Source organism: Acipenser ruthenus, chromosome 7 (assembly GCF_902713425.1).
Source record: "Acipenser ruthenus chromosome 7, fAciRut3.2 maternal haplotype, whole genome shotgun sequence".
NCBI classification, from domain to species: domain Eukaryota; kingdom Metazoa; phylum Chordata; class Actinopteri; order Acipenseriformes; family Acipenseridae; genus Acipenser; species Acipenser ruthenus.
Window position 1 is genome coordinate 26,027,908 of NC_081195.1, and position 61,494 is coordinate 26,089,401.

At 41.8% G+C, this 61,494-nt stretch overlaps 2 protein-coding genes across 2 annotated transcripts; both read left to right on the forward strand.

The window, feature by feature from the left end:
* Nucleotides 1-2,887: 2,887 nt before the first annotated feature.
* Nucleotides 2,888-14,911, forward strand: LOC117414495 (protein FosB-like). Its single transcript, XM_034024268.3, has 5 exons — nucleotides 2,888-3,096; nucleotides 3,709-3,842; nucleotides 6,471-6,755; nucleotides 7,457-7,564; nucleotides 7,999-14,911. The coding sequence occupies exons 2-5, from the start codon at nucleotides 3,738-3,740 to the stop codon at nucleotides 8,494-8,496; spliced, it is 996 nt and encodes a 331-aa protein (XP_033880159.3). The 5' UTR covers nucleotides 2,888-3,096; nucleotides 3,709-3,737; the 3' UTR covers nucleotides 8,497-14,911.
* Nucleotides 14,912-16,424: 1,513 nt separating this feature from the next.
* LOC117414914 (B-cell lymphoma/leukemia 11B-like) lies at nucleotides 16,425-34,136 on the forward strand. Its single transcript, XM_034024766.3, has 3 exons — nucleotides 16,425-16,755; nucleotides 23,438-23,779; nucleotides 30,996-34,136. The coding sequence occupies exons 1-3, from the start codon at nucleotides 16,704-16,706 to the stop codon at nucleotides 32,747-32,749; spliced, it is 2,148 nt and encodes a 715-aa protein (XP_033880657.3). The 5' UTR covers nucleotides 16,425-16,703; the 3' UTR covers nucleotides 32,750-34,136.
* The last annotated feature ends 27,358 nt before the right edge of the window (nucleotides 34,137-61,494 follow it).

Consider the following 61,494-nt stretch of genomic DNA (forward strand, 5'->3'; position numbering starts at 1 on the left):
GTACAGCACAGGGGAGCATAGTTCAGCACAGGGGAGCAGTGTACAGCGCAGGGGAGCAGGGTACAGCACAGGGGAGCAGAGTACAAGACAGGGGAGCATGGTACAGGGCAGAGTAGGGTACAGCACAGGGGAGGAGTGTACAGTGCAATTAACTTTATATTTATACTTTAAAAAAAGGGCACTTTATCCGATGGGTCGTTCAGACATCTTAGCAATGCCGAGTACAGCAGAATGACGCTGAAACCGCGACCCAGGGTTGCAGCATGCGGTGCGAGAAAGGCCGATGATGGGGGGGTGGGGGGGGGGGGGAGAGAGATGCAGACAATGGGCACACGCAGCTATTTCCCACACTGGCTAGGCCGGCACATTACTCACCGGGGTGGAATGAACACAGCGCTGTGTGTTCTTTTTTAACGCTGACATCACAATGCTGAGTAACGGACTGAATCTATTGCACATTCCGTATCCCGACTCGCTGGCGGGGAGTCAAAGGCGCGCTGCAGATATCGCCGTCCCCGACACGGGGCAGGATGAATCACCGCTCGGAGGAGATTCGTGTAATGTTATACGCAATACAACATGCATGAATATACAGGAGATATATCTAAACGATATTTTTAACATATTTTTCCCGGTGCTTCTACGTGCATTGATTGATTGATGAGGTGTTAAAATAATAGGCCTATCCTGCATAGGAACAAGCATGGGTTTGTCTCTCTGCTATCATTCTAGAATCAGCACTCATTTCTTCATAATTCTAGAATCAGTTTACCCAGAGATAATTCAAGAATCTGCCCACAAGAATTCTAGAATCTGTGTTCCCCACAGATAATTCTACAGCTCTGACCAAAATTTTGCATCAGGCAGGATGAAGCAATTCCAGTACAGACAGTATTATAGTTCTGGCGATCTGAGGTGCAAAGCAATCTGAAAGACTACACAGAAGTCAATACTATGAACTGGGGATCTGCTAGCCAGCAATTGACTATTGAGAATTAGTATTGAAAGATACTGATACGGATCTGAGAGCAAATTCAATACAGGTATAGTGTAGTGATAACTCAGCACTGGGGAACTGTGTGGGCCAATTAATAACAGCGTAACTATTGCTAGATTTACATCACGCTGAAAGAGTGAACGCCCTTTTAAAGAGTGCTCTTTAAAACGAAAGAATGAATGAAAAAAAAGAGCGCGTGCACGGCTCAGTTTCCTTTTCAACGGCCGGCTTCCCTCTTTCTTCTCAGATCCATGCAGGATTCCCCCGGCCGGCTCGCGCCGAGTGAGTGCGCCACACCCCCCGAGGAATGTAAACAGAGCCCCTTCCCGTGACGTCACCCCTCCGCCAGTTGAACGGGACGGAATTCCCACGGTTGTGCGGTTCCAAGACAAGCCGGGAGAGCGATTGAGATAACAGACTTTATGCAAAACCGCTCCTTGTTAACATGTGTCCGCCACGAACTTCAAACAACACGTATAATAATTATTATAATAAAACACTAACCATGAGTAAATTAAGGTCGTTTTAAAATGCCCTTTTCATGTTTACAATGCAATTGTATTTATTTAATAAGAATTGAGATATACATACCATTTTCAAGAAAATAAATAGCTTTAAATGCAATGTTTATATATAGAGAAACACTCAAAGAAACGTAATAAATGTAATGTACACGTTTCGAAGACATTGAGAAAGACTTCTAGTCGAAATGTATGGATATCACTGACGTTTCTTTTAGTATTTCTAAATGTTTCTGTTGAATGTTTAGTTGTTAATGTTTCTATATACAGTAGTTGCAGTATGTTTGCTGTCACTTGCTTGGGGAAGCCCATTCAAGTTGCAGGGTAGCGCCCGTGTTCACCCGCCCCGCCTTGTCTTCACAGAGACGCCCCAGAAGAACTTTTGCCCGAGGCCCTGTCTGAGGTTACCGCGTTGCGTAACGATGACATGAAAACGGCTTCTCATTCTCTCACGGGGCCCAGCAAAAACAAAACAAAACAGAAAACACAGCGGACACCGCTGACAGAACCGTGTTTTATTATTCACTATAATAACACGGATTCTACCTCAACTACGACGACTATTAATGATACTAACAAGATGCTGATAGTGCACCGCTAATCTAACAGGAGGGTGCATACAAATGATAAAAAGCAAATATATTTGTTTACCATCGTGGGTAAGGGAACTATGAACCTAATATCAATTTATGGACCCCCCCCTCCCCCCCTCTAACTAATTATGTGACCCCCCATAACAACAACTGTCTCCCCCTGTGTTACTTAAAATTATGTGCAGGTATTAATTCCTAATATCCAGTAAAATGACTTTGTATTCAAATTTCTCGTTAAACTGTGTTACTGAAAGTCATATGTGGGGGGTTTGTATCGGTTCTGAAACTGTGTTTACTGTTTGTTTTTTTAACGTCACTTCTCGTCAAAACAGAATTGAATATGAAATACTCAACACTGACAATAAACCGAGGAGCACCTAAAATTACCTGAAAAAAAAATAGTGTTGTTTATTGTGTTCTGAGAAATGACACGTTGTTTTTAAAGAAAGAAATGCACTTTTTCTTCAAAACAAAACAAAACGAAAAAAATATTATAATATTTTTTTCCGTCCTGGTCTGTGATAAATAACGATTTCGTTTATAAGAAGCCGTTCTGAATAGGCGCTCTAGTAAAAGTTTCTATTAATAACAGCCGAGCTTGAAAGCACTGTGCTATGTTGGAGAGGGATTCCCTCAACGTCATTGCTAGGATACCAAACAAAACACAGACAAGACAAACCATATATGGGCAGGTACGTCATCGGAAAGGGCGGGACGAGGAATCCCGTATTACACTCGACTGCAGTTCGATTCATTCATAAAGACGAGAAGCCGGGTTGCCGTGAGGATCTTACTACAGCCCCGCGCATACAACGGATTGATCAGTTTCACCGAAAAAAACCTCTTGGATCTTATTTTAACACAAAAAGGAGGGTTCAACAGCAAGATATTGACAAAGGAAGAAGAAAAACACCACCGGATTTCAAATGTTTCTGTCTGGGAAATTACACTTTTAAAAGGAATTAGCCAAGAAACCAGCACAAAGGTACTTTCATGTATTTATTTTATTTGTTAAACTCTGTGTACTTGAGTGAATTCCTGGAGCTTAGTGTGTTATTGCATAGAAAGCGCTTTGAGGAGATTTATAAGGAAAGGCGCTATATAAGAAACATAGCTATATGCCTATAGCGTATACAGTGTAATATGCCATCTGTATTTGCACTGCATTTTCAATGCATGACACTGACAGCTAACGCTTAACTTAAATGCTGCAGTTTGCACACCTTCGGGTTTGTATAGGGGCGTGCACAAGGCTATATGCATATTTTATGCATACATAACGCAGGATTGTTTTATGAGCAGTATATAGTAAAAAAAAAAAAAAGTGTTAATTGTAACAGTTAAAAAAACACATTTGTGCTCAATGCACTTGGGTGTTTTCCTCGAACACTATTTTGAAAAGAGTTTTGCAAACGATGGAATGGACGTATACATGTCGTATTAATAATGCTAAGGATATTACATGAATTCTGTATCTACACAGACATGATTATGCCACTTGTACAGTGCACCTATACATCCAATATGAGATCGGCATGTACTGTGTACTAACTGTCTATTCTCTGATCTCTCCCTCGCTGTGTCGCCTCGCCTTCAGCATCCCAGGACTCTGAGGTAGACAGGGACATGTACCAGGGATTTCCCGGTGGCTTTGACTCCGGCTCCCGTGACAGCTCTTCCCCCTCTGCTGAGTCCCAGTACCTCAGCCCTCCGACCACCACTGCTTCGCAAGTAAGTGTCCTTCACACCCCTCGTGTACAGCGCAACACAGGCAGACCATGCAGATTTGAAATGTATGTCTGTACACTGTTTTTGTAGATGTGTATTTGTGTTAAAAACTTTATAGGCAAGGAAGACGCTGGAGAAACGTATTATTATTATTATTATTATTATTATTATTATTATTATTATTATTATTATTAGTAGTAGTAGTAGTAGTAGTAGTAGTAGTAGTAGTAGTAGTAGTAAAATACATGTGCTCCAGGATTTTGATGTGCATTTCAGTAAAACCTCCCCCCCTTTTTGTTTTATTTAACCTTACCAATAACTTGATCTGATCTCAAACACTGTCTGTAGCTCCTACCTATGAGACAGCATTTTTGTCCGGCAAAAGAGAATACTTCGACTACAAAGTAGCGTGTTATCTGAATGTGTTGGTATGTATTATCAGATCTTATCGACATCATTCATAGCGGTACAGGCATCCTTTCCGGACACAGTATTTGCGCAAGGGGGATTTCGAAGATATAAAATGTAACACCTCTGTCCTGTGTCGCTAACTAAAACATTTTAATCTGATTAGCCGCACAGCTTTCCCCTCTCCGTCTCGTACGGGCTACGTAACAGAGAGCAGGCGTTGGAACTCTCCGTCTGACGTTTGGGACGCACACGCAAAGACCCGCCCCCCTTCTCGTTTTGCCTCTCTCTTCTCCGCGCCGTGACGTCAACGCGTTCTATTTTGGAATGTTACGTCGGTTGCTAGGGGGAACCTAGGAGACAAGGCGGAAAGCGAGCGCTGATTGGCTGAATCTGACTTCAAAGCCGTGCCGCCCCCTCCACACGTGGGCTTCTGACAGTGCGAGCAGGGCCAGTGGTGAATATTAATACCATTGAAACGAGACCGCGTTGTTATATAATAAGAAGGATATATTTTCAGCAGTCTATTTTTTTATTTCTGCAGTTATTTTTGTTATATGAGCTATTTAGAGAAAGGGTAGGTGTTTGTGCTTTACATATAAACAGGTCTAAAGCAGCAGACCCCAAACGTGTGATTGCAATTCAACGATCAGTCAATCAATCAGTCTTTATTTTATATAGCATCTTTCATAGTGGAGCACCATCACAAAGCGCTTTACAAAATGCAGTAACAACAAGAAAATCCATAAGACTTTAAATACAGAGAAATGCATCATACATGATATACAGCAAAACAAAACAAAACAAACATAATACAATTATAGCTGCTTACATACACACGCTGAATCCATTTTACAAGACCTACTGACCATATGTAAATGGCCAGATATACGTTATACCATTATTCTGTTATACCGCAAATGCGTCTTACTAGGTATTATTATTATGTATTATTATTTTGTTACACTAAGTGGCCCATACAGACCATAGTTTTTGGAAGAACCTCTACGGTGTATGTATGTACACGCCTAGTATATTCTTATATCGCCGTTATTTCTTCAAAACGTGGAATGGCTCAAACCAAACACCATTCTAAGAAAATATACGGCGCCCCCTAGTGGATAACATGAGATCTTGCCCGACATCATCTTGTGGTTGCTCGAATATCTTTGCCAGTACATGCTGTCGTTTCACGGTAGATGGCGCTACAGCATTGTTATTAAAGCCAGGGGTCTGACAGAAAACGCAGTCGTTCTGTATTTAATAATATGTCACATTGTATCTCCTCCGTGTGGTTTTAAATGATTATATTTGTTGAGTTCACATATTTCATTGATAGATGAAATGGTAGCCATATCAGTGCAGAGATGATAGACAAACAGAAGGAGATGCGATCCCTTTTATTGCACTAAACAATAATTCATCACAAGCGTTCAAGACCTCAGAGGTCTCTTCTTCAGGCGAAAGTAGGGAAGAGAGATTGATGTTTACACTCAAAGGTGGCATCCGAACTTTAACAAAAAAGAAGCCATGTTGATTCACTGCAATTCTAATGTAAGGAAACAAACATTATAAATTGTAATGGAGTAGACAACCATTTTCTATATTACAATTTATAATACCTGTGTTTAAAAATTGCAAGCTTTTTTTCTTACATTAGAATTGTAGTGATTCAAAATGGCTTATTTTTGTTCTGACTTTTGTTTAGTTGGTCCAATAATCTTTTCATAGAATATAGTATATGAACACATTTTTACATAGTGCCAGAAATGCCCACTAGTGAATAATTTATTCAACATATATTTCATATAAAAATATATTTAAAAACATTGAAAAGTCCCCATTTTTGTTTAAATATAATATTGTCATTTAACCAACACATGTAATACATTTTTAAACGTAGTCAATCATAGCTGGGAAAAATGTGGACAATTGTTTATCATTGTGATAATAAACATTCTCTTGGTCTTCTGTATAAACGCCTCCCTTGCTTTTAAATTCAGTCTGTATAGTATTAGTGAAAGCCTGGTAAAGCATAGGTAAGCATGGTAAAGGATATTAAAAATGCATGGCAAACCTATAGTCATGTAACAGTATGAACTGTAAAATTACACAGCAAATCTACCATGTTAACTTTTATAAGGGTGCTTTTTCTAAAGCATGGTTCAGTCTGTCTCTGGTAATAACGTGTTTTATCTGGCGCCCCCCTGTGTCTGTCCCCAGGAGTGCACTGCAGCAGTGTCGGAGATGCCTGGCTCATTTTTGCCCACCGTGACGGCCATCACCACTAGCCAGGACCTTCAGTGGATGGTCCAGCCCACACTCATCTCCTCTGTGGCCCCGCAGCAGCCCCAGGCCCCCGTGGCTGTGTCTCACCAGGGCCCCCTTGTGGATCCGTACGATCAGCCCAGCACCAGCTACAGTGCGGGTTACACCCCACCCAGCGCCGAGGCTCCAGGGCCTAGCAGGCCCACACGAGCGCGCACACGACGGCCCCGCGAAGAAACTGTGAGTCAACCCCCCCCCCCCCCCAACTCGAACCCTACCTGCCAGCCTGTGTCTGTCTCTCTTGGTGTGTGTGTTCTAGAGCTTCTAACTTCCAAATGCTTAATCAGCCCTTAGAAAAGTTTCACATAGTGGAAGCACAGCAAAGTGTAATAAAGCACAGCGAAAGCAAGGTAAAGCACAGGGAATCATTGTAAAGCACATAGAGGGATGATAAAGCATAGGGAAGCATTGAAAAGCACAGAGAGGTGTGGTAAAGCATAGGGAAGCATTGTAAAGCACAGAGAGGTCTGGTAAAGCATAGGGAAGCATTGTAAAGCACAGAGAGGTCTGGTAAAGCATACAGAAGCATTGTAAAGCACAGAGAGGTATGGTAAAGCACAGGGAAGCATTGTAAAGCACAGAGAGGTCTGGTAAAGCATAGGGAAGCATTGTAAAGCACAGAGAGGTCTGGTAAAGCAGAGAAAAGAAGGAAGGTTTCAGTGAGACCACTGGAGTGCATAGGCAGTGACAGGACACTAGGGATAAGAGATCAGTATGAGGTGTCATCAGAGGGCTATAGTTTTTGATGGGCAATAACACATACTATAGTATATTATAGGACAGTATAAGCTGTTTTACTATTTTATATGTTAAATAAGATTCGGTGTTTTGTAATAGAAAGTGTTTTCCTGACGCTAATTCAATCTCTGTCTCTCTCTCAGCTCACCCCAGAAGAGGAGGAGAAGCGACGTGTCCGCAGAGAACGGAACAAACTCGCTGCAGCCAAGTGCCGCAACCGCCGGCGTGACCTCACTGACCGCCTGCAATCGGTGAGTGCTGATTGGCCCAAATGAGACTTCCAAGTGACAATGCCCCGTCCCATGACAAGAGTGGTCAGATTGTGTTGCCTGTGCAGAATGTGTCAACTCCAAAAGGATCAATTCAAATTCTTAGGGGACAGACGTGTCGGCGAGTGTCTTCACTGTGCAGTGGACAGGACTGAATAGAAGTGTATAGAAGTGAGGGTGGGGCGGAGTTGAATGATCGCACTGTCACATGATTAGAATGGAATGAGAAAGGCATGTAGGATTTGAGAAATACTAAAAGAACAAAAAAGGTATGAGAAACGTTTCAGCTGGAAGATTTTTGCAATGTTGAAAAAGGCTTCTAGTGGAAATGTTTGTCATTGAGTTGCAGTTTTCTGTTAGCACTGCTGGTGTTTCTGAGCTCTGTATTAACTTGTGGCTCCCTGGCTGACTCGCAGGAGACAGACCAGCTGGAGGAGGAGAAGGCGGAGCTGGAGGCTGAGATCTCGGAGCTGCACAAAGAGAAGGAACGACTGGAGTTCATGCTGGTGGCTCACCAGCCTACCTGCAAAATCCCCTTTGAGGAGCAGCAGCAGCAGCAGCAGCAGCAGCAGCAGCAGCAGGGGCTGGAACAGCACCAGGCGGCTGGGCCTTCCGTGTCCATCCTGGGGCTGTCCGTCAAAGAGGACCCCTTCTACCTGCCTCCTGCCTACCTGCCTCCCCCCCATGAGCAGCTCCACCACCCCTCCCAGCAGGGGCTGATATCAGCGGAGGTAGCGTTTTCTAGTTCTTTCTATGCGCACAGCGAGCCCGGGCCCAACCCCTGTTACACATCTTCCTTTGTGTTCAGCTACCCTGAGGGGGGGGGCACTTGTGGGGCGAACGTTAACCAGCGGACCAGCAGCAGCGAGCAGTCCTCAGACTCCCTGAGCTCCCCTTCCCTGCTGGCCCTGTGAGCGAGCTGCCCAGCGAACCACACGCACACGCTCACACACCCCATCTTTACAGCACCGTAGAGTTAACCCTGCTCCCTTTGTACCGCAGACAAACTAGACAGCATACACAGATTTCACGCCTGCTACTGAATTCTCTCCAATGGTGTGGCTTTGCCGTCTTTTCTCTTTATCGTTTAAAGCAAACTCCCGGGACGTCCTCAATGACTCCGACAGTTGGATCTTCAGAAGAGGAAGAAGAGGACTCAGCCCAAACAACCCCCACCACCACTGCCTCCTGGTTTTTTGACTGATTGGATTTGAGTATAACCGCCTGCCCCTCCCTCCCCGCCTTCTTCTTTCTCAACCTCCCAGCTCCTGTCTTAGCAATCTGGGGGGAAAGCCACTTAGAAAGCCCAGGGGAAGAGCTGTGAAAAGGAGGGTCCGGAGATGACGGTATGGCAGTGTATTATATGGCTAGGCTCAGCAAGCCCACGCACGTCTACTGCTGTTAGTCGTTTTCAAAGTGGGTCTGTCAGGGAGTGAGCGTGCATCCTGCAACCTTTAAATATGATTTGTATTATTTACAGATAAGAGCAATGTTGTGTGTTGAACTCAATGGAGTGAAATATAAACGTATGTGTTTGGAACAAATGCACATTTACTGTGTGGAATGCCCATCAGCACAATGTCTGTCTCAACCTATTCACCATGGCTTGTATGCTCTGAGTCTTTTAAATAAAGCGTCTTGCCTCTCACCTGTACAGCAACATGCTCACCATTTTACATTATTTTCTCTTGGACTTGATAACTTGATAGCTTACAAGCTAAACATCTCATAACCATAATCACAGTTATGCAACACTGCCGAGCTCAGCAGGAGAACTCTTTCTCGTTATTTGTTTAAAATGAAAAACAGTGCTGATGTGTATGATTGGTAGGTGGAGAACTTTCTCTATTGAGGCTCCTTCCCTGAAACTTTCTCCCCAACTAACTCCTGCCCATCATGGAGGACTCTAGGCGGTTGCTAGGTTACACCCAATCATAACAGTGTTCTATAAATTCAGTGAATTTACTCCTATAGCATACTTGTGGTGACCATAGGAGCACACCCCTATTCTGTGCTTGCATGTGGAGGGGTATTTGTGCTGTCACTTATTAGATAAATCTCATACCCAATAGCCTGGAACCAGCTCTGCTATACTTATCCTTCCTTCACACAACAGATTCACTGTTTTTCCCAATCAAACACATTGCATACAAACAACATTTCAGCTTGCTATCTTTAAATACTGCATGGTTTAGTAAGTAATCCAAACGTTTTTCAAGCGCGTGACCACCACCTAATACACACATTACAATAATAATAATAATAATAATAATAATAATAATAATAATAATAATAATAATAATAATAATAATAATAATAATGGTGATTGTGTTGAATAGGGTATTTGTGCTGATTGTGTCTTTGTTCTAACACTATACCATGGCTCAAGCGCCAGTATTTATTTTACTCGTATTGAAGGAGAAACACACCTGCTAATAACACAAAACTAGGACCAAACAACTCATACAATTCAAGGGGTCAATACCATTGCTCTATACTGCGGCAGATCTAAATAGTATCTTCATTTAAAACACTGGAAAATCTCCATCAGTGTGTCTAATTTATATACAGTGTGATTCATAATTCAGGCAACATTGTCACGTCAAACTGGAGGGTACGTGGAGGAGGATGTGCAAAGGACAGTGTCTGTGACAGAGACACATTGTGACAGAGACACTGTGACAGAGACACTGTGACAGAGACACTGTGACAGACACGCTGTGACAAAGACACTGTGACAGAGACACTGTGACAGACACGCTGTGACAAAGACACTGTGACAGAGACACGCTGTGACAGAGACACGCTGTGACAGAGACACATTGTGACAGAGACACTGTGACAGACACGCTGTGACAGAGACACGCTGTGACAGAGACACACTGTGACAGAGACACGCTGTGACAGGGACACTGTGACAGAGACACGCTGTGACAGAGACACTGTGACAGAGACACGCTGTGACAGAGACACGCTGTGACAGAGACACGCTGTGACAGAGACACACTGACAGAGACACGCTGTGACAGGGACACTGTGACAGAGACACGCTGTGACAGAGACACTGTGACAGAGACACGCTGTGACGGACACACTGTGACAGACACGCTGTGACGCACCGTTTGGCCACCAAAGGGTTGTTCAATAATGTCAACATTTAGAATGAAAAAACAATGCAAAACAACAGCGCATGAATTATGAATCCTGTATTTTTGCCTTGGCATGATTGCTCCTAGTTCTAAATGAAGATTGAGGTCATTAGATCCACTGCTAGATCTCTTTACAGCGCCCACGTTGTTTGTTTCTCTTTTTGTAACATTGCTCTTGTCTCATTTAAACAAATCCAGCTGGGTTCAGTATTATTTAATTTGGCATCCAGATAATTGCAATGTGAGAACATCGATTATCAGCTTTGACCATTGTACCTGCCCCCTCTCTGCAGTAAAGCCCCCCAACACTGTGAAAGGGTCCTTGGGGTGGAGGGCAACATGCTTGTGCGCTGTGTCCTGGGGGTGAGGGTGATGTGCAGAGTCTCTGCAGCTTGGGCACTGTTTATATTTTGAAGACTCTTAAGGAGGTCTTTATTGTACAGAATGTAAGAAAATGTTTTCTGTGAATTCAAAAGACAGCCCTCTCTCTCTCTCTCTCTCTCTCTCTCTCTCTCTCTCTCTCTCTCTCTCTCTCTCTATCCTAAACTGACAAAATAACCATCATGTAATTTCAGTTATTTTTGCATGAGGATGATTGAGACAGGGAGGGGGTCTATTTTTATTATCTCAGTCATATTACTGCCATCCTAAAAGGACTGTGGAATCTATTTTTATTAGCATTGGTAACCTTATCACTGCCATTCGAAGTAAGGGTGGAATGATCATTGTGCGTCAATGACTCATGATACCTTCTTTACATGATATATCGTGATAGTGGGCTGTATCGGTTGAATAGTGATACACACCAGCTCATTGGAGGTCACTAAATGGTCCTTGAATGAATGTTCAGAGTGTTTTATAGTTGGTATGAACACTCTACTGGTCTTGTTTAATTGTTGCCTTTTAGCAAAATCGTCCATCATTAAGTTATGCATCACACAAGTAGCCCCTGAGGGACTTCTTGTAGATTTTTCAGATACCATGTCCCTCCCTGTGCTGTGGGTCTCATGGTCTAATGTCCTGTCATTGGAGTGAACCTGACCTACATCCCAGGAAGCAACACCAAAAAAAAAAGCATTTACCTGCCACAAGAAATGTGGGCAGTGATAATACCAGAAACAGGAATGGATTTTAAAACCTGGCTAGCACTTATTGAAAGGGGCTGCTCTGTTGCTGACTTCTTCAGATTGTATTCAGTGATGCTAATAAGGGGACAGCACCTGTTAGATTAATGCAGAGGCCTGAATTGAATGAAAGTTTATGGCAGTACCAGAGCTTTATAATGGACACGTCACTTTGATTGAATCCAGGCCAGATCAAGTTCAATTGCGGAATTTAGATCTGCTACTGTTCAGATAACTGAAATAACCCCCAAGAAATAAAATGCTATTATTATTATTATTATTATTATTATTATTATTATTATTATTATTGCGCATATTGGGGAAAATCTTGCACTATAAACTTTTTTATATCAAATAAATATGTATGTCAAGTATAAATTTTAGAATACAGTAACTTATTTTGTTTTTATTCTAAATGTTTTTTGGTTTTTTTTTTAAGGTTAGCAATTTTTAAAGCAAAAAAAAACATAACGAAAAAAAATAAAAACAGCCTTTCACTGCCTTTTGCCACTATGGTATACATGATATATATTATAAAATGTCTGTATATATTTATTTGCCGTTAGCATTAGTTACTTCTACTGCGAACAATGAGGACTTTGTGAAGGAATGTGTTTTTAATTCCAGTGTGTTTCTGTGTTTTAACTGGGATTGGGAATTCATGGATGTTACATAGCGCTCAGAAAAGAATCCGAAAAGATTTAGGAAAACAATCCATGTGAAAATACATATATAGAGTTCCCTGGGGTCCACAATGTGGACAAACAATTATGGCAAACATTTAGGCTAAAAGTCTTTTTCAATGTCCAGAAACCAGGACCAAAAGACACAATAGGAAATGAAGATTAAGGACAGTAGAGAGGGGATGGAAGGGGCTATCCGGTCGTGTAGCTGAGGTACAATCACTGGGATCCTTTGAGACCCAGCATGACAAAGTTCTGAGATCCATCAGCTGCTAGGAACCAGGCGAGCGCTGATGGGCAGAATCTCGTTCGTACATTTTCTTATGTTCTTTCTGTTTGTCATGGAATTAGATGACCTTGAAAAAGACTTCTCATCGAAATGTTGGACAAAGAAGCCTGTGTTAAATATCTAAAATGACTGTAAAATATGTACTGTGTTTAAAACAAGTTGAATAGCCTTTGCATAGATATTTTGTTTAATACATTAGGCCTGGTGGTGCTTTGAGCATGGTCAGTTTCCACTGTAGCTGCTTCTATCGCTGTGCTGTTCAGCGTTTGCTTCAATGATGCATTCTGGGCAGGATGTTGTAAACAGCTGATGGGAGCTTCCTCTTTGCAGCTGCCTGGCTCTTGTTGCTCTCTCACCTGTTAGTGCACCAAGAGCTATCTCTTGTACAGGTGCTGGGTAACTGTAGTGGTACACAGCTCCCCCTATGGGCCACAGTGGAAGTTGCAACTGTCTGATCCCAGCCTTGCCACCAGCCTGTATATAAACAAGGTTTATACTTTGAGACAAGCATACGCTCAAAATATATAATATGTGTAAATAATATATCATGCATATAGAGCACGGCCATTGTAACCCATTCCAGTGTAATATTATGGTATGCACTGGCGGTGTGCTTGAGTTTATTTTTCATATGGATTGTAATGTTACAGAGACATGTGCTGTGAACGGACCCAGAATCAATGCAGCGCTCCTGCCTCTCATCAGCGCCAACGTGAGTCTCTTGTCTTTTACATAAAGGTTTGTATTTTTTTGTATTTTCCTGGACTACAGTTAATAACGTCACACTCTGTTCTAATGATTGCTGTTTGTATTGAGTTATGTAGTGATTACAGATGCCACACATCTGTGTTTGTAACTTATACATTCCTGTAAACACCTTTCAACTCACCAGGCCATATTTTCAAAGCGTTTCCTCCATTCTTTAATTAACTCCTATTTATGAAAAGGACAAACAATCCTGTTGAGAGCGCTCAAGAGAGCTTGGATTATATGATTTCGTTATTTGGTTCTAGTTTTGTAAAATGAACAGGACTTAATTAGATTGCAGTAAACCCTGTGTAAAGAAGTTAGTAAACCCTGTGTAAAGAACTTTGCTGGATACGTCACTAAAAAACAGTTTTCAATATTTTAAGATTTTTGCTCATAGTGAAATAGGAGGCACTGTATAGGATAAAGCATATGTTATAATACATGAATGATTCATATCAGATATGGATAATGTGATATGAATTACATGATATATTATACATTTATTGCTGATGTAATATGACTTAGCAGATTGTAAATGTATAACCAATACTTCAACATATATTTCCATAAACTACCTGATCCTACAACGGTATTGTAAAGTCTTAGTTACTGAAGAGTAAATCACATCAAATGCATTTCAATAGATTTGCTTTACAGTGCTTTTTTATTCTAGAAATTCTAGAACTGAACCTCACCATCCAGCTAGAGCAGAGATTCTAGAACCAAACCTCACAAACCAGCTAGTGCAGAGATTCTAGAACCAAACCTCACCATCCAGCTACAGCAGAGATTCTAGAACCAAACCTCACCATCCAGCTAGAGCAGAGATTCTAGAACCAAACCTCACAAACCAGCTAGAGCAGAGATTCTAGAACCAAACCTCACAAACCAGCTAGTGCAGAGATTCTAGAACCAAACCTCACAAACCAGCTAGTGCAGAGATTCTAGAACCAAACCTCACCATCCAGCTAGAGCAGAGATTCTAGAACCAAACCCCATCATCCAGCTAGAGCAGAGATTCTAGAACCAAACCTCACAAAACAGCTAGTGCAGAGATTCTAGAACCAGACATCATAAAAAGAAAGAACATAGGGAATGCCCTGAACTATAGATCTAACATATTTCTCTTTCTCTCTCTCTCTCTCTCTCTCTCTCTCTCTCTCTCTCTCTCTCTCTATCTCTCTCTCTCTCTTTCTCTCTCTCTCTAAGTCTGGAGCATCTACTGTGCCCCAGAGTGCGCGTCTCTCGCTTTGTGATATACTGTGAAACCATTGAGAAGCCAGGCCTGGCCTCTGGGGGGGATATAAAATGAATGGGGAAATAACAAAATATGAACTATGAATTCAATAAAGATGTTCCTTGTTGTCACAGGCTTGTGTTTTTGTGTGGTTTGTAAAAGATAAATAAATAAATAAATAAATAAATAAATAAATTTTAGCGATTACTGTAAACTGCAGTTAATATTAGGATTTTAACTAATATTACAATGTAACCCCAGTACTAGGGGTTCAGTCAGAATGTAATAAAAATATCATCTTAATGAAAAGATACAATGCTATTCTCTCTCTCTCTCTCTCTCTCTCTCTCTCTCTCTCTCTCTCTCTCTCTCTCTCGTAACAGTTTAAAAGCACAGTAAGTGATTAGGTACTGACCAACAGACCCTTAAAATAAGCGTGTGTTTTATAGAATGGAAAGCCGTTATGCACAGTGTATCAGTGTAAAATAAGCACACAAACATCTTAAGCAACAGAAATTATAATAATTAAAAAAAATGCGTGGAAGCAAATGTGGACGCCACTATCTTGGAAATCATTCCTTTAAGGATAAGTGAGTCATAAACACCGCATCCTCTTGTGTGCCAAGTTAGCTCCTGCTTCATGCTTTTTAGCCACACGAGGGCGCCGCTACACAATTTTTCATCCATATAATAATAATAATAATAATAATAATAATAATAATAATAATAATAATAATAATAATAATAATAATAATAAATGTCCCAAGTTTCCCCCTAGCCTTTGGTGGAGGCCTATAGGTGTGTGTGTGTGTGTGTGTGTGTGTGTGTGTGTGTGTTACTTATTTCGATATATTAGAATCGCATTGTTTCAGGTGATGCTGGGTGCGTTAAGTATTGGAGAGGTGCAGACCGATCATTTTCCCGCTGGCTCAGATCACCGATGAAACCTGCTCAGAGGGCGCGGTATTGTGCACGCCGTGAAGCGGGTTCTTTCACAGAGCTGCTCTGAGCGGCTCGCTTACTCGACGCGTCCGTGTAAATGGAGCCGTCAGAATGGTTCTTTATAGACAGGACAATTTACATCACAATGACACGTGCTTTGCACAAACTGAGACAACGGTTGCTAAAGTTTATTGTTCCACATGCCCCTACATTTAATATGGTTCTGTAGCTAACTATAAAAAAAACCGTGTCTTTATAAATGCATGGTATATATTATATATGCATATAGAGAACTATGAAAAAAAGCATAGGCCTGCATTTATGTATACTATTTATTAAATATATGTTAGAACTTTTCGATAACATATTATCACACATATATACAGGAAGTGAAATCGTTTTAGCAGTAAAAAAAAAAAAAAACAGAGACTCTGCATTTCAAGTGTTCTTGGAATAGCAAACGCGTTATTCTAAGAATGAACCCGTTGGTTTTCATCAGTATCTGACAACCGGTTATCGAAAGTAAAAACAGGATTAGAAACCGCAGGATCCGCCTCCCTATGAAAAGCAACTCAGGCACGTTGCTATATTCAAATCACACCTTTGCGGTTTAAGGTTGAACTTAGGTAGCTAGCGTCACATGTGCCACCCACCTTTAAGCGGATTCTCACGACAGCGCTTCGAAAATATCATTCTCTGGAGGGCGGGGTTGCGTGGCCGCGGCTCCTCCCTCTCAAAGTGGCCGCGGCCTCGTTGGGAGAGGCGCTCGGATTTCAACCTCACCGTCTTGAACTTGAGTAATAATCTCGGCTGTGCTGTAGAGCCGCGGCGGCAGAGAGCAAACACCACGCAGGTGTCTCAAAACACAGAGAAACACGCGGGGATCGCTGCCTCTGCTCCCGGATTATATATATATATATATAGATATATTTTAAATCTTGATAAGGATGTCGAGGCGAAAATTGGGTAGCAGACCCCAGCACGTCAGTGCATTTCCGTGTAAGTATTTACAGATAATTCTGTTGTTGACCAGTGTACCTTACTGGTATATGAAGCGACCGCATTGGATACCGACTCTGTGTGTAGTGGGACTCGTTTTTGTGAAGTGTAAAACAGTGAGATTTTGAGTCAGATTTCTGGTTTTGTTGTACTTTTATAATACGAAGTATCTGTACTTCCTTGTTGCTGGAGTGACACTATAAACTCAGTGAACGCAGTCTGCCAGACACATCTGGGCTGCTCTGCCGGTCTTTCAAACACCAGGTAAGTCTATCCGCGCCGCGTCGCACCGTGCAGGTAGGTATAGCTGCAGGTATACCCTCTAAAATATACGCAAGTTTTATGTCGAGGCATCATTGCTGCTGGTTTTATAGTGTGGTTTGCTGGGTGAAAAACAAGGTTATATTTAAACGCAAAATAAATACAGCGCGCTGCGTGAAATACAAACAAAACGTATTTACACCCTACTTAATCATTCAAGGTAACAGAGTAAAAACAAGCATTTAGTTAACTTTAAGTTTAACCACTATAAATAAACCACAAAAAAATGCAAAATTCTGCAATATGTTACATCTTGTTGGTGAAATCCGGGCCCTTTCTGCCTTGCTTATTTCCTTCAGATCAGACAGATTGGATACACAATGCCTGGCTACAGCTTTTTTCGGATCAGTCCAAAGCATTTGAGAGTTGACTTAGCCGTTTGCTTTGCGTCGTCGTGTTAGAAGATACACTTCTACAAGCAGATTGTATTTAGGAGAATGTTTTGATACATGACTGCATTCATTCGATCTTCAATCGCATCAGTACATCAATACAGCTCTTTCGGGCACTATTATACCCGATGCTTCTAAATTTTTCTTGGCTGTTATTCTTGGATTTTTTTTAGCTGCTCGGACGATTCTCCTACCTGGTGTACACGTCATTTCTTTTGGCCCTCCGCTTCTTTCAAGCGTTTCAGAGAATTTGTTCGGCAATACTTCTTGATTATGGCTGTGATTGTGGATTTTGGTACCTCATATTTCTTCGATACTGTTCTGTAGCCATGTCCTTTGTTGTAGTTTAGTTTGCTATGAGTGCTTTTCTCAAACTCGAATCCAACTCCTGTGTCTTGACCATCATCTGCCGTGTTACCGTTCAATCAATTTGTAATTAGTTCTATAAAATGCTTACAGATTTTCAATGTAAAGGTGTCTATACTTTTGTCATGAACACATTTTAAATTGCTTAAATGCTTTTTTCATGTTAAACTACGAGAAAGTTGTGTATTTTGGTCATATTAATCAGTGGGTAATGTTCACTACATGCTTGTATGTATTTAACATGCTTTCTTGAATTACTAATTGGGGTGCGAATACTTTTGTCTGCGACTCTATCCCGCAGTTCTATTTGTGTTTATTTCATATCCAAGTATAGCCGTATTAACAAAGCAATTGCTGCGGCTCTAATTGTTCACCAGTTTGTTGTAAAATGAAAACCCAACAGCTAATGTTAGAGGACATGCCAAAATTAAGGTGCACCAAGGAGCACTCAGACAGTTGGGTTACAGTGTGAAACTGTTGGCTTCATATCTTAGCACGGAAATCCTTTGTGACCCTGTGAATGTGGTGTGTTTGTGTGTGTGTGCGTGTGTGTGTGTGTGATGCATTCATATATATATATATATATATATATATATATATATATATATATATATATATATATATATATAAGGTGCATCGTTTATTTTAGCACTGAGATTTGATTTTTAATAAAGCTGATGCATTCTTTTTATAACGACATGAGACCTATTTTACCTTCTTTTAAAATAATTATTAAAATATTTTCCTTCTATTAAATTCACGCATTTTACCAAATATAATCACTTGCATTCGGCAATTAACAGCGAAGCAGGAAGGTGGTTTTTCTGTATCTTATGCGACTAAATGTACTTTTAAAAAATCGGGGGGGAAAAATACACCGAAAACGACGTGTCGCTTTGTAATTAGCATTTCATGTATTTTTTTTGTTTTGTTTTGTTTTTGGCGGGAAGGTGATTAGAAAGCGCTTGTCATACAGAAAACTGTACAACATGTATGCTTATTTAGAAGTTGTTTCCGGGCTGTTTCTGTTCATTTAAATTGGAGTGGGTATTTATTATTATTATTATTATTATTGTTAATTTATTAATTTATTTATTTTAATATTCACGTATTATTTAGCGCTATAGCGGATAGCGTTGTGGTTAAAACGGTGCTGGAAAGGGTTACAATGTAAAGAGAATTGTTGTCTGGTTTCATATATATATATATATATATATATATATATATATATATATATATATATATATATATATTCGATCTGGCTCAAAACGTGTTCAAAATGAAATCCACACCTCTATATACATCCCAGTAGCTCAGCAGCTGTTTCGCTGCAATGTAATCCTTCCTACTCTTGAGGTCATTATTTCGAAATATGTTGGCAAAAAAAAAAAGAGTATTCGCGATTACCCGAATTTCAAATCAATAGGTGTGTCTGTACACAAATACATGCAATTACAAAAGTGACCAAAACTAATCCCAAAACAACAACGATCTTCTTCTTCTTCTTCTTCTTCTTCTTCTTCTTCTTCTTCTTCTTCTTCTTCTTCTTCTTCTTCTTCTTCTTCTTCTTCTTCTTATTATTATTATTATTATTATTATTATTATTATTATAAGTTAATTTTCATTTCTCTGGGGAGATCAAGGCCTACAGCTCATATCTGACAAACGCTTTGCTGTATTTAAATATTGCAGATACGCTAACCCGTTTTAAGCCCTCTTATTATATATAATATCGGGTTTGTTTTGTTTTTTTAAACAGAGACTATTACCAGCCGCGCACACCTGTATGTTTTTCAACTGAAGTGAATGAGAGGCGATCCACCTGCATGTTTATTAGGTTATCCTTATGGAATATCGGACGCTACACACAAATATTTAAAACACATGACTGGTGAATTATTACATTTTGCATATTCATAGGACCGTTCTACACGGCTGCTTGTCTTAACAACAGCCCAGAAACGTGTCGAGCATGCAAAAAATAAATGAATACACACATGCATACATATATACATAAATAAATAAATAAATAAATACGCGTCTTATATTTAATCATTTTAACTTTAAAAGATCACGCTTCAAGAACCGTGACTTAAAGCTGTGTGAAAAGAACGCGCTAAATGCCACATTTTCATGTCGGCATTTTACAAATAAACGAGTCTCCTATTTCAGTAGTCCATGTTAACTAGGAGAATACGATGCAAAGAACATTTTATTCTAAATAGAGACTTTATTTCTGTTTTATTTAACACAATTTTAAAAAGCGTTATCTGTAGGCCTCTGCGGGCTCCGTCGCTCCACCGCGCTGTGGTACAATGCGATGCTGCCTTCTTATCTCACCTGTATTTATTTCTGAATGCTCAGAGCCGTGGCAGAGCGGGGCTGGCAGAATATAAACAGATAGGATTGACAGTTGGAGCACCTTGTTTACTGTCAATAAACACCGATAAGATCAATTTCTTCTCACTTTTTAGTCTGCGAAAACTTTCTAAGAAGGGCCGGTGGAGGTTCCTATAACACTGGTATTTGTTTCCTAGTTTGGAACTTTGTGATTTTAAGTCGTGGCTTTTTAAAGTTCATATTTCAAGATAGATCTAGATATCTAATAAAGCAAAATAAACGTATTGTCTTGGATTAAGGAAACACTTGGATTATTGGAACACTATTGTTCAAAGAGTTTCCTGCAGTATTTAAGGCCTTGTGCCATGGAAATGCCATGTTAATTGTACAGACCTGAGAAACACAGTCAGAGGGCTCAAGATAATATCGGAACCACAATAAATGGTGGAAGACCAGCAAACACTTAAAAAATGTGCACTATATGACAAAGGGCCAGCTTCATTGTATTTAAAATGTATATTCTGATATATATGCACTATATAGAGCTTTACTAATAAGATCACCGGGGTGATGAATCGATCATTGAATAAAAGCCGGCTATGAATAATGGATTCTTCAGTTCATTGCTGCATCTTCTGTTTTTTTTTCCAATTAATAAATGACAAAAAAGACCAAATATAAACAGGAATGCCATCATGTTTCCTTTTTCACGAGCACGGTTAAACAAAAGATATTTCGAAAGAAATTAAAAGTCGTGCACTTCTGTTTGCTAGGGTGCCAGTGTGCAGTTTTGAATCAGCATGTGTTTAAACATCAATTTTGTATTATTTTAAAAGATGATATCTGGCACTACACCAAAATAAATATCTTTACAAACCATGCTTTCAGATAGTGTTGCATTTCCTTGGTCATTTTTAGTTTTTTTCCCCCTGTCTATTAGGGTCATTCCATACCAGCTCAAGCAGAGCCGTTGCCCAGCCTAAAACTGGTAGAAATACCAATAATTCAAATTTCAGAGGGGGTTATGACCAGGGGGGGACTTGAAACCAAAAGTGTTTCACACAATTTGTAAAAGTGGTCCCTAGGGTTCTTATAGCAATACTTTAGGACCCGCATCCCCTGCAGGGTAAAGGTTTGGGCTGAAGTTTGAATATAACTCGTCACTTACCTCTCGTCTGCCAGAAGTGAGTATGGTGCTCCTGGTATTTTTCTCTCGAAAGCCCCATTCAATACGAGTCGAATGAGGTGCTACACATGATGGTAGCTCAAAGGGGAAAAAAACAAAAACAAAAAAAAAGCGTTTTTTAACTCAGCGGGCCCAAAAACCCCCAGGTGAATTTTTCTAGTTAAATCTGAGACGGCCGGGCAACGAAATGCCCCTTTTCAGGTTGAGTTGGCACGGAATGACCCACCTTTACTGATAAGATCACCAGGGTGATGAATCGATCATTGAATAAAAGCCATGGCTATGAATAATGGATTCAATTCATGGCTGCATCTCCTGTTTTTTTTTCACAATTAAAAAATGACAGAAAAGACCAAATATAAACAGGAATGCCATCATGTTTCCTTTTTCACGAACACGGTTAAACAAAAGATATTTCGAGCTGTGTAGTTTTGAATCAGCACGTGTTTAAACATCAATTTTGTATTATTTTAAAACATGATATCTGGCACTACACCAAAATAAATATCTTTACAAACTATGCTTTCAGATAGTGTTGCATTTCCTTGGTTATTTTATTTTTTCTCCCTGTGTATTTATCACCAAAAGCATGAAATGAATTACCAAAACATCCTGTTGCTATGTTTTTAGTGTCTGCGTCTACATATGCAAACAAGGGCTTCTAAATAAATAGTATTTGAGTTTGAAATATGAAGCCTGGAATTATAGAACGCCAAATAGTTCTATGTGGTGAATTTGAATATAGAATTCATATTCAATAAGATAATAATTAATTGATTTTAAATTCTACACTTTTATATGGACTGGTATTAATAATTGTAACCAATAGACAGATAAATAGAAAAATAATGCTATAGATATTGATCAAGCAGAGTGATAGAGACTCTTACACACAGGTAGAGATGATGGCATTCTGAACACCCTCCTTCTTTATTCAGAGACACTTGAGAAATGCAGTGACAGACGTTTGAAGATTTAAACATGTTACTCGGATCTGCCACACTGTTCAATTGAACACATCTTCCTAGCCTGTTAGCCTACACTTCTTACTAACTGGTTGGGGTTTTGCTGCTTCCTAAGATCTGTGCATCCGTGCTTAAAATCAGCAGCAAATTGCCTGGGTTAACAAGAGGAAATGGCCCAGATACTGCTGGGGGCGCTGCGTAAATGAGTCTGTGAAGAGAAACTGCACTGAGCTGTCAAGAACTTCATTCCTGGTGCTGCGTGAAACTGAGCTGCAAACAGCCTTTGTCTTGGTGGCATGCAGGAAGGGATTAAACACTGAAGAACAAATTGATACAGCTAACCCTGCTCACTGTGACTGGACTATACAGCTAACCCTGCTCACTGTGACTGGACTATACAGCTAACCCTGCTCACTGTGACTGGACTATACAGCTAACCCTGCTCACTGTGACTGGACTATACAGCTAACCCTGCTCACTGTGACTGGACTATACAGCTAACCCTGCTCACTGTGCCTGCTGGGCTATACAGCTAACCCTGCTCACTGTGCCTGCTGGGCTATACAGCTAACCCTGCTCACTGTGACTGCCGGGCTATACAAATATATTCAAATCATGTGATAGTGGACATTATCCAACCCCACCTACTCAACTATAGGTTAAAGAAAAGTTCTTAGTTTCCAGGTCTTGCTCTCAGGAAATGTGTTACTCTTGCACTTCCTACATAATTTCACCTCGGCTGTGTCTGTTGGTTCAAAGCATGATTGAAAGTGATGTCAGCCAATAGGGGAAGCAGGTGGTTGGGTAATGACAGCCATTGAAGGGGCGGGGAACCCTATCTGAAGCACACTGTCTTTCTCTATGAAACTTTTTGTCATTGATTTCTTTTCGTATTTCTAAATTTAGCACTATTGAGTGTTTCATATTTATGGATGGTTTAACCTAACGTCAAACCAGATATCCCGTTTTAAAATGAGTGAAAGATCCCAGCAGGTAAGCCTTGTGGAATTAAAGTGAGATTGATGTAAGAGGGCCCATAGAGGTTTAGAGTGAGTTTACGAATGGACCATGGAGATATTGGGACCCTGTTTTAAACTCTGTATGTCTTTCAGGTGAGACTGAGCTGACAGAAGTGACCCTGCCCTCTCTTGAGAAGATGGGCGTCCTGCCGGGGGAGGACCCCAGCGACCGTGACCTCCTGACCTGCGGACAGTGTCGTCACAGCTTCCCCCTGGCGCACATCCTGGTGTTTATCGAGCACAAGAAAGGGCGGTGCCAGGGCGGGGCCTGCCTCAAAGAGGCCGAGCTTTTGGGACACAGCCCTCCCTCCCCGCCCAATAGGACATTGAGTCGGTCTGGCATGGAGCCAGCGGTCCGTGTGGCTTCAAGAATGTGCGAGTGGAGCAGGCCCGGGGAAAATGGAATACCGGTGAAGCAGGAGAACTCTGTGGAAGGTGAGCTATCAACGAATCGGGCATTTGCTATTTCTCTGTTACTCACTTCCTTCCTGTGTTACAGTTAAAAGACCCCTACAGCTCTTCTAAATGTTTACCACAGTAAAATTGGCTATGCAATACATTACCCAAAGTGTGCCATGCTTTTTAATATACTTTACCATACAATGCTTACCTATGCTTTACCATACATCTCTACAGCGCTTACCTATGTTTTACCACGGAGTAAAAGTAAGTTTAGAACAGAAGGTAGGATGCACTTCTATACACAGTTAGAGATGCATGGTAGTCTAGCAGGTGAATTATCTAAAACATAAAAAAACATTTTTATTCTATTGGATCCCACTACTGGTGGGGAGCGGTGTGCTAGGAAGAGATAAGCCCTGTGGGGTTGAACCCCAAACTATTCTTACTGATGCTTACACTGTTATTGCACTTTGCTGTGCTTTTATAAGAAAGGCAAGTCTACTGTGCCACCTGAAAGAGACAGACACAAGCACCCCTCGAGAGTTAATCTATAAGTCTGAGAGCAGAAGAGGAAGTGAGAAGAGGAACAAGCTGCCTCGCTGGCGGCTTCTCAAGCGGTACAATCTCAACTCACTAAGAGGAAACCAGCACACCTAAAGGGGAAACACTTCAGAGAAAATCACTGAGCCGTGAGGCAGGTTACAGAGCTTCCTTCCTCATTCCAACTGCCTGCTCTCAGACCTCACCCTGCACAGCACATGCCTCTCCATTACAGGACTGAGGGTCATTACTGTGTACAGTGTGCGTGCCTGAAGCCGGTCCGGACTGGAGTGGGCGTCCTGTCTCTGAGGGGGTGAGGGAGGGAGCAGTTCAGTCTCCATGCCTCTGTCCATGCATGTTATGCCTGCTGGCCAATGATCAGGCTTATTTCACTTGTGAGCTGGACGTTGTGTTGGACTCTCCAGAGGTGACAGGCGGGTAGATGGATCCCACCTTGCGCAGTCCTCCTTGCACCTGTGTTTGTGTTTTTGCTGTGGAAACTGTAACTTGATCCCCCTCCAGGGAAGCCCTAACGAGCTTCTACCTGTCCCTAATTAAATTTACTGACAAGTGGAGATTTCTAATCAGGAATCTCCGTGGATGCCAGAGACTGCACTTCGCTCTTAACCCTTTCAGTGCCCATGATCAACCTCATTATAGGGATGAATTGAGATTCATTGAATGGAGAGGCGAGGGCTGGACTAACCTCGCGGTTCAGAGACGAACGACTTGCCATTCAACTGAAGAGCAAGCTCTGTAGTGCAGAGGATCAGTGTTATTAACCCATCAGCCGCTAGGATGAGATTCGTTACAGTGTCTCCAAATACCAATTGACAAGAGATCTCACCGTCCCTGATAATATTAATAAAACATGTTTTGGGGGGCTCCCGAATGGCGCATCCAGTAAAGGCGCTCCGCGTGGAGTGCAGGATGTGCCCTATATCCTGGAGATCGAAGGTTCGAATCCAGGCTATGTCACTGCCGACCGTGACTGGGGGTTCCTAGGGGGCGGCACACAATTGGCCGAGCGCCGCCCGGGTAGGGAGGGATTAGCTCGGCAGGGGAATCCACTGTTCCCCATTATACACAGCTGTAACAATTACTGTATTCACACAATTATAGTTTTGAGATTCAGCTTTTACCAGGGAGCTCCCCGAAATCCCTTTTTTAGAAAGATACAGGGTATTAATGCTTGTGACAGGGTAGCTGTCTGCCATGTGGCATCCAGTAAAGGCGCTCGCTGCTGAGTGACAGGCAGGAGATCAAGACAGAGGTTGAAGTTGATACACCCCCCGCAGGCGAACAGGATTTGAAAATGTTAAACAATATAATATATGCAATACAGTTTGTAAAATTCAAATTTGAAGCTTGAAAACGAACACAGGTTTATAAATGCATGCCTTTGCAATATGCTGGTTTTAGTGCAGCGCGGCTTCTGAATAATTTAGTATATCCATTCACCAGAGAGCACATGCAGCACAGTGTACGAAAACTTTGGTGGGATCTACAATCTCTGAACTAATCTTCTCTGTTCAGTAATAAACTAACATTGCTGAAGAGCTTGATCATGGAGGATAAACGGGTAGGGCGGATATGTGACAGGCAGATACGCAACGGATTACTGTAAAGGGAATACATGCATGACATGACAACGCGTATTTAATAACATGCTGTATTTAATAAAATATGTTTATTGTATATTTGATTTAAATGCAATTATTTTAGGACCACCCAATACATTAGAAGTTGCTTCATGGCACCCATTCACCAGCTGTAGGTCAGTCTCGCTAGTGTATCACTGACCTACAGCAGAGGAAGCAGCAGTTTAAGCATGTAATCCAATGTGCCAGCAGGGATAATGTTGCCAGCGAATAAGGTTTGAGGAAGTGGCTTGGTTGGCTCTACTCTGGTGAATATATTGTGTGCTGAGACATTGAGAAGACTCCCTGGGGGGGGGCTGAGCGGGGGCCTGGCTGTCGGAAGTGAGGGGTGGGGGGGTAGGGGGGTCTGGTGTGAAACCTGAAGGATAATTATACCCGAGGAGGAACTAAATGGCCAGGTCTCTGGGTGATTGTCTAGTTAGAGAACAACACCTGCTGCAACAGAGAGCTGCTGTTATTGAAGCGGAGAAGAAACCCAAGAGCAAAGGCTGTGAGCCCCATCGCTGCACAGTGCTTGAATGAGCAGGAGCACTGCAATGCATATCACTGGTGTGCTCTCTTCCCATGGCATGGGAGTGCACCCATACCACAGCACAAGCACAGGGCAGCATGATAGAGCATAGGGAAGCGTGATAGAGCACAGAGAGTTACGGATATTAAAAAACTATAGTATACGCATGGTATAGCCATGGGGAAAAGCCATGCGAAATTACCATGCCAATTTTTATAAGGGGCACCCAAGGGCATAGCGAAGCACGCACAGAAATGTGTGTTTTTGGATGAAGTGTACAGCACAGTGAAGGTACTCGGTAATAACTGTATTCCAGATTCAGATAAGGGGCCCTCAGTCACAAAGCTGTGTGAGGTATTTCAGAAAAGTCTGGGTTTACACTGTCACTGTTACACTGCAAATCCAACTGCCGCCTAAATCCGATCAAACTTCCCTTTAGACCAGTGCAGTTTGTATTTGGGCTAGGTTTACTGCAGTACCCACAGCCGATGTATTGTGCATTGAAACCTGTGCCATGCAATATTCTTCCCTGCCTCCCTTTTGAATAGCACTAATATTGTTCGACCTTACCTCTGGTTACACAAGGCCCAGATCAGTGCTAATCGGGGTCTGTGAAACCAGTCGCTGCAGTTTCAAGCTCTGTGGGCCTGAAGCGGGCGCAGCCTGTGGCACACGGGCAGGGGAAGTGCCCGGTTGGAGCTTCTGTTTTCTGTTGAACAGAAACTAAAAGGAAGGTGTTCAGCTCTTCGTAAGAAGGAACAAGGTCTAAAGCAGCTGCAGACTAACCGAGGCCAGCAGCCAGCCAATAGGGGAAACAGCTGATTGGTTGTTGACAGGAAAGAAGCCAGTGAACGGGTGGGGTCAGTTTCACCACAATTGCAACACAGACCGAAAGCATGGCGTGCAAACCAAACCTTCTTTAACCATACCCTTACCACTCTCAGTGTAAAGAAGACTTCAAATTCGAGGTGATCTGCCTTTTCTCTCCATCACGCTGGCATTCCACTGATGAAGGTACTTGTGATCTGCTTGCCCTGAGAGTCTGTGCTGTGAGGTTCTGGGTGAGCAGGCTGGTGTGGGACAGTGGAAGGGTTAATGGTTATTTTTGATTAATTAGAGAGAGTGCCGGAGGATTCTTGCAGGTCTTGTCTCCTCATTAATATTCGTCTCCGGGTAATTATCGCTCTCTCACAGGAGTGCTGGGCTCGTGTCCCTCGTTAACACTGACTGCATTTCCATTTTTAATTAGCTTTGATTATCTCCAGCTCCTTGAGTCAGGCAGTGCGGTTCCTGTGGCCTTTCTCTGCCTCTATCCCCTCTCTCTAAACCCTCTCCACATCCTTCTCACAATCCTCTCCCCACCCCTATCCCCTCTCTCTAAACTCTCTGTATTTCTCCCCTCTTATTTTCCTATATCTCCTAACCCTCTCTAACCCCTCTATCACTTTTCTTCCCCTCTCCCCTCGCTTTTAAAATCCCTATCTCCCCCCTCTCAAGCAGATTTGAGTGCAAGGGAGCTTGCGTCCATACTGCTAAAACCCAGGGGTAATGTAAACAAACTGGACTGTGAACATTTCATAAAGTCCAGAGTGGCTGTGGAGAAGTGCAGTTAAGCAGGTTGCCCTGGGATGCTGTCCTAGTGTGAAGCTGCACAAAGCTGTGAGACGCTGCTTCCGTACAGTCAGTAACAGTTCACAGCTCTTCCGTGTGGAAGCAGCACCCTGGATGTGAGGCGTGTTCCCAGCGCCCGCGGCACAGGCAGCGTGACTAACAGGCTCTCTGAAACCCAGCACAGGATCCAGACTCACGAACGAGGCATTCACAATCAGCCCCTCTCCCCTGGAACACAACAGGGTTAATTCCGTTTCTTGTCATTTTGACTTCTACTCCAACAGATTCACTTCCTTCCTGTGCAGCAGATACTAGGATTCCGGTATTCTCAGCATGCGGAGATCATAATACCTGCTGCACAGGAACAGGAAGTGGATTGTTGTAGTTTAATGTCTGGATCAAAGTAGCAAAATGTCTGTCCTCTCCTCTCCTCTCTTCGGCAGTGTCTCTCCTCCGCGGTTTCTCTCTCCTCTCCTCCGCAGTCTCTTGTCCCTGTAAGGAGTCAGTTCCCAGTGGAGCTCCAGCACTCATTAACACCAGCCAATCTGCATTTTTAATCAGCGTTTATTGCCCCTGTTTAATATTCAGCTGCTAGATCAGTGAAGTATTGAGGATGCTCCATGGCACGGCCAGCCCCTCAGGGGTATTGAAATAGGTTTCAGATCTGATAGGCAGCTCAGCTCACTGCCAGCAGGCAGATATACACGTCTGCCCGTTCTTATTGCAGGACAGCTTTAAATAAACAACTTTGTTTGCCTTTGTCTTCGATCTTTGATTTAATACAGCAGGCGGTTAAGCGATTTTCTATTATCTGGTTGATTCAATTGTCAGATTCTTTTGAAGAAATAATGAAACAGGAAAAAAAAAGATGAAAACAATGCACTTCATATCCAGATGTATTAACAGGCATGCTTTGTATTGGTGAGTGGATTCTGATCAATGCTTAAAATATTACTTCTGCTTAACTGTTAACTTAATCACAGGCCCCTTGTATTGCTTCCTGGTGCTGTAGGTCACACGGTGTGCAGAGGGTGTATGGAATAGTTTTGGGAGGCACCAAAAAACAGTGCTGGAGAATTGGACAATTTCTTTTTCAGTTTGTCATCTGGTGTCGTTTATTCTTGTAAAGCAGGCAACGTTAGACCTCGATCACAGGGGATTTCTTTGCATTTCTGATTGCTGATTAGCTAGAATTACAAGAAGATGGCTTCCATTGTGGGTTTATGAAGCACATTGTGTAATAAAGCACAGTGAAACACAGGTAAGCATCTTGGAGAACAGACAGGTGTGGCAAAGCATATTAAACCGACCTGCACACTGTGGTAAATGCATGACAGCATAACAATAGGAAAAGCATGGAGGAAAACAGAAACTTGAGTGGTAAAGTTTTATAAGATGATTCAATAAAACAGTGGCAATTTTGATCACAATATGAGATTCTTTTAATTAAGCACCGATTCTACTAAGCAGTTTTCACTGTAGTCAACAAATTCTGGTGCAAATACTTTGGTAGGAATACAGCATTTGAGTGGGCTCGAGAAGGTGACTCAGTGGGCTAGTTGCCTGAATGCGACAGCTAGCCCAAAGCACACGATTATTCATTGTACAACACTTAGTAAGAAACATTCGTCCATCTCTTTACTTAGAAACCTTCTGTCACTTTCCCCCAGCTTCAAAGACGGTGACGAATCTGCTCTGACACTGAAAATGCGTGGCTGTTGTTTTTTCTTTTGATTTATCTTCCTATTTAGTCTTTTTTTAATTAATGCAAAAGTGCTTCATATGTCAAGGGAGCTGACTAAGACCTGATTTGCATAAAGCCTTCATTTCCTCGTTAAACTAATTAGCAATTTGCAGCTTTAATTGGTTTGTAGCACTCAGGCTTCAGAAAATAGGGAACATTTAAAAATACACTGTTTTTTTTTCACTTTTCAGTGAAATCTTTTCCAGATTGTACCGCTGTGGGTTTCTGTGGGCTGGGCTAGGCTGGTTTTGGAAAGCGCAAGTCACTTCCTAAAAATTACCATCTCAATCAGAGGGAATTATTTAGGGTTTATGGTTTCTGATTTCCAGAATGACTCTCTGATATGATTTAACACTGTGCTGCAGAATTGAAATGAGCCTTACCTCTGTTCTAGAGAGGAAAGGGTGCTGGTTTAAAATGTGACATGCTTCATATTTTCCACATTGTCGTTCTATTTCATTTCTCCCTGGTTAATATCCTGTTGTCTGTGTTCTCATTCATTCTCCATGGCTGATTATTATTTTCCAGTTTGCAAAGTCACCACTAGGGGTGTGCTGCTGTCTTTTCTGTATAGGGATTTGTATTTGCTTACTCACAAGGCGGAGATATTTGTGTTTTCTAAAGTCTTGATCAAAGTGTTTTATTTATTTTTCGCACATAATAAATTATGATTAAAAGTGGATTAGCAATCCCGGTAACATTCATTTTACATTCATTCAATAGCTATGCAAATGTCAAAAAGAATCCTTTTGACACCTGACATTTAATAATAAAAACAATGCATGTATTAAAACTGTAGATTCGTTGTTCATTGTTTTTATTACTGTCTGTCATCTATGATGATTGCAGTTGTTCTTATTGCAATTAATCCAGAATTGCTTTTTAATTAGTCTATGTTAGGGCGCTTTAATCTGAGATTCCCAATATAGAGACACCAGCCTGCATTACATACAGCAGACAAACTGAACTGAAGAGCAGCTCCTGAACTCACAATCAAAGCACCTTTTCAGTCATTCTGCATTCAGGGGGGCAGCAAAAAACTGTCCTTTTACAATAATATTACTGATCCTAGAATATGTGTGAAGTGCATTTGGTGAATAGCTGTGCAGTTCAGTATCTGTGTTTGTCACTAATAAACCCATTGAAACACTTCATTGAACCCCTTTCTTGTTTTATTTGCAGATGAAGGAGAGCCATCATGCTATATCTGCCAGTCGTGCAAGGAGCTGTTCCCCAGCGCGTGGTTCCTGCTGCAGCACGCACAGAGCACGCACGGCCTCAGCATCTACCTGGAGGCCGACCCCCTGAAAGGCTCTCCTCCTAGGGACAGGGAGTCGCGGTCCCTGAGAGAGAAGGTACATCAGCGGCGCCTAGCCAGCCTCCAAAAAACAGACTACTCCTCTCCCTCCTTGACTCCCCCTCCTCGACGGAGCCTGCCCCACCAAATCAACTACCTGTACCCTGAGATCTATCCCGAAATGCAGCCCTTCCCCCAGCCTGGAAACGGCTTGTCGGATCAATTCGACACCCCCGGGCAGGACCAGGCCCTCAACTTCTCAGCCCGGCTTCGAGAGCTGGCCGGGAACATCGTGTCTGCAGAGCCCCCTTCCCCAGTGCGGGGCGGCTCTCCCTTCCTCCAGACCGCCCAGCCCCCCCGCGAGGGCACCCCGCCAGCCGGGGGGAGAGCCAAGTCCTGCGAGTTCTGCGGCAAGACCTTCAAGTCTTTGAGCAACCTGGTGGTGCACCGCCGGAGCCACACTGGGGAGAAACCGTACCGCTGCCCCTTCTGTGACCACGCCTGCACCCAGTCAAGCAAGCTGAAGCGCCACATGAAGACCCACCGACTCGAGATCGAGCCCCAGGCCTGGGAGAGCTGCCTGGGGGCCGCCTCAGTGCTCAAGGCGAGGGCCAAAGAGTACGAGGGATACCAGGGAGCTGACGAAACCAAACCTGACACAGCAAAGAAATCGCATGAAAGCGAGGGCCAGGAGTTTGTTCTGCAGGCGGAGGTTTCCGAGAAACTGCCGAAGAAAAAGAAACATTGGCCAGAGAGCACCCTGTATGCGTGCGTCCCTGCACGGATGAGGAAGCTCAAGGACCTGTATCCAAGCCTGGAGGAGCAGGAGGCTGAGGACCTCGCTGCGAGACAGCTCCCCTCAGACACGGATCTCACACAGGAGCTGGCCAACAAGAGCCTGCTGTCCTCCCTGGCACTGTCCCAGGCCTCTCCGGGCAAGCAGGGCCTGCTGAGCTTCCTCAACCGGAGGATCAAACTGGAGCAGGGGGAGGAAACCAGCGGGATCCCACCGCTGCCACCAGTGTACCCGAATAGTTTGTATTCCCAGTGGCTGTCCGGGTACAACGGGTCCATAAACAGCATATCGGACCCCAAAGATCCCACTCCCAGCCCCACTCCGGATTCTAGGCGGGCCTCCCCGTTCGGGAATGCTTCCGAACGCTCCCTGGAGAACTCTCCGGAAAACAACGGCGACTCGCGCGTCCTGACGGAAGACAGCTCGGAGGAGGCCCTGTCTTCGGAGAGCGGGATCGCCAGCGGGAACTGCACCCCGAAGCAGACGGGCGGAGGCGGCGGGGGGAAGCGTGCGGATACCTGCGAGTTCTGCGGGAAGCGCTTCAAAAACAGCAGCAACCTGACGGTGCACAGGAGGAGCCACACCGGGGAGCGGCCCTACCAGTGCACTCTGTGCTCCTACGCCTGCGCCCAGAGCAGCAAGCTGACACGCCACATGAAGACCCACGCGCCCCACGGGGGCAAGGCAGCCTTCACGTGCCAGGTGTGCCACGTGCCCTTCTCTGTCTACTCCACGCTGGAGAAGCACATGAAGAAACGCCATGCCAACGAGGAAGCCACGACGGATAGCAGTGGCACTGCCCCCTGCGAGATTCAACAGGAGCAGCAACACAGCCAGTGCTAGGAAACCCAGCTCTGCACGCTAGCACACAAGAGGGATGAGTTCGTTACAGGCCAAGCTGTGACAAAGAGAGAAGGGTTCTGATTAGAGGGTTACATGATGCCTGATTTCTGCTCCCCCGAATGTCGTTTCATTAGTTAGCAACCTGATGTCTTTGTTTTGTAGCCAGATGAAGACATGGTCAGTGTTTTTTTTAATTTAGTGTATTTAATGGAAGTTGAGAGATTATAAAGTACTGGTTACTGAGAAATTGCTTCTGGGAGTTTTAAAAGAGAAAGACTTCCAGTGGAAACGTTTCTCATTGAATTGACTAAGTTTTATTTAGCATTTCTAAATTCAAGCACGATTGAGTGTTTTAATGCTTACTGATGCATTTCAAAAGAACTCAAACTCCCAGAAGCCTCTGGCTCTCCTTCTAACCCAATCGCTGCTTTTTCTTTGACCCTCGTATTCTCAAGGTCTCTGTTTCTTTATGCAACCTCTTGAAATGAAAGTCGAGAAGTTATCGGTAAATGTGAACTTGAGATCAAATACACGTTTACCATAAGGTGTGTTTCTTTCAGAGGTAAGACCTACGAAATACAGTAATTAATATTAGCTGAGATTTAATGAGATTATTGTCTCCTTTAAATTGAACGTGCTCCCACCAGATTTCTGTGTGTAACTTCAGCACATTTGATAAAATTCTTAATTTAACCTGATTTTAACAGTAAAACCCCAAAATATTTATTACCCAGATGGTTTTTGCAGCCTGTATATGCCCAGGGATCCATTAGAGATGTCGCTATAGTATAGTTACACGTGGTGTTCAATGCAGATTTGAATGTATAGGCACTGTACCATTCCATCCTAAAATCTGAAAAAAAAATGGGGGTGGAGCTAGAGATAAGCCCCTTACAGTTATTTTACTTGAATCAATAGATGTTCTTATGCATATGTATTTTCCTAGTCTAGTTTAGTAATAACGATACTTTTAAAATATATAAACATGTTTGTTACTAATATTTTTGCTGCTTTTCAGTCTATGCATTTGTAAATGTCCTTCGTAATGTTTAAAAAAGAAAGTTGACCTAAAACGATGTCTGTAAATATAATTTGTAGAAGGTTCATTACTTATAATAATAATAATAATAATACGTGGAGTGTTGTTTTTTTTTTTTTTTTGGAGATGTGGGTATATTTTATAACGTGCTTATTTATAAAATAAGAAAAAAATTAGATTTAAAAAATCTTTTTTTTTACTTGAAAAATGTGGGTGTTTTTTTTATGTACAGTATATTGTTTGAGGGATTTTTTAAAATTTTTATTTGACATGTTGTGTAAATTGAATATACTGTTGTTGTTAGGGTACTTAATAAAGATGTTTTTTTAATTTATTTCACTTTAAAAAGCATGCTGACTGTGCATAATTTGACCAGAGCACTTAGTTTATTTCAAACTTTCAGTACCATTCAAGCAAGTTATTGCTTTTTATCTGACAGTACGGATTAATTAATTTCTCTTTTTGTTTTTATGAATAATTACATATAATTGACTTTACCAAATACACAAATTGATGTGTGCTTTACATCCTACTCCACTGTGGCTCATTAAGGACAGTGGGGAAAAATAAATACAAATGTGTTATGTTACACTGAGACACTTCAAACCTTTATCAGTAATTCCAACAAAAGTTTCACTAATTAGGGAGCTACATCTAAACCTCTGTATTTTGAAATAATCGTGAAACCACTTTAGGAGTAAAACTGATGTGGGAGTCTGGGTTGAGAACGTACAAAACAATTAATAAAAGGCCTAGAACGCTGATTACTCAAATTATTGGTTTTACTGCTGTTGGAATACTGGTGCAAGTCGTATACTACTGCTTTACATTTCAAATCAAAGTTAAACCACACAAATACATACTCATCAAATGCAGGAATATCAGCGCAGTAAAAGTTACACAGTACCTATGCAAATGCAGAATGGTTTTAGAGAAGAAATCCATCCATTCACCTTCAAAACTATCATGTGACAATAGCTTCAACGATGCCCACACAGAGACCTCAGCGGTCCGCCAGCTGTATGGGGTTTCTTTGCTTTTGCAATCAGGAGAGAGGGTAAAGAAGGAGTCCATAAGCTTGTTCTTAAATAAAATGTTACATTTCTAATAAAAACGTGGTTTGTTGCATTTTTAATATAACATCTCTTGTTCACGGGTGGGTTGTGAAATGGAGTTGGATCTCACAGCACGAATACACCTGAGGAGCCGCCACTGTGGGTAACTGATCTCCAGTAATATGACAAGTTGTATTACACATCTAGCAAAAAAAATACATATACATATTATTATTTATTTCTTAGCAGATGCCCTTATCCAGGGCAACTTACAATTGTTACAAGATATCACATTATTTTTACATACAATTACCCATTTATACAGTTGGGTTTTTACTGGAGCAATCTAGGTAAAGTACCTTGCTCAAGGGTACAGCAGCAGTGTCACCCACCAGGGATTGAACCCACGACCTTCTGGTCAAGAGTCCAGAGCCCTAACCACTACTCCACACTGCTGCCCCATATACATATACATACTCCTTACAACTCCCCAGTAATGTTGTTGAAGCTGACACCCTGGGATCCTTCAAGAAGCTGCTTGATGAGATTCTGGGATCAATAAGTTACTAACAACCAAACGAGCAAGTTGGGCCGAATGGCCTCCTCTCGTTTGTAAACTTTCTTATGTTCTTGTATATATTAATACTGTAAAATCTGAGCATGTGATAAAGTGTTTATACATCATTTTATGTAATGTACAACTTAAGCTAAATTGTAGCCCAACTGCAGAAAACCTTATATTTCAATAGCCATGATTTTTCTTTTTCTTTTTTTTTTTTTTTAAGTATACAGTACAAAACAACTGAATCCTCAAAATGATAGTTGAAAGGGATTTTTGCCATGCTAATCGTGCCAGGCAGTAGTGATACTAGATCTGAATAATTTAACCAGTTCAAATTGACTTGGCTAGAGCATGATCTATGCAGAATCTTATTGTGCTACATATCACAGCTTTTAAAAATGTGCCTTACAAATGTATAGCGATTGTATGGAAACAAATATTTTTTTGTTTGTTTTTTGGGGGGACTGTAGTAACAAATTTAACTGAAATTTTGTCAAATACATCTGCAATATGTTCTCATTGACGTTGAATTGCTCTTTTCAAAAACCAAACTTTTGAGAATTAAGACTCGAGCAAACGCTGATTTTTTAAAATGAAATATTAGCCGCATTGACATGCAAATTGTAATCTGAAATTCAGCACCTGCTGCACTGCTTTCAATTTCAGTCCAAGCATCCTGAACTTAATAAACCAGCTTAATACATTTTGAAGTTTACTTCCTTTTTGAGAGAGAGAGAGAGAAAGAGAGAGAGAGAGAGAATTCAAAATCAACAAACTCTATACCCAAGGAGAATCATGATGGAACAGGATACTACTAATTTCACTAGAAATGCTTAATGAAGATGAAAAGTAATCGATAAACTGATTACACAGTATTTTAATAATTAAGAAAATGAAGTACATACTATTAATGCATGAAGAGTCAGCCTTCACAGATAATCACAGATGTATTTGTGTTCTGCCTTATAAGGAGAATACAGAGACTTGACATAAGTAAATAGACACCCAGGTTTGAAAGAACACCTGCTTATTCTGGAACCAAACATACAAAATATGAGTGGTGTTAATACTGTGTGGTGCAGCCTTTTGTCACACTGTGGGGATGAGATCAGCAATCCTGGTCTGTGGGATTGCAGCCCATTCCTGGCACAGAATCTGTATGAGGGAGTCCCGGGAAGTGGGTTTACTGGGACGCTTTCTCAGGGATCGGTCAAAGAGGTGCTCAATGGTACAACCAACACATACAAACAGCACAGTACAATAAATACATTAAGATTAATAAATTAGTTCATGTGGTTGAAGAAAGCCCTCAGGTGCTCAATGGGATTCATGTAGTCGAGGAGAGCTCTGAGGTACTCAGTGGGGTTCATGTAATTGAGGAGAACTCTGAGGTGCTCAATGGGGTTCATGTGGTTGAGGAGAGCTCTGAGGTGCTCAGTGCGGTTTGTGTGGTTGAGGAGAGCTCTCAGGTGCTCAATTGGGTTCATGTGGTTGAGGAGAGCTCTGAGATACTCAATGGGGTTCATCTGGTTGAGGAGAGCTCTGAGGTACTCAGTGGGGTTCATGTGGTTGAGGAGAGCTCTGAGGTGCTCAGTAGGGTTCATGTAATTGAGGAGAGCCCTCAGGTGCTCAGTGGGGTTTGTGTGATTGAGGAGAGCTCTGAGGTGCTCAATGGGGTTCATGTGGTTGAGGAGAGCTCTGAGGTGCTCAGTGGGATTTGTGTGGTTGAGGAGAGCTCTGAGGTGCTCAATGGGGTTCATGTAGTTGAGGAGAGCCCTCAGGTGCTCAGTGGGGTTTGTGTGGTTGAGGAGAGCTCTGAGGTGCTCAATTGGGTTCATGTGGTTGAGGAGAGCTCTCAGGTGCTCAATGGGGTTCATGTAGTTGAGGAGAGCTCTCAGGTGCTCAGTGGGGTTCATGTAATTGAGGAGAACTCTGAGGTGCTCAATGGGGTTCATGTGGTTGAGGAGAGCTCTGAGGTGCTCAGTGGGGTTTGTGTGGTTGAGGAGAGCTCTCAGGTGCTCAGTTGGGTTCATGTGGTTGAGGAGAGCTCTCCGGTGCTCAGTGGGGTTCATGTGGTTGAGGAGAGCTCTCAGGTGCTCAATGGGGTTCATGTGGTTGAGGAGAGCTCTGAGGTGCTCAGTGGGGGTTGTGTGGTTGAGGAGAGCTATCAGGTGCTCAGTTGGGTTCATGTGGTTGAGGAGAGCCCTCAGGTGCTCAATTGGGTTCATGTGGTTGAGGAGAGCTCTCAGGTGCTTACTGGTGTTTGTGTGGTTGAGGAGAGCTCTGAGGTGCTCAGTGGGATTTGTGTGGTTGAGGAGAGCTCTGAGGTGCTCAATGGGGTTCATGTGGTTGAGGAGAGCCCTCAGGTGCTCAGTGGGGTTTGTGTAGTTGAGGAGAGCTCTCAGGTGCTCAGTGGGGTTCATCTGGTTGAGGAGAGCCCTCAGGTGCTTAGTGGTGTTTGTGTGGTTGAGGAGAGCTCTCAGGTGCTCAGTGGGATTTGTGTGGTTGAGGAGAGCTCTCAGGTGCTCAATGGGGTTCATGTGGGTGAGGAGAGCCCTCAGGTGCTCAGTGGGGTTTGTGTAGTTGAGGAGAGCTCTCAGGTGCTCAGTGGGGTTCATGTAATTGAGGAGAACTCTGAGGTGCTCAATGGGGTTCATGTGGTTGAGGAGAGCTCTGAGGTACTCAGTGGCGTTTGTGTGGTTGAGGAGATCTCTCAAGTGCTCAATTTGGTATATGTGGTTGATGAGAGCTCTCAGGTGCTCAGTGGGGTTCATGTGGTTGAGGAGAGCCCTTGGGTGCTCAGTGGGGTTTGTGTGGTTGAGGAGAGCTCTGATGTGCTCAATGGGGTTCATGTGGTTGAGGAGAGCCCTCAGGTGCTCAGTGGGGTTCATGTGGTTGAGGAGAGCTCTGAGGCGCTCAATGGGGTTCATTGGTTGAGGAGAGCCCTCAGGTGCTCAATGGGTTTCATGTGGTTGAGGAGAGCCCTCATGTGCTCAGTGGGGTTCATGTGGTCAAGGATAGCCCTTGTAAACTCAATTTAATAAGACATAATCTAGTTTTTTGCTGGAATGGTCCAACTACAAGAGAGCTGTTTCTGAAAGCTGCAGAGAGGAAGACCGTCCAGTGAATGGCGGTGTGGTGTGGGGGTGGGGGAGAGGGCTCAGCCTGCAGTGAGAGGGTCTCTCAGGAGGATGATGTGCTTTTTGTTCTTGTAATTCCCCCCAGCTCTCTCCAACAATAGGGATAAACGGCAGCTTCCTGACTCTCACTTTCTCAAGTTCCTGCCTTGCTTCTGATCTAAACACTGCAATTAGGAGCCAGAATTAGCATTCTCTGGGCCAGGTGGGGTGCTGGGTTCCACACAGAAGAGTTCAGAATCTCCCACTGGGGTCCCATTCTGATCCCAGTGTGTTACCCTGAGCTGGCAAAGCCAGTAGCAGATCACAGCACTACCAGCAAAACAAATATTGCACAGCATAGTCCTGATATGGTAGTGCACTGTCAGTCTGGTATTGGATCACTTCTATTCTATCAGTGGCAGCTTCATCCCATTGTAGCTGCCCTTCAGCTATCATTCCCACTTAGTGAACAACTATTGCATTATCACTGTATACATTGCTGTTGAAAATCAAAGGGGATAGTTAGAATGCTGTGGTACCCTTCTACCAATGGTAGCCTCATTTCCATTGCAGCTGCCCTTGTGCTACCATTGGCTTTGTAGTGACACTGTCTGTCTGTATTGCCATTGAATATCATTTAGAAAGGCAGGTTAGCACATTGTGGTCCAATTCTACAGGTGAAATGTGTTGGACTGTAGTGTAATCTCCATCCCAAAGCAAACACAATCAATGGGCACCAGAGAAGGCTTGAGGCATGGAGACTAAACTACTCCTTCATCCTCTAAGAGAAAGGGTGCTCCCTCCAGTCCAGGGCAGGCTTGAGGCATGGAGACTAAACTACTCCCTCATCCCCTAAGAGAAAGGGTGCTCCCTCTAGTCCAGGGCAGGCTTGAGACATGGAGACTAAACTACTCCCTCACCCCCTAAGAGAAAGGGTGCACCTTCCAGTCCAGGGCAGGCTTGAGGCATGGAGACTATACTGCTCCCTCACCATCTAAGAGAAAGGGTGCACCTTCCAGTCCAGAGCTATATTAAGGCAGTATTTAAAACATTCCATACTAAAATTATGAAAAATATATTCTACATGTACAATACACGTACAACTACCTGTAGAACTCCTCTGTTTTTCCCCTGGGACACTTATCACCCTTCCTTAAATGCGCTTTACTTGCTCTTATCTGCCCCCTATTTTACTGCATTTAATCCTGTACTTCAGAGTACTGTAATCTGCCAAGTGTTTAATCTGTAGTATTTTGTATTTAATCATATCCTGATGTAACTATCACTGACACTGTTATCTGCTGTATTATTGAATTGTATTTTGTCATCCTTGTACTTGCTTGAACCAAAGTCATTGTATTTATCTTGCTCTTAATTGTATTATTACTTGTACTGTGATACTTGAAATGTATTTGCTTACAATTGTAAATCGCCCTGGATAAGGGCGTCTGCTAAGAAATAAATAATAATAATAATAATAATAATAATAATAATAATAACTACAGTACATTCTTAAACCTGCACAATTCACAAGTCTGGTGCTTTATTTGGAGTGATATTAAACAGCGTTGAATGCATATCTAGACACCGCAGCATTTGGATGTCCAAGTGAGTCCATTCTTCACATGCAAGTAGACAGGACGGACTGCGAAATAAAATCTGGAGCAACACATCCCACCATACAGTCTCTATAAGCCAGGCACTCCCGACCAAAGACTATAATTATCAAGTCTTTTGTAATCGTGCGGCTGGCTTGGTACAGCCCGAATGACTGAACATCTCCTTCCCTAATGACAAGCTGCTCCTGTCATTTTAATTGGATCATTATGATGCTTCTGATCTTGATAGCTAATTAAGAGCGGGGCTTTTTAATAAAAGAGAAATGTGACCATATGTAAAATGTCGCCCTCCCCCCGGTCCATCTGTGACACTGACACGATTACTGTGTCATTACAGAGCATCAGGTCTCTTTCACTTCCACAATTAGCGTTCAGGGTCTTTCAAGGGGAATAATGGTTCAAGTAGGGAGGGGGTTGGGGTTATAGAAAAATCAAATAAAGGGGAGATGAGCTGACCTCGCTGTGCTAGGACTACTAGGAGTTCCCATAAGAGCAAGCACTGTATAAAACAATTGCCTTTTTGATTTAAATGTCCCTATTTGCTTATAGTATGGAGTATCAGAGTTGACTCTAATAAGGGATGGGTCTGTTCCTCTTATGGGCATCAATAAAATGATCTGGATTCTGGAACACTTTCATTTCCAAATTTGCATATAGAATCACAAAGGAGTCTCCTCCTGTGGTATATAACAGATAAATAGCCTTGTTGTGAACAGAAATTTCCCTAGATAATATGATAATCGATAGTACATTCTCAGTACAATAAATCTTCACGACTAAATCAAGAATTATTGTTCCAACTGTTCTGCAAACCAGACAGCAATTTTTGACTAAGCGTTATAGTAAGGGCTCGGTTGGCAGGTGCTTCTGTATCCAAGCCTGTGTAGATTTCTGCTATAGTTGAGATGTGTGTGCAAGATTCTAGTCCAACTTGTCTCCCTGTTTTTAGTGACAGTATTATGTGCAGGAGAGTGAGGCTCTATTGAGAATACAGTGGCGCTGGATCAAATCAAACTATTAGAAAATCGCGCTCGTGACTGGAAACTAGATATCAGAGGACTGTTTTATGTGTGAAAGTTTATTTTTTTAATTACCTTCCACCATCATTGCTCAATGCTCAATCTGAGGTAATGTATTCTTCTCGCTATCAGACTCCCTTTGTGTCATTCAGGTCTCACATCTTGGAGACATTTTAATAGAGATGTCTTCTCTGTAAGTACAGCTGATACACCGGAGTGTAACCATTAACCTGCCCCCCCTGCAACACTACCACTATGGTAACAGCTGAGCCTTGACAACTATGATTGTAAGTATTTATTTAAAGTTTTTTTTTTTTTCTATAAACCTCTCAATTTAAAAATGTCAGCTTCAAATGATTTTTCGTCGTATTTTGCGAAAAAACAGGAGGCTCTAGAAATAATCCTTACACTATCAGTGCACTAGAGCGGACATTTCAAGAGCTTTGAAACAGATATTAAAGTTATAAATGTAAAAAGTTGTCAGGATGTTAACAATGAAAAGGAAAATGAAGGTGCGTTATTTAAACAGTTGTAGCAGCACGTGGGGACGTGTAACGCTATAATTTCTGGAATCCCACTCTTTAAATGTCCATTTACACCTGAAGAAGAGACTTTCGGGGTCTTGACAATCTAGTGATTTTATATCATAGTTAATCTAAGTAAGGGATAACACACGACAGGGCTAGGGTTGTGTTGCATTAACATCCGAACAACCAACAAAGCCGTATGTTAATGCAACACAACCCACAAGTCCTGGAGTGTGTTATCCCGCTTATAAAATGTACACAATAATACATAGAAAAACAAACTTTGTTTATATTTCTTTAAAAAAAAAAAACAATATAATTAATTATAGCCCTGTCCAGCTACTTGCCTCAAATGCATAGTTAAAACGAGAGCACACGCAGCCGAGAACGTGCTAGACCCGGAGGAAGGGTGAATTTTAGTTGCAGGCTTTGCAATGCACTAGGCCGCAATGGGGGATAACTCGCCAAAACGGCTAAAATAACATTAAAACACGGCTAAAAACTTAGCGACTGTAAATAAATATACTGCTTTTAGCGAAAATGATCGAGAAAAACAAGTAATAAGGCAAAATAGAGTAGTAATAAAATTGACTACGCAGAACAGCTAAGAAGAGCTGTTTTGTATCGATGTCTATGACACACTGGCTTTGGAATCGCCTTCCTGGAAGAGCTTAATGAAGTCACCCACCCTGAGCTGACCATGACCCTCGACCTTGGAGGGCTGTCAAGTCCAGTCCAGGCCAGCCAGTTGTGTGGTGTGAGGGGTCAGCTGGGTCAGTGACTGGACAAGCCCCCCCCTCTCCTGGAGCCAGCCTCTATTAGACAACTTTATTAGATGGTATTAGATTTCATTGGATTCACTGCCACTCTACAACCCCAGCTGGCCTAAATTACACAGCTTCTAATTCCTCATAAAATGTGTCGACAGGGCTTTTTTTGGCCCATGGCTGAACAATTACATTTCTGGAAAATTGTACAAATTAAAAAATGCTCCTTGTCTTCTTAAATAAAGGGTGCTCCTTCCAGTCCAGGGCAGGCTTGAGGCAGGGAGACTGAACTACTCCCTCCCTCACCCCTGAACACAGGGCTTCTCAACCCTGGTTCTGGGGAACCCCATGTGTTTTCTGGTTTTCATTCCAACTGAGTTCTCTTTACTTAACTAGAACCTTAATTGATCTACTACATTGCTTAATTAGACCTTTTTAACTGTTCTCAACTCCTAAAACGTTGAAGAGTTCATGTTACCTATAACATGTTATAGCTAACTTGAAATCTGCAGCTGTTTAAGAGCGGAAAACAAGTAAAAAAAAAGTCTAATTAAGCAAATGATTAGTTCAATTAAGGAATTGAGAACTCAGTTGGAATGAAAACCAGAAGACACATGGGGTCCCCCGGTCCAGGGTCGGGAAACCCTGTCTTAGGGGGGTGAGGGAGGGAGCAGTTCAGTCTCCCTGGGAAGCCCTGGCCTGAGAGAAAGGGGGCTCCCTCCATTCCAGGAGAGACTTTTCTTTCTTTCTTCTGTTTGTTCCCCAGGGTAGTATAGAGATGTGTGGGAAAGCTTAGCCCCAGTAATTCTTGGCTGCTGGGAGGACAGAAGGCACGGCACCTTTAACCGCTAATTAGAGTGCTGGAGGGAGGCTGCTGCACATAGCAGGTGGGGAGAGGGCTGAGAACAGGGGCATTCTCCCACAGTGGACATGCAGCATAGGAATGTGCACTGAGATAGAAGGAAGCTGAATGAGACAGTCACTATATGCCAGTGTAGGATTCCTAACTCTGAGCCATAGTCCCCGTGGGGTGAAGGTCTAGGTTTGTCATCACTTTCTTTTTTATTTAAGTAGATATAAAAACACTCTTCACATTGACAAACAGGCAGACAGACAGACACTGACAGCCAAGCAGACAGTTACAGACACAATATCCCCCAAAGGTTTTGACTTCTCACGAGTGAAACAACTGCAGAACTCCATGAACACTCACTGAGTGATAGAAGAAGTGTCATCTTAAGAAAGAGAAGGTTTGTTTAAAGCTGATATCAGAGAATGACTTTCCTTTGATCCACATCTGCGGAGCAACGCAGCCTCATTTTGAACAGTGCAATTCTCCCAGTCAAGCTGTCATTGGATTTGAATCGATGGAAGATTCCAAAATACTCACTCTGAACCACTGAATATGAAAAAGGAATTTGAGCTCTGTGCTTCGCAAAAATGGATATTGTCCATATTTTACCTCTAAGCAAGGTGGGATTTCTATAAGGAAATATTATGCAATATTTTTTATTATGAAAATGAATAGGGTAAAAATAATTCATTTAAACAAGTCTGTGCTCTCACACTCACACACACACACACACACACAGCCACACAAACACCTTTTGACAAATAAAGCCGTTAGTAATCATGTGAATTTCCACAGCAGAGAGATCACACGCACACCTCCGCTAGCCTGCAAACCTGAACCTGTAATTAGGGGGTAAAGGGGAGGTGGGTGCAGCCACCCAGAGAAAGGGAGGTGGGGGAGGGCTGCCATGACAGCCTAATCTCTGAAGAGGCTCTAATTGCGGGGGCTGTCTGTGTGTGAGTGTGCAAATCATACACACCTGCCCCTCCCCCCCCACCCCTCACCCCTCACCCTCCTCTCCCTCCCCCTCCCCTCCCTCCCCTCCCTCCCTGACATACACAGACCCTGCAGTGTGCGCAGAGCTGACAGTGTCAACAAGGCCCCTGGGGGAACAATACCCTTCTCAAAGGATCGTCAAAGGCAACCCAGGCAGGCAACAGCACTACAATGTCAATTGTCCTGTACTGAGGGGCAATGGTAGCACAAGCACAGGGCTGCCATTGGTAGAACGGAACCACATTATGCTAACTCTACCCTTCCCAAATGCTCTACAGTGGCAATGCAATGGATTGGTGTTATATTCAGACACAATGACATTTAACATGGTGCCTGTCTGTCTGCATTTGTTCATCTTTTCCAATTAATACAAGTAGAGGTGCAACACCATAATAATAGATCGTAGAGCACATTTCCATTCTTTATTATTTATTATTTAAACAGAGCAACGTTTCATGCCTTCATCAAGCTGCATCTTTTCCAATACATGTGTATGGGTAGGGTTGCCTGAGTTGAGTCTATAACACACTGTAAAGAATCACATACCCTTTTAGGGTAACCCGTTTGACTGGGTCTCCCCATTGAGTCATCGTGGAATCTTTTAATTGTAAAATAGGTTTGTTGCAATACCTTTCGATTCATTATTTGATTTTGCCCAATCCATCAGAAACACAGCTGCTATTGAGTGGGGTGGAGGACATGGTATCCCAGGCAAACACAAGGAAATGGACAGAATGCACACCCTTCAGCTTTCAAATCATGAAACCATTAGTATGATAAGATACTTAAGGAAAAGCTATTTGCACACAGGTGCTTCTGCCAACTGCACATGTTACACGGTTTGCAACGGAAGCAATAACAAGTAATCTCCATTACTTTTTGCCCTGAAAAGTAACCCAATTACTTGTCCATATTACATAAGAAATCAGATTTGTAAGTAACTTGTTTCTGTAACTAGTTACTTGAAGAAGCCTGGAGGTAATGTATTAAAGACTGACAGAGGCAAGCCTGTGCACATGGTACAGATCTACGTGTGCTGCCCCTTCCTCTAGGACTCTGTGTACCACGTAGTTCTGGAAGGCTCTGGTATGACTTGAGACTGAGGGTGTTATAAAGTGAAGCTAATTAAATATCCCTCCTTCTCTATGCAGCTCTTATTCATGAGAAAGAGGAAGGAAACAACAGCTTGCTGCCTCACTCAGACCAGAGCGATACTCACACACTCCCAGGCGAAAATAAACCTGAATACACACACCACACATGGAACAATAGTGCATCTTAAATATATTCATGAGAACTGCATTGTACAGTTCCATATAAAACAGCTAAATACATCGACATGTTTACAATCCATCCATCCATCTATCCATTATCATTAACTGCTTACTCCTTTACAGGGTCGCGGTATGTTTACAATGTATTCTATATATTGCCTATGAAAAATATATCATACTTTTTTTTTTTTGATGCCTTCAATCTCAGTGCAGAGGTTTCCAGAAGTATCAACATTTCAATCTCATGTTATGCCCCTGACTAGCAGTTTGATTCAATGTTTTAAGAAGTGGAATCAAATTACAGAAATATCGAATCGCGCTGAAAAAAAAAGTTCTTCTCATTGGCTTTATTGACATTATTAATAGCTATGGGAACTAAAAAATATTCTTATTCTTCAGTAGTTTTTCTGTTTTTTGCAACAGGAATTCAAGCTGCAATAGGAATTCAATGCCCTAGACAAACTACGGCATTGTAAAATACCGTGAGCCCTCTTTACAGTTTTAAGAAATGTTTGTAAGAACTGTTTTTGAAGAGCGTTTTTAAACATGGAATAACCCACTCTTAAACATTTGAAAAAAGATTGTGTTAACTTCCGGCTTGATTTAAATAAACAAAACAGGCTTTTAAAACAGTCCTTAACACATTTCTCTTTAAACAGTCCTTCACATTTGTAAACATGACCATAAAATGGTTTGCGCTACTGCCCACACACCAGCCAGTAGTCACTCTAGAAGTAGATAGGCAAAAACTATTGCCCTCTGGCATCACTCACCAGTCAACAGTCAAAACACTATTGCCCTCAGACAAACAGACTTGCCTGCAGTTTGCATAGTGGAAAATTAGCAGCCAGGAATGCTTTTCTATGATAAGCCTCCAGTCCAGTCCATATCTATTTACTGTATATCCCACATTAATGTTTACAATACGAAATACACACATTTTAAAGCACAGGTGTGTATGGTATAGTAATAAACATTGCAAACCCTGATAAACTGTGGGAACTCCATAGTATATCCAGGAGCAGCAGTGTGGAGTAGTGGTTAGGACTTTGGACTCTTGACCGGAGGGTCGTGGGTTCAATCCCAGGTGGGGGACATTGCTGCTGTACCCTTGAGCAAGGTACTTTACCTAGATTGCTCCAGTAAAAACCCAACTGCATAAATGGGTAATTGGATGTAAAAATAATGTGATATCTTGTAACAATTGTAAGTCACCCTGGATAACGGTGTCTGCTAAAAAATCAATAATAATAATAATAATAATAATGGGAAAACTTCAAAAATACTGAAACTTTTATAAGGGCGCTAAAAAGAGGTAAGAAAATGGATTTTATAACCTTAAATAGCTTTCATTTATTAGCGAGTTTCCGCACATGGAAAGAGACTTACAGAGTTGTCTAAATAGCGAGCTGGTCTTTGTGGGGCGTTGGTCACAATAAGACAGATTACTTCTAAATGGGGAGACCTGTTCCAGCACTTCCATGCAGTAACAGCAGTAATTGCCCATGCTTAAGACCTTGAAATCGTGTGCATACAACAGCTATTATACACTCACAGATGGGCTAATTCTCTGGTCTACTTAGGCTGTGAAAATTCAGACTCCCCCTAAGGGAAGCTGGCGGCTGTAATGTTCTGGGTACAGTGGTGGATCCAAACCATTATTACTGAACAATGGCTTCAACCCATACAGACATGTTGGGACAATTCCATTGGGATGCCATTCTAATCCCAGTGCATTACACTGAGAAAACTCTAGCAAGCAGAACCATTAGCAGGCATTACACTGTGTAACAATTTTTTTTTTTTTTTGGTTCCTGGGTAGTAAGTGTTATTTCCTAATTGCTTATGCCTCAAAAGTATAGAAAATGGCTATTATTCCCCACAAACTTTGCTTTTGTGACCAGGACAGTGATATTTTGAAATTTACCTATTTCCAATGAGAAAATGGGCGAATTTGTGTCTTTTCGTTCACATAAAGTCCGAAAAAAACAACATATGAATCCAAATTAACATGTATTTATACTGAAGTAATACAAAAATGACTACAAAAGATTTAGAAGTGAGTAGTTTTTCGAGATTTACAATTATACTGTAAATCACTTTCACGAATCAGCCTCCAAATGTAGTCTCCCATCATGTTCTCGTTATACTGTCCTTCATTGACAGCTCATCCAGGAGCCTCAAAACCGTGCTGCTTCATAATGGTAACAAGTACCCGTCTCTTCCCCTGGCTCACTCGGTGCACCTCAAAGAGGATTACAACAGCATCAAGACCTTGCTGGACGCCTTGAAGTATGATGAGTACGGCTGGGACCCCCGGAAAGTGCTGATGCCACCACTGCACATCAAATTGGGCCTTATGAAACAATTTGTCAGAGCTCTAGATAAGGAGTCGGCAGCCTTCAAGTACCTTCAAGACTTCTTCCCTAAGCTGTCTGAGGCAAAGGTCAAAGCCGGTGTCTTCGTCGGACCACAGATAAAGAAGATCCTGGAGTGCAATGAATTCCCCAAGAAGCTCACAAGTAAGGAGAAAGCGGCTTGGAACAGCTTTGTCGCAGTGGTTCTGGGCTTCCTGGGCGATCACAAGGCCAAAAACTATGTGGAGCTGGTTGAGACTCTGGTGAAGAACTACGGCACAGTGGGCTGTAGGATGTCCCTCAAAGTCCATATCCTTGATGCTCATCTTGATAAAATCAAGGAGAACATGGGAGCATACTCGGAGGAGCAAGGCGAGCGCTTCCACCAGAATATACTGGACTTTGAACGCCGCTACCAAGGACAGTATAACGAGAACATGATGGGAGACTACATTTGGGGGCTGATTCGTGAAAGTGATTTACAGTATAATTGTAAATCTCGAAAAACTACTCACTTCTAAATCTTTTGTAGTCATTTTTGTATTACTTCAGTATAAATACATGTTAATTTGGATTCATATGTTGTTTTTTTCGGACTTTATGTGAACGAAAAGACACAAATTCGCCCATTTTCTCATTGGAAATAGTAAATTTCAAATATCACTGTCCTGGTCACAAAAGCAAAGTTTGTGGGGAATAATAGCCATTTTCTATACTTTTGAGGCATAAGCAATTAGGAAATAACACTTACTACCCAGGAACAAAAATTGTGTTACATAGTGTTATCAGCAACTTCCCAGTGCATTCCGAGCAAATATGATTGCACAGTAACATGGTAGCACACTGTCTGGCTGGTAGTGACATGGGATGCAGCTATGGATAAGCAGAAGATTGGATCAGCTATTGACAAGTTGAATTGGAATCCTATTGAGACGTCAGAATAAGACAATGTTCAAATTGACTGTAGTAGTAGCAAATATCTCAAACTGAGATCCTTTAATCCATTGACAGCAAATTACATATTTATATTATAAAAAGATGAAACAAGGACACCACAGACTCTCTGGAACTCTCTCCCAGCTTTAGTGAGTGTGGCTCCCACGGTCACTTGCTTCAAATCGACTCTCAGGACCTACTTGTTCTCTCTTGCTTTCAATGCTCTTTAAGCCTGATATCTGTTATTAGCTGTTGTCTAAATTGCTATTTCAGGGTTTTCACTCCATCTTATTCATATGATTCTGTAACTAGTAACTAGACAAGATGGTTAATTTCGGATTCAAAATTAATATACTGCTGATTAATTACTGCCTACAAAAAGAAATCAGTTAAATATTACATGTATTGTAGAAGTAATATATAATGAAAACTTACATACTAATAATATTTATATCAATAACGAACTCCTTTTTATTTTGTCTGATTTCAGTATTTGCAATAAATCTTTTTTTTTTGCCAAATAAATATATACAGTATTTTTTACCACTTCAGTTTATACGTATAGAGGAATAGACTAAAAAAACATCTTTTCAGGAGTCCCTGAAAAACAGACCACACACAAGGATCCAAGTATAGGACCCAACCTGTACCGTATTCACTGGCGATGAGGAGAGACAGAGCAAACAAAAGAAACCGATCTTGGAAACTGATCCTTTCTGTTTAAATGTTGCGGTTACTCCTAATAATTAGATAGCTTGACATGATATTTTAATTGGTTTTACCCTTTGCTTGACTGGATAGACACGATTCTCCTCTCACTGATTTATAGAAAAATTAACTGAGCTGGAAAACTAAACTGGTGAAGGATACAGTTACTTATAACGCGGCAAGTATAGAGGGAGCAATCTCATTGGCTGACAGGTGTTCCAGCCTGTGCAGATATGTCACCACACCAGCACAGCTTAGGACCTTCAGAATCACTCCACCTGATTTCCTGGCAATCACTGGGGGAGAGGTGGGGTAGGTAGGGGACGCCACTTTAAAAGCAATAACACACTCACATTGTTCCATGGCAATGAAACAGTAACACTATACAGCCCTGTATTGTAGGACCATAGAAATAGACAAACGGTCAAACACCTTGAAGACCAGCTGGCATCATCTCCATGGCAACACTGATAAAGTTTGAAGTCCATTCTCAACCAGGTGTGTGTTCCTAGAATGGCGCAGCTGGTAATTCAAGCTAGCTGTTGTAACTAATGAGATATGTTTGTGAGTTTGGAGAGTCACAGTTACAAGTAAAAGGACTTTGCTTTGTTCAGAGTTGGTCTAGTAAATTAGAGGAAGGTAGAGCAGCTTTGACATGGAGAAAACACCCTGACTGTGTCAATAAACTTAGAAGAAATCTCCAATATTGTTTAAAGGACTTGAAAGAGCTCGGAAAGTGAATTATTAAAGAATTAGCCTGGAAGAATATCTGCTCTTAAACAAATCCTGAAAGGACACCATCCACCGAGTCGTCACACACTGCATCAACACTGCAGTCTGAATGAAGTGTTTTGTGCAATGGAATTACAGAATAGAGAATTGCAGAAACTATACTTGGGGAATGTAATCAATGTATAGTTACAGAAAGGTTGATGTTGTGGAATGTAAAAAGGGTGTGTTGTACTTTGCTTGCTAACAAAAGGGCTAGTTTGAATCTTTCATGAAAGTAAAGCAGCTAAACAGCTAGGATAATTACAAAGCCATACATGAAATTGAATAAGAGGTGTTATATATATATATATATATATATATATATATATATATATATATATATATATATATATATAACAACAGATTGATAAAGAATTAATTATGATTTCATAATATCCCATTGATTAGAATTCACTGAATTTATATTCAGTCATTTACTAGCTCATATTTACACAAATACCTATTGCATATTGTGACAGAGATCGAATGATTCTTGGTGTTAGATCTCCCTCTCGACCTGTGAGGGCACGGTGTAAAAGGAACAGAGTACCCTTAATTAAATGGCACGACAATTTATTCCGTATGGTAGGTGGAAGTCGGTCATTTAGGAGAGGAACGGAGCTACGGTATCCAAACTCAATGACCCCGACGGTAAACGGTGTGGCATCCGACGATTGGAGGAGCGGATGCGCTCGTTAACTTAGGGGTCATGAGCGAGGATATAAGGGGTAGCGTACGTGATCTGTTCCTTTTTGCATATGGTTAGGAACAACCTAGAAAAGGAGCCTGTACATTGAATACCGTGAGTGTTATTTGTGAGTCTGTGTTAACACTGTTTGTCTTGTGTTTGTTGTATTCAAAGAATACTAACCCACACGATCCGGAGCTGCAGCCGCAGACCAGCGTAAAAACCGGACATCACTGTTCACCTTTTCCACTACAGGAACCGTCTTTGCACCGCTAACGAAATCACGCACTGTCTGTGTATATGTGTTTTGTGTGGGTGAAAGAACTGGACTTTGGGTTACGGGTCAAACCCGCTGGATTATAAACAGAAGAGTTACACGCCGCTGTACCACTTTCACTATTGTTTACAGGTTTTGCCTTGAGGCTCTGCACATTTAATAATTTAAATAAACACCCTTGCACCTGTACAACATTGTCTGTGTGATTAATCCGCTCTGCACTGCACTCACCTGCACGTATTCAACACTTTGCCGCACATATTCATATAATTATATTTGCTGACTTAAGAGTATTATTTTTTCTTATAGAAAAGATCAATCATAGAAAATGAATGAATGATTGCTTTTACACATAGATAAGTTGAGATATTACTGACTATTATTGCTTACTGAGATGAATGGGGTGATTTATGCAATTTTGATATTAACCTTTTCTACTTTTGGACTGTATTTTATTTACAAACTTTTGATAACATTTATAAAAGATATAACTGTGTGCTTATAATCACACTGTGGTTAGTAGCAACTGACTACCAGCCCACCTAATATCACATGACTACCATGCATACAGAACACTGCCACGTGTATGCTTACAACTTTCTTGTGTTTTCATTTATTATGGAGAGACCCTTATACAATATTCCCATAATAAAAGCACAACACAGTGGAATAAAGAATATTGAAAGCAGGCTCGTGGTAAAGCATATTAAAAAAAAAAAAAAAAAAAAACCACTTAGCAAACCATGGTAAGCTATGGTAAAGGTATAGTATAACTATAGGAAAACTGCAAAATGACCATGCAAACAATACCATGGTAAACTTTAATATGGGTGTAATAGACTTGTATTCTAGGGCAGCAGTGTGGAGTAGTGGTTAGGGCTCTGGACTCTTGATTGGAGGGTCGTGGGTTTAATCCCAGGTGGGGGACACTGCTGCTGTACCCTTGAGCAAGGTACTTTACCTAGCTTGCTCCAGTAAAAACCCAACTGTATAAATGGGTAATTGTATGTGTAAAAAATAATGTAATTGTTTGTAAAAAAAATAATGTGATATCTTGTAACAATTGTAAGTCGGCTTGGATAAGGGCATCTGCTAAGAAATAAAAAATAATAAATAATATATTAAACTGTGATACTCTATGATACACTGTTTGTGTTCAATGAAGAGATATTAAAAGGGTGTTGGACAATTTTCCAATACAGTATAAACTGCATGACTCCATCCTTTGTATCAAATGAACGCCACTTGAATCCATCACTTGATTAAACACAGAGTCTGGCACGTTCTGTGAGCTCATAGGTGGAAGAACACAGGTTCCCCGTCTCTAACTGCCTGCTGATGTGTTTTTAAAAACCTCTTAATTGCAAGCTATCCCTGGAGTTCACGTCCTTACACAATTAACAAGAGCAGACAATTAACAAGGACAATCTGGGTTATTCAAGGAGAAGAAGAAACGTGCCCTAGTTTCACTACACCTTGTTTAATTAAAAGTGCACAATTAATAATACAAATATACATCTGTGTTAATAACAAACGGCATACAGCGAAGCAAACTGAAAGAATTCCTGAATGAGCTGCTTCATTGTATCCACATAAATGTGTTTCTGCATTGGAGGCTGAAGACTCCCTGCATTTAATGTGGTAGACAATCACTCTTTCTTCAAATACAGTGATTTCTGCTTACTATCACTCCAGTTAATTTCTATATTCAGTGTTGGGGAGTAACAAATTACATGTAATACATGATTGTAATCTGATTACATTTTTTTCAGTAACTTGTAACTGTAATCATTCCTTTTCAGACATATAATGAAATGTGATAATGGATTAAATTGTATGCAAATAAATAACAGTTACTTTTTGTTACATTTAAAAAAAAACAAAACACTATGGCTAAGTGGAAGTTGGAAAATGCATCAACAGCACAAGTCAAACCTTACCTGTCACAGTCAAAATGCAAGCAAAAGATTTGAATGAGCAATCTGTCCTTCAGGTGCAGTGGCACCCCCAGATATATGTATTACAACCAATGCAGAATGACTGGGTAGTTTTTATACTATATAAATATGTTCAATAGGCAAAGCTGCATTATCAATAGAACTATGTAGAAATACTTTAGATTGGTGGTTTAAAAACGCACTGGAATCGCTGCTGACAGTGACAGAGCTGTGATGAGGTAGAAACAGTGATGAAGAGGGTGTGCCAGTCCAGAGCCACACGAAGGGATCTGTGACGAGCTCTCTCCCCCTTCATGAGATTTGTAAAAGATGAGTCCCATCAGGGAATAGAGGAAGGAAGTTTAGAAGAGAATAGTACGTCATCTACAGCACAAAGGTCTGACTCTAGCCCAGTACCGGATGAAGCATTGAGTTTCCCTTGGCGTGTGTTTGGTGGATCACCAGATAAGCAGTTCAGTAGATGTGAATTTATTATATATATATGTTTTTATTCCATCCCCATGCTAGTGAGGTACGGTAAAGCAAATACTTTGTTTTGTTTTGTGAAAACCATCGTAAACTTTTATAATCTGTCTCAAAACTTGCTGCATTAAGTATTCATGTCCTATGCCCAGTGGGTGAAGTCTATCTCATGTGTTTGAGCATAATCAGCAATGCATGGCATAGCATACAAAGTGTGCTGAGACTTGTCTTGTTTAGGATTAAGATACATCTTTTAAAACAAGGTAGTTTTATAGATAAGGTTGTTAACCCGAGATTTCAAATGGCGATGTGAATTTAGCTTGAAGTGACGTCCAAAAATGAAGTATTTCCTATAGAAGTTGTTTCACCTTTAACAAAACTACCACAGGGTACAGCTGCAGGAGTGGACTTGTCTACTGACACACTCTTATTCTTTCATGTGAACTGAATCCTATTTAAGCCCACTTGTGATATACATAGAGAGTATCTGTATGTAACACTTATGTTTTGTGCATATATCTGAAGTTGTGATAAAACATTAAATTGCTACTGCAATTCTGTACATAATGTTCATATACAGTATTAAATTAGTGAAGGGACCTCATACAGGACAGTATAGAACAAGACAGTTTACTGTTGACATGAGGTGTAGAATAACAAGGGAGCGCTGTGCTTTACCAGGAGTTTCATTTTGATATAATAGAATTATAAAGGTTATTGAAGCTCTGAATAATTACTGGTGTCACTATCTATATATTCTCCCAAAATCCGATGAGTGCTGCATTGCAATTCAAAAGAGGCGCCCCTAACGAAGGTCCGTTTAGCAGGGCTGACAGTGCAAGACAGGGAGTGCTGTCAGCGCATGATGGATGTCTCTGAAGCAGCCCTGAGTTTATTGCTTAGTTTGACCCATGCTAACCTCAAACAGCTCTCCACCTTCACATCCCAGCAGTGCTGCTCGGGTGAATAACTCTTCGGCCTGAACACTGAGGCAGCAGCGCAGCTGAGCTGAGATCACTCACCCTTCAGCGACAGGACTGCGAGCTGCTCTCCATCGCATCGCGCGCATTTCCACTTAGCGCAGCCTCCCTCAATGCACTTTAAATAATCAGGGTGGCACTTTTGACAAGAGTAATCTGATTTGTTTGTTTCTTAGGTCTGAATAAATACTCTGGGGGTAGACGTGATGAATATTGCATCACATTCCCAGCAGCCCTTCAGATATGTGCATGCTTTTATCATCTAAATATGATTACCTGCCTAGGACAGTTCACAATCCGATTGGGATCCCATTCTAATCCCAGTGCATCACCCTGAAGAAACCCTATCTAGCAGAACCATTAGTAGACCACAGCATTGGACTGGCACCTATTCTGGAACATCGATTGCAGACAGTGGTCCTGTACCACACAGCTAGGATGTGGTTTAAGTGTAGTGCAGTGGATTACCAGTAGCAGTTATTTGGCAATAACACACGACAGGGTGTTCAATTATGGTCCAATATCCGCACACCTAGGTGTGCTGTTTGGCACGAGGCATGGTGACATATTTGCACAGGTTGGAACACTTGGTAGCCAATGAGATTGCTCCCTCTATTCTTGCCATTTTATCAGAATCGAAATATGAAATCTATGCCATTCTATCAAAAACAGCCTCAAACCATTGTACTGCCCTATATGTGTGCTACAACTGCCTCTCAGTACAGAACCATTGCCATTGTAGTGCCATTGCGCGCCTGCATTGCCACTGTAGAGCACTTGGGAAGAGTACAGCATCCTGTGGTGCTATTCTGCTAATGGCAGTGTCATTGTAGCTGCTATAATTATCTTACCATTGTTGTGCCTCATGCTGTCTGCACTGCCACTGAAGTTCACTTTGGGAAGTGTGATTATCAGGTCACGGCCTACTTATGAAAAAACCACAGAGCAAAAACGATGGAAAACAAAAGGCTAGCTCCAGCACCATGGGGCCCTATGGGTAACTTCATTCAATTCAAGAAAGGATCCCCTCATCGTATTTAAATGATCTTTTAATACCATATATTCCTAGATTCCCACTCGGATCATAGAATGCCAGGTTGCTTACTGTCAAATTACAACAACAAAAAATACAGGTGGTAGAGCATTCAGCTATAGGGCCCCAAAACTGTGGAATGATCTGCCTGGCTCTTTTAAAACAAGATTAGAAACACACTGTTATAATGTAGCATTATGTGAAAACGATGTTCCTTTTATTCTCTGCCTTGTTTTACTGTTCTGTGTGTTTCTTTTGTTTTGATTGCTTTTCTTGCATTCTTTTTTAACATTTGTCAATGTTTTTATTCATGTGAACCAATTTCTTTTTCATTGCGAAAGGCGCTATATATATATAAAAAAAAGATGATTATTATTATCGCCCTTATTCAGGTGATTTTATCTGGGTTCAGAAGATGCTCCACTACTCGTTGTCTGCCACAAAAATACAAAGATCAGCTACTGCTGAAAATTGATCCAAAATGGCTGATCACTAGAAGGTACCATATACTTCGGGGCAGTACAAACACGTTTACAAAAAAACAAAACAAAACAAACAAAAACGTGCATTTATTTACAGTATAAAGAGACTTTAAAAAACGAAACTGTCTTAAAATAAATGGATGACTTAAAGCTTAGTGAAGCTGTGTATAATGAAGAAAATGTAATGCGACAACTGCCTGATCAAACCGCTGTACAATGTGCGGCCAGCACAATGTGCGCTCTGAGAGGGGAGCGAAGACGGCTCAAATGTGATTAGCCTGAACGAGACGAGAACACGGGCCGTTTAACCTTGGAGCCGGGAGACCATGGTGGGACAATAGACTCCCCACCACGCCCCACACATCCAGCACTTTCTTTTCAACACATCCGCTTGAAAGCCGGGGGATGGGGGGTCGACACCACTTAACAAGCTTTCTGACGCTTTGGGAGCGAGGTGACCAGCAACAGCGGGTTTAACCCCGGTCACCCAGGAGACAAAAGACAGCGAACACCTGGACCCGCACGCTTCGAAACACAGACTGAACAACGTACCCTCTCTCCCCCTCCTTTGCCCTTGTCCTCGCATGCCAGACACCAGTACGAGTTGTTGATGCGGGTCAAGCATTTCAAACGCGCTACTAGTCAGCCGCTTTCTCTTGTTGGAGACGAGTGATGACAACACAGGGTCAGCTGAACAAGGACCGCGCTAACGGGGAAGTCTTAAGAAACTGTAATACAACAGAAAACAAAAACGCAGCTTTATTGAAAACAAGGGCTAGCTAGGGATACTGCGGGGTCTTTATTAGACAGCTGGACTTAATTAAGATGAGTACCCCCGCTAAACACTGAGAACACAGACCCAGAAAACAATACTGTCTCGTTTGAAGAGCACTTGAAACGAATCTCCTGTAATTCATTGCAAAAAATATTTATCTCTAAGAATAGTGCACAATGCATCAAACTGTGTGACTGGTCTCTGTGTTAAAACTCCCAAGGTCTACACGCCACATGTGCAGATTGCTTATCTTTGAAAGCTGCCAGTTGGTTCTGTGTTGGCAATTTTATTATCCTATGATTTATATATAAAAAAACATCTATGGAGAGGAAATAATCACAGAAAATGTTCCCCTGCATACAGCTCTGGTTTTGCATCCCTCTATAGAATTGACTAACTTTGCTTCATGAATGTAGCGGGTGTGATTGATGAACTGAATTCAATGGGATAAATCGTTTGCCTCGTTACTATTTAAAAGGCAGTACAAACTGAGACACGGGAGATGCAAGGTTGCGGGGATGTCGGCTCCCCATGTTTGTTTTGCTAGGAGTATGCCTTGTTGATGGAGGTAGTATCAAACGGTGTATATGGCAAATTACACGTGCGGTTGTAACCACCCCGCGCACATGCTCTGTGAAAGGTTTGAGCTAATGTGGTACTTGGCACTCCCTGTGGGGGTTAAGATGATATACGTTCAGTTTTGGGTTGTGTGCGTTTGTATTCCCGGAGCTTTGCAAGTTGCTTTTAGGGAGGAAAATGTGCACGTTTCTTTATCTTAGATTCTTACTACTTCGTGTGATACTCACTTGGTTTGGAGTGTGCTAATTACTTGGTTGTAATTGTTTAGTGTTTTACCAATTGCATTGACTCTGAGCTGTCTGTTTAATTGTACAATTATCTGTATGAAATTCAGTCTTTAACTACTAAATTGATGCTAATTGTACGTGCACTGAATTCAATTACCAGTGATCCCATTGCTGTTAATTGTAGTTTATCTGTATTGAAACCTGATCTTGGATTATTTCATTGATGTTAATTGTAATCTACTTGTGTTACTTGCCTGCTATTGTGAGTTTTGTATTTTAATCATGTATGTGATCTTTAACAGAAGATGTGTTTCATAAATAGTGTCATACTTCTATCCCTTGGTTGTCACTTCCTGTATTTGCCCAGTATAATGTTTTAATTTCCCTATATAACCAAACCTGTGTATTTTGAGTGATCTGGTAAATTAAAATTCATTTCTGAAGGTGTAATATCTTCAGTGGTGTAGTCTGGCTTCAGGATTAATTGGTATATGTAGTTTCCAATTGTCACTCTCTATGTAGGTGTCATGGTGGCTTGTTATGAGTTTATTTAGTCCTTTCAGTACTCATTTACTGTGTGGTACCTTTTTCAAAACACCTCCACACCGAGGCCTGGCTGAGAGAGACAGCGTGGACGGTAGTACCATGTGTGCTTGCAGGAACACAGTTTAGTTTTTTGTGGCTTGTCTTTTCTCCTGGACTGTGGCAGCGTTCGAATAAAATGCCGTTCACTAATGCCGCTGTGTTCCGATTCTCTGATATTTTGTGTGCATCAAACACAAGGCTGGAGATCACAGAGGTATGAGTTTCCAGAAATGTGAGTGGATTCTCTTGTGCCGTATTTGGGTACACTGCATAGGCGTTTTGCAAAGAAATCTGGACCATGTACATGGCAAGCTTCATGTACCATACCAGGGTCTAACTTTCAGCACACCTCTGTTTTTTGGCTACCAATTGGTGTGGAGATCCCTTCCTGTGTATACACTGTGCCGATGAGCGTACCCAGTGAAACTAGCAGGGTTTGTACAGTTTCATCCCATAAAAGACACGCTTCATGAGAATGTACTGCTTACAGAGAAGCCTCCCCTTGAACAGGGACTCCTTGGCTAGGTGTACATATCGCTTCACATTTATGCTTCAGATGGTCTAGAAGTGGCTGTAATTTTAAAGAGCCTGTCAAACGGAGGATGGTCCCTCAGTAGAGCCTTAGCATTGTCATTTTGAATGACCATTGCAGCAGCAAAGGTCATTCAAAATGATGTAGACAGCATTCAGAACTGGGCAGACACTTGGCAAATTACATTTAATAGAGAAAGGTGTAAGGTATTGCACGCAGGCAATACAAATGTGCATTATAAATATCATATGGGAGATACTGAAATTGAAGAAGGAATCTATGAAAAAGACCTAGGAATTTATGTTGACTCAGAAATGTCTTCATCTAGACAATGTGGAGAAGCTATAAAAAAGGCCAACAAGGTGCTCGGATATATTGTGAAAAGTGTTTAATTTTAAATCAAGGGAAGTAATGTTAAAACTTTACAATGAATTAGTAAGACCTCATCTAGAATATTGTGTTCAGTTCTGGTCACCTCGTTACAAAAAGGATATTGCTGCTCTAGAAAGAGTGCAAAGAAGAGCGACCAGAATTATCCCGGGTTTAAAAGGCATGTCGTATGCAGACAGGCTAAAAGAATTGAATCTATTCAGTCTTGAACAAAGACGACTACGTGGCGATCTGATTCAAATATTCAAAATCCTAAAAGGTATAGACAATGTCGACCCAGGGGACTTTTTGAAAGAAGAAACAAGGACCAAGGGTCACAAATGGAGATTAGATAAAGGGGCATTCAGAACAGAAAATAGGAGGCACTTTTTTACACAGAGAATAGTGAGGGTCTGGAACCAACTCCCCAGTAGTGTTGTTGAAGCTGACACCCTGAGATCCTTCCAGAAGCTGCTTGATGAGATTCTGGGATCAATCAGCTACTAACAACCAAACAAGCATGATGGGCCGAATGGCCTCCTCTCGTTTGTAAACTTTCTTATGTAACAACCATGACATCAGCTGGAATCTGTCTTGGCTCTCTTTGTGGAGGGGAAAAGTGGGGCAGCATGGATTGGGTTGGTGGATCAAAATAAATCAATTCTAGGTTTATCCCCAGTTCCCATTACAAGAGATACGCCCCAGAACGTTTTCATTTCACTAACATTGGAATGTGGCCCCAGGTTGTTCCCATGCTGTGTGCCATATATTGTTGGGCATACAAATTGGTTTGGGTTACCAAATATTCAAAAATGTCATCAGTGATGAGCAAATGGAAAAAGTTAATTGGGGTAAACCCAGTTGTTTTCACCCTGGTACCTGGTGTGCCAGAACAAGGGGCTATTTGAGGCTGGATGACGTTAGGTGGAGTCCAGTGGCTCAAAACTACCTGGGGCCACATTCCAATGTTATTGAAATGGGGCGTATCTCTTGTAATGGGAACTGGGGATAAACCTAGAATTGATTTATTTTGATCCATCAACCCAATCCATGCTGCCCCACTTTTCCCCTCCACAAAGAGAGCCAAGACAGATTCCAGCTGATGTCATGGTTGTTACATAAGAAAGTTTACAAACGAGAGGAGGCCATTCGGCCCATATATATACAGTGCCTTGCGAAAGTATTCGGCCCCCTTGAACTTTGCGACCTTTTGCCACATTTCAGGCTTCAAACATAAAGATATGAAACTGTAATTTTTTGTGAAGAATCAACAACAAGTGGGACACAATCATGAAGTGGAACGAAATTTATTGGATATTTCAAACTTTTTTAACAAATAAAAAACTGAAAAATTGGGCGTGCAAAATTATTCAGCCCCTTTACTTTCAGTGCAGCAAACTCTCTCCAGAAGTTCAGTGAGGATCTCTGAATGATCCAATGTTGACCTAAATGACTAATGATGATAAATAGAATCCACCTGTGTGTAATCAAGTCTCCATATAAATGCACCTGCACTGTGATAGTCTCAGAGGTCCGTTTAAAGCGCAGAGAGCATCATGAAGAACAAGGAACACACCAGGCAGGTCCGAGATACTGTTGTGGAGAAGTTTAAAGCCGGATTTGGATACAAAAAGATTTCCCAAGCTTTAAACATCCCAAGGAGCACTGTGCAAGCGATAATATTGAAATGGAAGGAGTATCAGACCACTGCAAATCTACCAAGACCTGGCCGTCCCTCTAAACTTTCAGCTCATACAAGGAGAAGACTGATCAGAGATGCAGCCAAGAGGCCCATGATCACTCTGGATGAACTGCAGAGATCTACAGCTGAGGTGGGAGACTCTGTCCATAGGACAACAATCAGTCGTATACTGCACAAATCTGGCCTTTATGGAAGAGTGGCAAGAAGAAAGCCATTTCTTAAAGATATCCATAAAAAGTGTCGTTTACAGTTTGCCACAAGCCACCTGGGAGACACACCAAACATGTGGAAGAAGGTGCTCTGGTCAGATGAAACCAAAATCGAACTTTTTGGCAACAATGCAAAACGTTATGTTTGGCGTAAAAGCAACACAGCTCATCACCCTGAACACACCATCCCCACTGTCAAACATGGTGGTGGCAGCATCATGGTTTGGGCCTGCTTTTCTTCAGCAGGGACAGGGAAGATGGTTAAAATTGATGGGAAGATGGATG

Excerpts from the sequence above, each read along its gene's own strand:
- LOC117414495 (XM_034024268.3), top strand. The coding sequence starts at position 3,738 with ATGTACCAGGGATTTCCCGGTGGCTTTGACTCCGGCTCCCGTGACAGC. Across the intron at positions 3,843-6,470 it reads CGACCACCACTGCTTCGCAA|GAGTGCACTGCAGCAGTGTC; the intron begins GTAAGTGTCCTT and ends GTCTGTCCCCAG. Across the intron at positions 7,565-7,998 it reads TCACTGACCGCCTGCAATCG|GAGACAGACCAGCTGGAGGA; the intron begins GTGAGTGCTGAT and ends GCTGACTCGCAG.
- LOC117414914 (XM_034024766.3), top strand. The coding sequence starts at position 16,704 with ATGTCGAGGCGAAAATTGGGTAGCAGACCCCAGCACGTCAGTGCATTT. Across the intron at positions 16,756-23,437 it reads GCACGTCAGTGCATTTCCGT|GTGAGACTGAGCTGACAGAA; the intron begins GTAAGTATTTAC and ends TATGTCTTTCAG. Across the intron at positions 23,780-30,995 it reads GCAGGAGAACTCTGTGGAAG|ATGAAGGAGAGCCATCATGC; the intron begins GTGAGCTATCAA and ends TTTTATTTGCAG.